The following is a 72,089-nucleotide window of genomic DNA, read 5'->3' on the forward strand; positions in this document are numbered from 1 at the left end:
ATAGTTAGGGCATTAGATACATATCATATGTCAAATGTACCAGCAGTGGTTTAAACCCAATGTGAGAGAGAAACATGGAGATTTCTAGGTCAAAGCCATGGCCTAGAAAAGTTAGGAGCTGGGAGAGGGAACTCCATTACTACAAATCAGAGGACAAATGTAAACTGGGAAAATCTCTACTGGGAAGTCACAACAGAGGAAAAGGAAACAGAATGAATATGGGTAAATTCATTGCATGAAGCAGGTGACTGCCAACACAGAAAGTCTATTTCAGGCAGCAGTTCTGTAGATACAAGTTTGGTTCTTGTTTGAATGATATATTATGTTCTGTGTGTAAGCATTTGCTGCCAAAGACTTTAATCCTATTCATAGATTCTTCTTGTCCCCTCCATATAGTTTTAAAATAAATCTAGAAGTGACATCTCACAGCAACATTCTCCAACCCACATCCTCAAAAACTTCTGCTCTGCTCACCTTTCTCAACCTGCGTGCACGCGTGCTCAGTCACTAAGTTGTGTCTGACTCTTTGCAACGCTACGGGCTCTAGCCTACTAGGCTCATCTGTCCATGGGATTTCCCAGGTGAGAATACTGGAGTGGCTTGGTATTTCCTTCTCCAGGGGATCTTTCTAACCCAGGGATCTAACCAGTGTCTCCTGCATTGCAGGCAGATTCTTTGCCACTGAACCACCAGGGAAGCACCATTCTCAACCTGGTGAGGTCTTAATGATGAAGAGAGTGTAATTACTTCATCATGATGTAACACTGCATGGTACTGTAGTATTGATTGGTTACCTGACATAAACACACTCAGTTCAGTTCAGTTCAGTCACTCAGTCATGTCCGACTCTTTGCGACCCCATGAATCGCAGCACGCCAGGCCTCCCTGTCCATCAACAACTCCCAGAGTTCACTCAGACTCAGGTCCATCGAATCAGTGATGCCATCCAGCCATCTCATCCTCTGTCATCCCCTTCTCCTCCTGCCCCCAATCCCTCCCAGCATCAGAGTCTTTTCCAATGAGTCAACTCTTTGCATGAGGTGGCCAAAGTACTGGAGTTTCAGCTTTAGCATCAGTCCTTCCAAAGAAATCCCAGGGCTAATCTCCTTCATAATGGACTGGTTGGATCTCCTTGCAGTCCAAGGGACTCTCAAGAGTCTTCTCCAACACCACAGTTCAAAAGCATCAATTCTTCAGCGCTCAGCCTTCTTCACAGTCCAACTCTCACATCCATACATGACCACTGGAAAAACCATAGCCTTGACTAGATGGACCTTTGTTGGCAAAGTAATGTCTCTGCTTTTCAATATGCTATCTAGGTGGGTCATAACTTTTCTTCCAAGGAGTAAGCGTCTTTTAATTTCATGGCTGCAGTCACCATCTGCCGTGATTTTGGAGCCCAAAAAAATAAAATCTGACACTGTTTCCATTGTTTCCCCATCTATTTCCTATGAAGTGATGGGACCGGATGCCATGATCTTCGTTTTCTGAATGTTGAGCTTTCAGCCAACTTTTTCACTCTCCTCTTTCACTTTCATCAAGAGGCTTTTGAGTTCCTCTTCACTTTCTGCCATAAGGGTGGTGTCATCTGCATATATGAGGTTATTGATATTTCTCCCAGCAATCTTGATTCCAGCTTGTGGTTCTTCCAGACCAGCGTTTCTCATGATGTACTCTGCATAGAAGTTAAATAAGCAGGGTGACAATATACAGCCTTGATGTACTCCTTTTCCTGTTTGGTACCAGTCTGTTGTTCCATGTCCAGTTCTAACTGTTGATTCCTGACCTGCATACAGATTTTTCAAGAGGTGGGTCAGGTGGTCTGGTATTCCCATCTCTTTCAGAATTTTCCACAGTTTATTGTGATCCACACAGCCAAAGGCTTTGGCATAGTCAATAAAACAGAAATAGATGTTTTTCTGGAACACTCTTGCTTTTTCCATGATCCACTATATATAAAATAGATAACTAATAAGACCTACTACATAGCACAGGGAACTACTCTGGAATGAACTGTAGGGGGAAAAGATCTAAAAAAGAATGGATATATGTACATGTATAACTGATTCACTTTGTTGTGCAGCAGAAACTAAACACAACATTTCAAATCAACTATACTCTAATAAAAAATGTTTTTAAATGAAAAAAGAAATTAGATAGCCATGTGGATGAAAATAATTCAGGCAGCTAGATCCTAGAAGAAAAATGATAACAGTGGAATGGCAAATCCAACTATCAACCAAATCTCCAAATTCTACAAAGATGGTGTTGTTAAGTTGCATGCAGAACTTCCATATCTAGAAAACACACTGAACTAGTTTATGATATATGCCAAGATGCCACCAAAATGGATAACCATAGCACTATAATCTAGAAAGCCCTCCCAAAGGAAGTTACATCAGTTAGCTTTTGCTGAAAAGGCAAACTCTAAAATGTAGTGGTTTAAAACAACAGCTATTTATTTACCTCATATCTCTGTGGGTTTAAAATCTTACTCCTTAATATTTAATTTCAGAGGGATGATAATGATTAGAACAGAATATCTGAAGAGGCTCCTTAGGGGGGTGATAATGAACAAAAGTTGAGAAACACTGCTGTAGCCCTTCATCCCTTTACTTAACAATAATTATGGCACACTGTGTACTTGCCAAATACTGCCCAAGGCACTGGGGACATAGCCAGGAAAAAACAGCAAAATCCTTACCCTGGTAGAATCATCATATTTCAAAGACATTCTAGAATCTTTTAAAATTTTTTAAACATTTATTTTTTTCTTGGGCAATTTGAGGATATTGGTTTTTTTTTTTAAGATTTTTTTATGTGAACCATTCTTAAAGCCTTTAATTTTTTACAACATTACTTCTATTTTTTTGTGTTTTTGTTTTTTAGCCATAAGGCATGTGGGATCATTGCACCCCAATCAGGGATCAAACCCATACCTCCTGCATTGGAAGGTGAAGTCTTAACCACTCAACTGCCAGGGAATTCCCTGGATATTCTTATTTGAAGGCAAAGAATCCTTAACTAAGGCTATGAATAATTCTTCCAGGCAACCAGGAAGATATTTAATCTGGTTTTACGTGTAGCTTCTTTGATTCTAATCATTGGAGCTATAATTTATTGAACACTCTCTGTATGTCAAATATGAATCACCTCCCAGCTTTCCTAAAGGTCCTAAAATTAAACATGAATTTTCACCATTTTAAAGATGAGGAAATTGAGCTTACTTGCTCAAGACCTCACAGTTACCAAATAAAAGAACTAGAATTTTTTCATTCATACTACCAGGCTCCAAAATATGCCTTTTCTACTGTAGCAAGCTGCTTTTTGTATGTTGAAGGTTTGCACTGAAAGATAAAACATCCAAGTTGTTTCCATATCTTAACTATTGTGAATAATGCTATGATAAACATGGGAGGGTATACAAAAGATGAAGTATATGTGTATAATGAAATATTGTTCAGCCATGATAAAGGGAATGCTGCTGTTTGCAACAACTTGGATGAAGCTTGAGGACATTACGCTAAGTGAAATAAGTCAGATAGAGAAAGACAAATACTATGTGATATTACTTACATGTAGAATATTGGGAAAAAAAAGCGAAACTTAGAAATGCAGAGTGTAGAATGGTGGTTACCAAGGGCAGGGAGTTGGTGTGAGGGGGTGGGGGATGATAGGGTAGATGTTGTTTAAGGGTAAAAGCTTCTGACTTGTATACAAATAAGTCCTGGAGCTCCACTGCCCTGAATATTATAAACTTCAAAGTTGCTAAGAAACTAGATCTTAATTGTTCTCACCACACACACAGAAAAAGAATTAATTACATGAAGTGATAGGGTGTTAGCTAATGCTATGGTGGTAATCATATTCCAAATATATGTGTGTATGTGTGTTAGTCACTCAACATGTATTAAATCAACACACTGTACACTTAAACTTACACAAAGTTATGTGACAATTATATCTCCATAAAAAAATTTAAATGTCAATCCACCCATTTATAGCAGGGCTGCATGGCCTAATGGATAAGGCATCTGATTCCAGGTCAGAAGATTAAGGGTTCAGGTCCCTTCATGATGATTGTGTAGTTCAGTTTTCGAGAAGGAAATGACAACCCACCCCAGTATCCTTGCCTGGGAAATCCCATGGATGGAGGAGCCTCGCAGGAGGTCGCAAAGAATTGGATATGACTGAGCATTTTCACTCACTCACTACCCATTTATAAAAGATATCTAGGTTTTCTCATTCCCTCTGAAACTTTGACAAGTCATCAAATTTCTCTGAGTTTTATTATCTCATCTATACAATGTAGGAATAAATGTAAATATACAGGAGATGATTTCTTAACCTAAAATTATGTATCATTTCTTATAAGTTTATGGTATAACTAAATTAAGCTTAAGGGACCTCATCAAAAATTCTTCAATGTAATACAACTCACAGGAATGGCACCTTGCGATTTAGGAAATATTTCCTCTGAAATAGAAACCAATATTATTTCTTCAATTGAAGAAGTAGATTACTAGCACATTTTATCTGCTGTTCAATGAATAAAAGCAAGACTCATCAGTTTGTGTATGGTGTCAAGAATTAGCTCATAAACCTTCTATAGTTACACATTTTTCCATGAGATAGTACTATACTTCATTTGCTATTGTATCAGTATTTAATTTTATATTATAAAAAATCAGAACAGACTATTCAAGATCTGTGGGACATTTTCAAAAGGTGTACATACCATCGATGCAATTGGAATACCAGAATCCCAGGAGAAGGAAGAAAGAACAATGTGGAAGAAACAGTTGAAGTAATAATGGCTGAGAATGTATCAAAATTAATGACAAACACTAAACCCCAGATCTAAGAAATTCAGAAAACATTAATCAAGGGAAATACAAAATAAACAAATCAAAAACATCATTATAACACCTATACATATCATATTCAAACTGCAGAAAATCAGAGGCGAGGTAAAATCTTGAAAGAAACACAAGGAGAAAAATACTTTTTCTGTAGAAGAATAGGAATCAAAAATTACAGTGAACTTCTCATAAGATCCCCTGGAGAAGGAAATGGTTACCCACTCCAGTATTCTTGCCTGGAGAGTCCCATGGACGGAACAGCCTGGTAGGCTACAGTCCACAGGGTCACAAAGAGTCGGACACGACTGAGTGATTTCACTTTCACTTTCTCATCAGAAACCATACCAACAGGAAGAAAATGAATGAAATATTTTCTTATTTTTTTCTGAATGAAATATTTAAAACATTGAAAGAAAAAGATCAATAACCTAGAATTCTATAACTGGTGAAATTATTCTTCCAAAATGAAGAAGATATAAAGACTTTCTTGGAAAAGCAAAAACTGAGGGCATTCATTGCCCATAAACCTGCACCACAAAATACGTTCAAAGAAATTCTACAGGCAGAAGGAAAACTTGGTCAGAAATGTGGATCTCTGTACAGAATGGAAGCACATTGGAAAAGGCAAAAGTAAAAATAGCATCTGTTACTTTTATTATTCTTCATTAATTTAAAAATAACTGTGCAAAATAATAATAAAAGATAATTAAGCAATTATGGCACACTGTTCCACTGTGTGTGTGTGTGTGCTCAGTCATATAGTCATGTCCAACTCTTTGCAACTCCATGGACTGTAGCCCGTCAGGCTCCTCTGTCCATGGAATTTTCCAGGCAAGAATACTGGAGTAGGTTGCCATTTCCTACTCTAGAAAATGGCATAAAAATAGGTAAAATGAAGGCTAGCAATATCCCAAAGGATGGGGGCGAGTAATTGGGAATAATATTCTAAGATATCCTAAGAAACAAAAAATAAGTAGCAACTACACAATCCCAGTTAAAATTCCAGTGGGACATTTGTTGAAATATCCAAGCTAATTCAACAGTTTATATCCATAGCGTTTAGAATAGACAAGAGAATTTTGAAAAATAAAAAAGAGAGCTGGAGTACTTATGCCATCTGGTTTTTGGAATACGCTGAAGCTACAGTAATTAAGACAGTGTGGCACTGGCCTAAGGGCAGATGCATAAAACAAAAGAACAGGACAGAGTCCACAAGTAGACCTCCACATACACAATCAATTGATCTTCGGCCATGTTGCCAAGGGAATACAGAGGGGAAAAGGTTGCTTACTTTTTCTTTCCATTTGTATTGTTCTCAGCAAATGGTGCTAGAATAATCTGATACTTCTATGAAAACAAAACAAAACATTTAACCTTGACTCTGGCCTTAAACCACTCACAAAAATGGCTTTGAGACAGATTATGGGCCTACTTTGGATTTTCTGTTGAGGTATAGCCAATTAACAACATTGTGATAGTTTCTGGTGGACAGTGAAGGGACTCAGCCGTACATGTACATGTAGCCATTCTCCTCCAAACTCCCCTCCCATCCAGGCTGCCACGTAACATTGAGCAGAGTTCCCTGTGCTATACAGTAGGTCCTTGTTGTTAAATACAGCAGTGTGTACACGTCCATCCCAAACTCTGTAACTATCCCTTCCACCACCCTTCTGCCTGGCAACCATAAGTTCGTTCTCTAAGTCTGTGAGTCTCTTTCTGCTTTGTAAGTTCATTTGTATCATTCCTTTTTAGATTGTGCATATAAGGGATATCACCCTGAGTGAAGTAAAACAGACAGAGGAGGAGAAATATCATACGGCAATGACTTCTTATACCACATAAAAAAGTGCTAACAATAAGAAAAAAATGTACTTTAATAGCCAAACAAAGTAATAGGCAAAAGATTTGAAAAGATATTTCCCTCATGTGGATATGTAACTGCAAAATAAGCACATGAAAAAATTCTCAGCATAATAAGTCATCCTAAAAATACAAATTAAAACCACCCATAAGTTACCACTATGCAATCACTAGACTGGCTAATTTTTTCTTTAATGACAATGCCAAGTATTCATGAGGGAAAGGAACAGTTGGAACTTCATATGTAGCTGACGGAATTGTAAATGGTAATACCACTTTAGAAATCTCTTAGCCAATTTATTTTAAAGCTAAACCTATAGCTACCCAGCCATTCCTCTTCAGGATGTATAAAATATATATATAACCAAAGTGACTTATAGAAAATGTTCATAACAGCCTGATTTATAATAGTCAAAAAACTGGAAGCAGGCAAATGAACAAAAGAATAAACAGCATATATACAAACAATGGTACACAAGTCAGCAACATGCTGATAACGTGGGTTAATCATTATATCAAACAAAAAAAGCAGACACAAAAGATCATATACTATACTACCCCAACTATATGAATTTTACAACAGCAAAGGCTAAACTATGATGATAATCACAAAACGTTAACGGTCACCCTGGATGAGAGGAGCTGACTGGAAAAGAACACAAGGGAAGTTTCTGGAGTCATAAAAACTTTATGAAGTGGTGGTTTAATGAACGCATATATTTACCAAAGCTCATTGAATTGTACACTTAAAAATTTTACAACTGTGCATTTCATAGGTAAATTGTGAATCAACAAATTAAATAAAATTAACTTTACCTTATATATATTTAAATGTATTCAACATAATTCTCATAACATTTTTCTTAGATAGGTTTCATGTACATGCAAGTATGCTTTCAAAACCCCTGCACTAGAGATGGAACTTGAAAACTAGTTGCCTGGCTCCAGAGGCTATAGACACACTCAATGTAGGATGGAAGAGAAATTTACCAGCTTTATATTCTTTAATTCAGTAATCACTAGACATTTAACAGAACCAAAAACTTCAAGCAAGAATTCTCCATTTACTAAGAAATAAAGTTTTTAGAAGACAAACACTCACTATATATAAACCTTGTTAGCAGTTAGGGAAAAGGTTCAGTTCAGTTGCTCAGTCTTGTCCAACAGTTTGTGATCCCATGGACTGCAGTACGCAAGGCTTCCCTGTCCATCACCAATTCCGAGAGCTTACTCAAACTCATGTCCATCGAGTCAGTGATGCCATCCAACCGTCTCATCCTCAGTTGTCCCCTTCTCCTCCCTCCTTCAATCTTTCCCAGCATCAGGGTCTTTTCCAAAGAATCAGTTCTCATCAGGGGGCCAAAGTATTCGAGTTTCAGCTTCAGCATCAGTCCTTCCAATAAATATTCAGGAATGATTTCATTTATGATGGACTGGTTGGATCTCCTTGCAGTCTTGAGAAGACTCTCAAGAGTCTTCTCCAACACGACAGTTCAAAAGCATCAATTCTTATGCATTCAGCTTTATTTTTTAGTCGGCTCTCACATCCATACGTGACTACTCGAAAAACTATAGCATTGTTGGCAGAGTAATGTCTCTGCTTTTTAATATGTTGCCTAGGTTGGTCATAACTTATCTTTTTAAAGCAAGCATCTTTTAATTTCATGGCTGCAGTCACCATCTTCGGTGATTTTGTTGTCTCTCACTGTTTCCCTTGTTTCCCCATCTATTTGTCATGAAGTGATGGGACCAGATGCCATGATCATCGTTTTCTGAATGTTGAGTTTTAAGCCAACTTTTTCATGCTCTTCTTTCACTTTCATCAAGAGGCCCTTCAGTTCTTCTTCACTTTCTGCCATAAGGATGGTGCCATCTGTGTATCTGAGGTTATGGATATTTCTCCCAGCAATCTTGATTCCAGCTTGGCTTCATCCAACCCAGCATTTCGCATGATGTACTCTGCATATAAGTTAAACAAACAGGGTGACAATATACAGGCTTGACGTATCCCTTTCCCGATTTGGAACCAGTCTGTTGTTCCATGTCCAGTTCTAACTGTCACTTCTTGACCTGCACACCGATTTCTCAGGGGGCAGGTCAGGTGGTCTGGTATTCCCATCTCCTTAAGAATTTTCCACACTTTGATGTGATCCACACAATCAAAGGCTTTGGCATAGTCAATAAAGCCGAAGTAGATATTTTCCCGGAACTCTCTTGTTTTTTCGATGATCCAACGAATGTTGGCAATTTGATCTCTGGTTCCTCTGCCTTTTCTAAATCCAGCTTGAACATCTAGAAGTTCACGGTTCACGTATTGTTGAAGCCTGGCTTGGAGAATGTCGAGCATTACTTTGCCCTTCTTTGAGATTGGAATGAAAACTGACCTTTTCCAGTCCTGTGCTGAGTTTTCCAAGTGTGCTGGCATATCAAGTGCAGCACTTTCACAGCATCATCTTTTAGGGTTTGAAATAGCTTGGCTGGAATTCTATCACCTCCACTGGCTTTGTTCATAGTGATACTTCCTAAAGCCCACTTGACTTCGCATTCCAGGATGTCTGGCTCTAGGTGAGTGATCACACCATCATGGTTATCTGGGTCATTAATATTTGGGGGGGTATTGTTCTTCTGTGCATTCTTGCCACCTCTTCTTAATATCTTCTGCTTCTGTTAGGTCCATACCATTTTCGTCCTTTATTGAGCCCATCTTTGTATGAAATGTGCCCTTGGTATCTCTAATTTTCTTGAAGAGATCTCTAGTCTTTCCCATTCTATTGTTTTCCTCTGTTTCTTTGCATTGATCACTAAGGAAGGCTTTCTTATCTCTCTTTGCTATTCTTTGGAACTCTGCATTCAAATGGGAACTCTGCATTCAAATATCTTTCCTTTTCTCTTTCGCCTTTATCTTCTCTTATTTTCTCAGCTATTTGTAAGACCTCCTCAGACAACCATTTTGCCCTTTTGCATTTCTTTTTCTTGGGGATGGGCTTGATCCCTGCCTCCTGTACAATGTCACGAACCTCTGCCCTTAGTTGTTCAGGCACTCTTCTTCAGGCACTCTGTCTATTAGATCTAATCCTTTGAATCTATTTCTCATTTCCACTGTATAATCATAAGGGATTTGATTTAGGTCATACCTGAATGATCTCATGGTGGTTTTCCCTACTTTCTTTGTCTAAGTCTGAATTTTGCAATAAGGAGTTCATGATCTAAGACACAGTCAGCTCCCGGCCTTTTTTTGCTGACTACAGAAAGCTTCTCCATCTTTGGCTGGAAAAGTTTGGTGAATAATAATGTTAGTCACGGCACATTTAAATCTATTTATATTTTGTATCTTCAGTGATGGCTTTCTATTTATTCTTTTTCTTGTCTAATCCGAATTTATCAGAAGTACTGTATTTAAATTTCCAAAAGAGGAGAAAAAAAAATCACAAGAGACATCTAAAATAAAGTTTCCTAAGTTCTTATACTTTCTTGAAAAACAAAAATAAGAACTACACTGATAATATAAGTTACAATATGAGTGAAAACAATCACACGTGTGTTTTATGACCTGTGACTATTTCCTTTTTTATGTTTTATTATTCCAAGCAGTTTGATCAAAATTAAATACCGAAAAGTTGCTTATCAGGTGCCTCAAAGCACCTAGTTAGTGAAAGTGTTTTAATAATAAAAGTGTCATCTTACATTGTTATCACTTTGCACTAAATGAAAATAATTCACAGAGAAAGGAAAGACGTCAGTTGCAATATTGAAGAAAGATGTACTTAAATTTACTTATATATTGCAACTTGATAGATGATGATCAGCTATCAAAGCTATTTCAATTTTTGTTGTTGTTTTTGTTTAGTTGCCAAGTTATGTCCAACTCTTATGTGACCCTATGGACTATAGCCCATTAGGCTCCTCTGTCCGTGGGATTTTCCAGGCAAGAATACTGGAGTGGGTTACCAATTCCTTCTTCAGGGGATCTTCGCAACCCAGGGATCAAACCGGTGTCTCCTGCTTGGCAGGCAGATTCTTTAACACTGAAGCATCTGGGAATCCCATTAATTCATTTTTAGTTTTCTTTTAATCAAGGTTATGAAAACTGAGACTGACTTACAGAATTATTTTTAAAATTTTCTCTTCACAAAGTAATAAATGTGTCTATATATGATGTACACATATAAATATATATGTCAAGTCCATGTGTCAATGTCTGCTTACCAAGAAAGCCAAAGTTTTTACTGTAATACATTTTTAATGAAAATTCCAAAAATTGTTAATTGAGTTTTATTACTAAAAAAATTTTATTGGAAATCATTTTTCAGAATATGTGTTGCAGAAGGGTTTCCCAGGTGGTCAGTGGTAAAGAATCTGCCTGCCAATGCAGGAGATGTGTGTTCAATCCCTGGGTGTGTAGATCCCCTGGAGGAGGAAACAGCACCCTAATCCTGTGTTCTTGCCTGGAAAACTCCATGGACAGAGCAGCCTGATGGGCTGCAGGGCATGGGGTTGCAAAGACTCAGACATGACTGAGCAACTGAGCATGTTGTTAGTGTGTTTGTATAGAGGTTAATTTTACCCCCAAACCTTGTGGTAATTAACCCATTACCTTCTTATTCTAATAAACTCAAGCATTAATAAAATCATGGTAAATTTTCTTAAAATTAGAAACATGGTTAAAGGCATAATAAGTTTCCACAAATTTTCACTTAAAAAAAGACTCAAAAACATTTATTTTAAAATGTGCAAAGCTCATTATGCCTGTTGTTCTGGCCTAAAAGGGTTAGTGGAGTATTATATCAAATGGAGTATTATATTGAACTCCCCAGGTCGGTAGGTGCCCAAAATGCTACTGGAGATCAGTGGAGAACTAATTCCAGAAAGAATGAAAAGACAGAGCCAAGCAAAACCAACACCCAGTTGTGGATGTGACTGGTAAGGGAAGTAAAGTCCGATGCTGTAAAGAGCAATATTGCATAGGAACCTGGAATCTTAGGTCCATGAATCAAGGTTAATTGGAAGTGGTCAAACAGGAGATAGCAAGACTGAACATCAACATTTCAGGAATCAGTGAACTAAACTGGACCGAAATGGGTGAATTTGACTCAGATGACCATTATATCTACTACTCTGGGCAAGAATTCCTTAGAAGAAATGGAGTAGCCACCATAGTCAATAAAAGAGTCCAAAATGCTGTACTTGGATGCAATCTCGAAAACAACAGAATGATCTCTGTTAATTTCCAAAGCAAACCATTCAATATCACAGTAATCCAAGTCTATGCCCGGACCAGTAATGCTGAAGAAGCTGAAGTTGAACGGTTCTATGAAGACCTATAAGACCTTCTAGAAATAACACCCCCAAAAGATGTCCTTTTCATTATAGGGGACTGGAATGCAAGAGTAGGAAATCAAGAAATACCTGGAGTAACAGGCAAATTTGGCTTTCGAATACAGAATGAAGCAGGGCAAAGGCTAATAGAGTTTTCTCAAGAGAGTGCACTGGTCATATCAAACACCCTCTTCCAGCAACACAAGAGAAGACTCTACACATGGACATCACCAGATGTTTGATATATAAATCAGATTGATTATATTGTCTGCAGCCAAAGATGGAGAAGCTCTATAAGTCAGCAAAAACAATACCAGGAGCTGACTGTGGCTCAGATCATGAACTCCTTATTGCAAAATTCAGACTTAAATTGAAGAAAGTAGGGAAAACCACCATGAGACCATTCAGGTATGCCCTAAATCAAATCCCTAATGATTATGCAGTGGAAGTGAGAAATATATTCAAGGGATTAAATCTGATAGATAGAGTGTCTGAAGAACTATGGATAGAGGTTCGTGACATTGTACAGGAGGCAGGGATCAAGACCATCCCCAAGAAAAAGAAATGCAAAAGGGCAAAATGGTTGTCTGAGGAGGTCTTATAAATAGCTGAGAAAAGAAGAGACGATAAAGGCAAAGGAGAAAAGGAAAGATATATCCATTTGAATGTAGAGTTCCAAAGAATAGCAAGGAGAGATAAGAAAGCCTTCCTCAATGATCATTGTAAAACAATAGAGGAAAACAATAGAATGGGAAAAACTAGAGACCTCTTCAAGAAAATTAGAGATACCAAGGGCACATTTCATGCAAAGATGGGCACAACAAAATACAGAAATGGTATGGACCTAACAGAAGCAGAAGATACTAAGAAGAGGTGGCAAGAATACACAGAAGAAAAATACTAAAAAAAGTATTAATGATCCAGATAACCATGATGGTGTGATCATTCACCTAGAGCCAGACATCCTGGAATGCGAAGTCAAGTAGGCTTTAGGAAGCATCACTACAAACAAAGCTGGTGGATGTGATGGAATTCCAGTTGAGCTATTTCAAATCCTAAAAGATGATGCTGTGAAAGTGTTGCACTCAATATGCCAGCAAATTTGGAAAACTCAGCAGTGGTCACAGGACTGGAAAAGGTCAGTTTTCATTCCAATCCCAAAGAAAGGCAATGCCAAAGAATACTCATACTACTGCACAATTGCACTCATCTCACACACTAGCAAAGTAATGCTCAAAATTCTCCAAGCCAGGCTTCAACAGTACATGAACCATGAACTTCCAGAAGTTCAAGCTGGCTTTAGAAAAGGCAGAGGAACCAGAGATCAAATTGCCAACATCTGTTGGATCATCAAAAAAGCAAGAATGTTCCAGAAAAACATCTATTTCTGCTTTATTGACTATGCCAAAGACTTTGACTGTGTGGATCACATCAAAATGTGGAAAATTCTGAAAGAGATGGGAATACCAGACCACCTAACCTGTCTCTTGAGAAATCTGTATGCAGGTCAGCAAACAGTTAGAATTGGACATGGAACAACGACTGATTCCAAATTGGGAAAGGAATACGTCAAGGCTGTATATTGTCACCCTGCTTATTTAACTTCTATGCAGAGTACATCATGCGAAATGCTGGGCTGGATGAAACACAAGCTGGAATCAAGATTGCCGGGAGAAATATCAATAACCTCAGATATGCAGATGATACCACCCTCATGGAAGAAAGCAAAGAAGAACTAAAGAGCCTCTTGATAAAGTGAAAGAGGAGAATGAAAAAGTTGGCTTAAAATTCTACATTCAGAAAACTAATATCATGGCATTTGGTCCCATCACTTCATGGGAAATAGATGGGGAAACAGTGGAAACATTGACAGACGTTATATTTGGGGGCTCCAATATCACTGCAGATGGTGTCTGCAGCCACGAAATTAAAAGATGCTTGCTCCTTGGAAGAAAAATTCTGACCAACCTAGACAGCACATTAAAAAGCAGAGAAATTACTTTGCCAAAAAAGGTCCATCTAGTCAAAGCTATGGTTTTTCCAGTAGTCATATATGGATGTGAGAGTGGACTATAAAGAAAGCTGGAATGCTGAAGAATTGATGCTTTTGAACTGTGGTGCTGGAGAAGACTCTTGAGAGTCCCTGAATATTCATTGGAAGGACTGATGCTGAAGCTGAAACTCCAATCCTTTCACCACCTGATGCAAAGAATTGACTCATTGGAAAAGACCCTGATGCTGGGAAAAATTGAAGGCAGAAGGAGAAGGGGACAGTGGAGGATGAGATGGTTGGATGGCATCACCGACTCAGTGGACATGAGTTTGAGTGAACTCTGGGAGTTGGTGATTGACAGGGAGGCCTGGCGTGCTGCAGTCCATGGGGTCCAAAATGTCAGACATGACTGAGCTGACCTGAACTGATATCGAATGTGGCAAAAACCACACTTTTTTGATATGTAGTTACCAGTCTTTGTAATAGCTGGCAAATGACAGGAGATAAAAAATATATATATTTAAAAAGTAAATATGGCACTTCTTAGTAAAAGTAGGAAACAACCTGTTAAAAGCTTATGAACTAGTCAAGAATTGTAGTCTTATGATCCTCTGAAACTTGTGAGCCATTTTACAAGTCAAAATTAAGAAATATTCATTAAAATTTTGAGAAAATACTTGGAATTATGATTATATACATATTAAAATTTTTCAGGGTAGATGAATTACTTAGAAATTAAATTTTGTAACATTCAGGAAAAGATGAAAATTCCAAAAAAAGTAAGAAAGTGTTAGAAGGCAAAGCAATTAATGTTTATAGCCACAGAATCTCAATGATTTTTGGCTTGCATTTCTAATCTCAAACTGCTAGACCATACTTCCATAGCTCCTAGAATAAAAAAATCAATTAAAATTCATTTTGTATCATATATATTCATTCTAAATTATACTATTAAGCCAAATGTTTAAATCTGTTTACTTCACTACAAAGAAAAAAAAGTCTTTCAGAAAATCTTTAAATCTTTGAATATCTCACCCATTAGCTGCCAAGCAGCTGGTCAAGAAATACTCAGTAAAAAAAAAAAAAAAAAGAAAAGAAAAAGAATTGCTTGGTAGTACAGAAAATTTCAATTTTAGAAACTATTCTCAATCAACAGCCTTGCCTCGGGTATTCAACATATCTGGAAAGTATCCCAACAATGGAACAGATGAACTATTTCTTTTTTCTCCTGCTTAGCTACAGGCAAAATCTAAAATTATAAAAATGATCACCACCCAATTCTTAAAAGAATATGATTCTGAAAATCACAAGAAAGCAAAACAGCTGCACTTCTTCCAAATTTTCAGATCTCATTCCCTAACTTTTGTGTAAATTCCTCTCAAACAAAAGCTTGAAGCGTAGTCAGGAACTAAAGGGCATTGTATTAGGTCTATATGGTCTTACACATGAATTTAGCAATTCCTTTGTATGAAGAAATATATACTCTCTTAGGCAAGTTTCTGTATCGTTATCTGAAAATTTTCCATTTTATTCTCTTTGGAGGTAGGTTTATGTTAATCACTGCATTGTTATTGATGTGTTTAAAACACTTACATTCAATTTCATTATCAACATGGTAAAATGGGTAAACCTTGTTATTAAAATCTTGTTATTTATTTTCCATTTGCCACTTTTTTCTTATTTTCTTTTTTCCTACTTCCTTTGAGAAATATTGAATTTTTATGATTTTATTTGTACATGTTATTCGCTTATTATTTAAATTATTTTATGTTATAGTGGCTATGCTAGTGTTTGCAATATGTATCTTTTACTTATAGTCTACTTCCAAATAATATTGTATCATCTGCTTATACTGAAAGAGATTACAATGTTACACTTCTACTCCGCACCTACTTAATTAATGTTCATGTGCTAGTGATGTCATACACACGCTTTCTGCATTTGTTATAGAACCGCAAGACATTTTTATTATTTTTGCTTTGAATGATCATCTTTTAAAGAGCTTTTAAAAATTAGACAAACTCTCTTGTATTTTTATTTACATAATCACCATTGCTAGCACATTTTATTCTCTTGTGTAGATTAACATTTCATTCTAGTATCTGGTATTTTTTGACTTCTGCCAATAAGAACTTCCTTTAGTATTTCTTGTGATGCAGGACTGTTGGCCTTGAAAGCTCTTTTGTTTATCTGAATAAAATCTTTATTTTTTTTTTTGTCATTTTTGAAAAGCTTTTTTGCAGTTATAGAATTCTAGATTGACAGTTTTTTCTTCCAGTACATTAAAGATGTCACTCTATTATCTTCTGGCTTGCAAACTCTTTGGCAAAAAGTGGGCTGTTTTTCTTGGTTTTGTTCCTATGTTTTTCCCCTTTAACTGCTTTTAAGATTTTTTTTCCTGTATTAGCAGTTTTCAGCAATTTTATTTTTATGAACCTTGTTGAATTTTTTTTTAATGTTTCTCCTACTTAAGTTGGTTGAACTTCTTGAATTTCTGTCCCTAAAATTTTCATCAAATTTGGAACATTTTCAGCTATGATTTCTTCAAATATTTTTTGTACCCATAAACGTCTGCGTACCACCCTTTCTCTAATATATAAAATATATTTGATATTTCCCATAGGTCATTGAAATTTAATTCATTGTTTTCTGTATTTCATTTTGCATAGCTTTTATTTCTAATTTTTTTGCAGTGTCTAATCAGTTAAGTATTACTGGTAAGATTTTCATTTTAGAGAGTGTCATTTTCATCCAGATGTTGCATCTGGATCTTTTTTATGTATTCCTTTTCTCTTCTCATCATGTTCAATTTTCCTCTATCTTCTTGTACTCACAGAGATAATTATAACAACTGTTGAAGATCATCATCTGCCAAATCCTTTTTCTGTTGTCACATGGGTCTTTTTTAATGGCTGATTTGTCTCCACTTCTTTGAAATCCTTCTAGGGTTTTTATTGGATGCTGAACCTTCTGGGTGCTACATTGTGTTGTATTCCTTTAAAAAGAACAGAGTGATGTTATAACATATAATTAAATTATTTTGAATCAGTCTGAACCTTTTGAGGCCTGGCTATTGAAGCTTGTTTGTGTGAGTAAAGTACACCATTGAGCCTATAGTTTATATAGAACTACTACTAAGGGATAGCGCTCTAGAAGATTCTAATTAATGGCTTGTGTATTAAGGTCTTTTCACGTGGTAAGTGGAAACACAAATTGTTTCCACTTCTTTGTGCACTGGTGGTTGTTAGGCTTTACTGCTTTTCAGTTTCAATCCCCTCTGCCTGTATCCCTAGCCTAAAGGAATTTCCTCATATGCATATGCAAATAAACACTCAGTGAAAGACCCTCTGTTAATCTTAGACTTTCTCTTTGCAACTCTCTCCTCTCTGATCTCTGCCCTGAAAATTCTGTACATCTATGACTCCTTAAGGGAGAAAGCAATGGCACCCCACTCCAGTACTCTTGCCTGGAAAATCCCATGGATGGAGGAGCCTGGTAGGCTGCAGTCCATGGGGTCGCTAAGAGTCGGACACGACTGAGCGACTTCACTTTCACTTTTCACTTTCATGCATTGGAGGAGGAAATGGCAACCCACTCCAGTGTTCTTGCCTGGAGAATCCCAGGGATGGCGGGCCCTGGTGGGCTGCCGTCTCTGGGGTCACACAGAGTCAGACACGACTGAAGCGACTTAGCAGCAGCAGCAGCATGACTCCTTAAATTCTAATCTCTGGTCTCCTGAGAGCACTGGACTCTGCTTGCATTCCTCTCCATGTGTCATGGTTCATAAGCAGAAAGCTCCAGTATTCAAAGGGCTCACCTTGCTTGTTTTTCTATAGTCTATAGAAAATAGTTCTATAGTCTATAGGAAATAATTGTCTCATACATTTTATTTAGCTTTCTAGTCATGTAATTGCAGGGGAGTAGATCAGGTTCTGTTGTTCTATTATACTCAGAAGTTTTAGCTTAGTAATAAAATTTCAACTCATTTATTTCTATTTTTCACACTTTTTAAAATTTCTGTTTAATCTGTATATCTTTATCTTTAGAATTTATCTTTTTCTATTACAAAATTTCCTGTTTTCATAATGTATTATCTTTTTTTAAGACTAAAATGATATTTTGGTTTAAACTAATTCTTCAAATTCTTGGGAGACTAAGTTTGTTTATTCCTTTTGCTACAAAGTCATTGCTCATGTTTTCTTTAATGCTTTCATCAGTGTTTTCAAAGGAAATTTAGAAAGGCTGTCTTACAGATAATTGGCATCAGACTTTATTAAACCAGAAATGTATTTTGGTAATTTTACAAGATAATGAATTATTATTCCTTTACTAAAGACAATGTAAATCCACTCTTTTATCAAATAATGTCCCAATTATTGTACCCACGGGATTTTCATTTATAGAGATGACTGAATGATGACACAAAGAGGTTGATGCCATTAAAAATTTTTCAATTCACATTTCCCGAGAGAAGGGGGCACACCAACCACACAGGGCCAAATGAAAATCACCAGGTTTTGGTCAAGAGGCATTATCAGGAAGGAGTGACCTAGACCAGAGCCTTCATAGGAATTTCTGCAGGAAAGGCAAGGCAGGGGCAGGTAAACAGCTTAGGACTGGCTAGTTTGAATAGTTCTGGTAACATTTGGGTTATGGAAGTGGTCTCTAGTTGCCTGGCACCTGGGTTGATGTCCCTAAATCATATCATTCACACTGAGGGTCAGAAGCTCAAATGACTGCAGGGGATCAATAGAAAACATGAAAGTGTGATTAGGATGACAGGTGCTGAGCCATTTATATCTGCACCAAACGGTAATACTCACTTAGCCACACTGTACAGGCAAACACCAAACTCCCCCCGGGCCACTGTTACCAGCTCACAACCCCTGCTATCCCCCACCACCACCATACAAGAAAGGTGGTGCTTGTAAGGTAAGGGGCCTAGAGAAGGCGAGGTTCAAAAAAAGAATGAGGCCGGCACTCTACAGGAACAGATCACCTTTAATGAGGCAAGAAGGGGCAGCAGTCAGATTAGCGAGCTGCTGCACTTACCCAAGAAAAGAGTAAGTATATATAGGCATGTATGTGGAAAGTTACTGTCTTAAGGGGGTCTGTTTTTCTCCAAGGTTGTTCGGAGTAGTTATCTCTTAAACGGCTGGGACAAGGAATTTTGGAGATCGGCCAGAGGCTGGACCAGCTGGGAGCTGGGCATAATCAACCTTAATGTCCATTTTTTTCTTTGGGTGAGAGAGTTCTTTGTTTGGCATAGAATGGTGGAGAGGACCTGGAGGGGAGTTTTAACCCCAGGCTACCTTGAGCCTTGCAACTTTCCTTCAGTGCTAATATCAATATTAGCAAGGCAATTGCTAACATCAATGAGCAATTCCTCATCTCTAAGAAGTATATAATCCTAAGAAAACCAATAATGAGATTTCCGGTGCAAGGTCTCTGATTCAGCACAAACATGTCACATAAAGTAATGGTGTGGGAACATGTGAGGATATTCATGTAATTTTTTATTTAAATGGCTTCTTTATTTGATAATATCTGATAAGAATCTTTAATTAGCTTTTTCTAACCTCTGCTGTCACCAGTAGCCATAAATTGAGTGAGGAGTCTGTCCTTTGAATAGATAAGCCTTAAAATAAGAATAAAGCAAGAATCAAAGTGTATAGTCTACTGCATTAAGAACATTGATGACTGCACTTAATGGAATGTAAAACATTACTGTAATTAGGAAGCATCTACAACAATTTTTAAAGAAACATTAATTAATTCAACAAATATTGATTGAGTACCTGCTATATGCTAGCTACTGATGGGAAATAAAAACTGAGTAAGAATTCCTTGACAAGCTCATCAAATGAATTTACCATTCAATTATTTGTATTTTACTACTAAAAATTAACTTTGTATATGATCAAATTTTGTAAAGAAACATCAATAACTATGCTTTGTCACTGCTGCTGCTGCTGCTAAGTCGCTTCAGTTGTATCCGACTCTGTGAGACCCCATAGATGGCAGCCCACCAGGCTCCCCCATCCCTGGGACTCTCCAGGCAAGAATACTGGAGTGGGTTGCCATTTCCTTCTCCAATGCATAAAGTGAAAAGTCAAAGTGAAGTCGCTCAGTCATGTCCGACTCTTAGCGACCTCATGGACTGCAGCCCACCAGGCTCCTCTGTCCATGGGATTTTCCAGGCAAGAGTACTGGAGTGGGGTGTCATTGCCTTCCCCGTGCTTTGTCACTATTTCCTCACAAATCATGTGTGTTACCCTAGGCCTGTTCAAAGCCTCTTTTGTCCATTTCCTCATTTTTAAAAAAGATAATAGTACACATCACAAGTGCTTTGTATGTTTTATTTTAGACAACAAATAAGACAGTGAATGCAAAACTTTTCAAAAAGAACAAAATGTTGTATAAATATAAGAGAATATTATCACTGACCATTTCTTGATCTGTTTAGGTATGATGGAGACTCATAAATAATTTCAAAATATATTTAAGGCCAGAAATATCAATTAAAATAATATTAATATGTTAATGGTCATCAGTGGTGTGACCTTGAAAAAATTACTTAGCGTTTTTGTGTCTTACCTTCCTTACTTGTGAAATAAGGATAAAAATATTTCCTACCTCAAAAATTTGGTTGCCACTAGTTAAGGATATGACTTAAATCCTTAACCTCTTGTAGTGTTAAAACTCCATTTTTAATACCAGATATCTGAGTTCAATCTCATTTCAGTCACTTACTTATATTTAGGATAAGTTATTTAATTTCCATGAGCTACTTTCCTCTCCTGAAAATAGAATATAACTAGTACTGACCTCATAGAGCTACTGGTTATGTAGAAGAAACACATCCTGTGTTTGGAGTAGATTTGTGAAAGAGGACTCTAATTTTTTCCAATAAGTGTATTCCCATTAGACAGACAATTCACGTAGTATTTAGAGAGAAAACTTTAATTATGCAAGACTAGTAAATTCTTCCTTTATACAATTTAAATGCATTTTAGTAATAAAGGTATTCTATAATTTCAGTAGTTAAAATACTGCAAATTTTGTGATTAAGTCTCACATTTATAAGGCTGAGAGTCACACAGTGACCTTCCTAGAAAACTCTTGTTCATTTTATTTTCCTTCATTAAATTTCAGGAAATAATTGGGAAATGTATGTCACCAGAGTAATCAGTGGCAGCACATTTCAGGGTGTAATCTCCTCTAAGGCCATTGCCTGGTCTTGCTAAACTCTAATCTCAGCTATATTTCATTGTTCGCAGGTTTACAAGGAGGTAAGGCACTCTCTAACCATATATTACTTACAAGTATCAACATAGTATCTACATATTTTCCCATACTTTTGTCTACCAGATCATTCTCTTTGAATAAGACTTCTTGTCATTGAATTACTATAGCTAAGGTCAATGAAAGTTTAAAGTCTATAATTTGTGATTCCACTTACACTACATACTTAACATAATACCTAGCACAAAAAATCTTGACACATTTTGAGCCATTATTATTATCATTGCCCCAGTAATATCAATGCTTGCTAGAGGATTGGGGTAGGGGGAATATGACCAAATTCAGTTCAGTTCAGTTCAGTCGCTCAGTCGTGTCCAACTCTTTGTGACCCCATGAATTGCAGTATGCCAGACCTCCCTGTCCATCACCAACTTCCGAAATTCACTCAAACTCACGTCCATCGAGTCAGTGATGCCATCCAGCCATCTCATCCTCTGTCGTCCCCTTCTCCTCTTGCCCCCAATGCCTCCCAGCATCAGGGTCTTTTCCAATGAGTCAACTCTTCACATGAGGTGGCCAAAGTACTGGAGTTTCAGCTTCAGCATCAGTCCTTCCAATGAACACTCAGGACTGATCTCCTTTAGGATGGACTGGTTGGATCTCCATGCAGTCCAAGGGACTCTCAAGAGTCTTTTCCAACACCACAGTTCAAAAGCATCAATTCTTTGGCACTCAGCTTTCTTCACAGTCCAACTCTCACATCCATACATGACCACTGGAAAAACCATAGCCTTGACTAGATGGACCTTTTTTGGCAAAGTAATATCTCTGCTTTTCAATATGCTATCTAGGTTGGTCATAACTTTCCTTCCAAAGAGTAAACATCTTTTAATTTCATGGCCGCAATCACCATCTGCAGTGATTTTGGAGCCCCCCAAAGTAAAGTCTGACACTGTTTCCACTGTTTCCCCATCTATATTTCCATGAAGTGATGGGACCAGATGCCATGATCTTAGTTTTCTGAATGTTGAGCTTTAAGCAAACTTTTTCACTGTCCTCTTTCACTTTACTCAAAAGGCTTTTTAGTTCCTCTTCACTTTCTGCCATAAGGGTGGTGTCATCTGCATATCTGAGGTTATTGATATTTCTCCCAGCAATCTTGATTCCAGCTTGTGCTTCTTCCAGCCCAGCATTTCTCATGATGTACTCTGCATAGAAGTTAAATAAGCAGGGTGACAATATACAGCCTTGACGTACTCCTTTTCCTATTTGGAACCAGTCTGTTGTTCCATGTCCAGTTCTAACTGTTGCTTCCTGACCTGCATACAGGTTTCTCAAGAGGCAGGTCAGGGGGTCTGGTATTCCCATCTCTTTCAGAATTTTCCACAGTTTATTGTGATCCACACAGTCAAAGGCTTTGGCATAGTCAATAAAGGAGAAATAGATGTTTTTCTGGAACTCTCTTGCTTTTTCCATGATCCAGCAAATGTTGGCAATTTGATCTCTGGTTCATATGCCTTTTCTAAAACCAGCTTGACCAAATTAAACCTTTATTAAAAAAATTCATTTATTGCTAAAGCATTGGTATATAATTTGTTTCCTGTAATTTAAAATGTTTGGAGCAGAAGACCCTAAGATTTACCCAAGCATAAACCATCCAGGATTAAAAAATTTGACTATCAGGTGATTTTAGTCCTAATTCCAAATACAGTCAAATTAGGGTGAAAGAGTTAGAAAGATAAAAATGAATTGGCATCTAAATCTGACATGTTTTCTACTTTATTTAAATCTGGCTACAGAAAAAACTGGTAAGTAGAATTTTATGACTCTGTCAGCATATTCTTTTCATCCTTAAGTAAATTTACTATCCCTCCCATTTCTTTCTAATAATGAGAGCTGTATATGCTTTTGAAAAAAGAATATTGGGATGCTTCAGTGATATTTAATGAGTTCTAATATGATCACACCATGCAGTTCCACAATCATTTCTGCCTCTGCATGATGCTAATTGGACCCCTTCCAAAACACATTAGTCCACTTATGCTGTTTGTTGTCCTAAAATGTTACACTTGCCAATAACCTCCTAAAATCCAGTTTGCTTCCAGTTTAGAGTTATTAAATATATTTTGACATATCAACTTTTCAATAAATAAGAAATCCTTCTTTAGTTATATTTGCCAAATTTTGCTAGATGTCTTAGCATATTAAAAAAAAGAGTAATATTGAGCTAATGCTGTAACTGTTGATCCCCAAATCTATCAGAAGACATTAGCTTCTATGCTACTACATATACGGCAAGACCTACATTTTTAAAAGTGTAGAAGACAGTGACTGTCATGAGAATATCAAGGTCTTTTTTTCCTACAGTCAGAACCATGCATGGATAGATACCAATACAGAAAAGTAGTAATCTACGAAATTAAGGCAAAGATGAAATTTGTTTTCAGCACTGCCACTACAGTTGTTCCCCTAGTCCTCTCTTAGACTCCTCTCCTTAAGAATGTAACATAATATACTAAATATTAACCATTTTCTCCATTATATGAGTCTGCCTGGTGTGCTGCAATTCATGAGGTCACAAAGAGTTTGGACATGACTGAGCGACTGATCTGATCTGATCTGATCTGATTAGTCTATATTAGTCTATTAGTCTATATTAGTCTATTCCCATTTTGTCTATTCATTGTAATGTTCCTTTTAAAAGGTTTTTACAGACATCGTAAGAAGATGTTTTGTCATCCAGACATAGATGCTTGGATTTGTAATAAAAAATTAGAGGAAATACAGTCTTCTTCTCTCATTATACAAGAACTTCTGTTAAATTCAAGAAGGTTGGACCTACCTACCTTATTCATACCAGCATACTCAGCATTTAGCTTTAGTGCCTGACACATAGAAAGGATTCAGTTCAGTTCAGTTCAGTCGCTCAGTCGTGTCCGACTCTTGGCAACCCCATGAACTGCAGCATGCCAGGCCTCCCTGTCCATCACCAACTCCCAGAGTTCACTCAGAGTCATGTCCATCAAGTCAGTGATGCCATCCAGCCATCTCATCCTCTGTCGTCCCCTTCTCCTCCTGCCCCCAATCCCTCCCAGCATCAGAGTCTTTTCCAATGAGTCAACTCTTCACATGAGGTGGCCAAAGTACTGCAGTTTCAACTTTAGCATCATTCCTTCCAAAGAAATTCCAGGGCTGATCTCCTTCAGAATGGACTGGTTGGATCTCCTTGCAGTCCGAGGGACTCTCAAGAGTCTTCTCCAACACCACAGTTCAAAAGCATCAATTCTTTGGCACTCAGCTTTCTTCACAGTCCAACTCTCACATCCATACATGACCACTGGAAAAACCATAGCCTTGACTAGATGGACCTTTGTTGGCAAAGTAATATCTCTGCTTTTCAATATGCTATCTAGGTTGGTCATAACTTTTCTTCCAAGGAGTAAGCGTCTTTTAATTTCATGGCTGCAGTGACCACCTGCAGTGATTTTGGAGCCCAAAAAAATTAAGTCTGACACTGTTTCCACTGTTTCCCCATCTATTTCCCATGAAGTGATGGGACCAGATGCCATGATCTTCGTTTTCTGAATGTTGAGTTTTAAGCCAACTTTTTCACTCTCCTCTTTCACCTTCATCAAGAGGCTTTTTAGTTCCTCTTCACTTTCTGCGAAAATTTGCTATTAAGCTGAACAAATGTAACTGATAATAGGCAACCTTATTCTCTGGTTTAATCCTATTAGATCACAAACTATTGAAATCTGTTTGTGGAATTTCTCTTCTCAACTAGACTTCAGGTTCCTGAAGTGCAGGGATCTTGTCTTTCCCACCAACATGGTAAGTTTCTTATCTGTGGAAATCAAAAACTTTAGAGCTAAATTACAAGAAACCTACAACATGATTAGGTAGCTGGGCAGGTAGAAAATACTAATATTAAAACTGGGTGAAGATTCCCGCTTCTTGAGCATCACTGGAGCGGCTCCGCGCTCATGTTGCCTCGGCAACGTAGAATCGCGCCCGCGTCAGGCCAGGCCCACAATCCTGTCCACCGCTCAGCTCTTCCCCCGCCTCCCCGGACCCATATTTCCGCCCCGACTTGCAAACTGGGACCTTGAGTCTCACTGTCTCTGTGCTGCCTAACTAAAAATACGGAAGAAAAATAACTTCAAGTAAACTAGTATTCTTTCCATACGACCCGAAACTGTGTTCCAGAAATATACATACAAAAGCATTCGCTATTTTGATCTTGTAAGCTCTGCCCAACTTGAGCCTCTGGGTCCAATTTTCAGGCAGTGCTCTAGACAGTCGCATCTTCGGAGGACCCCAGCTTGCGGAAGGAGACGTGGACCTGAGTTGGGAGAGCCGCAGGGGTGAAAGTGGGAGCTTGCGCACGGGTTTGCTGCGAGGTTTCGGTCCCGAACGGAGGCACCATGTAAGTGTTGGCTTTTCAGCCGCCCCATTCCGCGGTCCAGCTGCCCGACCTTAACCTCTCTCTCTCTCTCTCTTCCTCAGGTCGAAAGTTTCTTTTAAGATCACACTGACGTCGGACCCGCGGCTGCCATACAAAGTGTGAGTAGCTCGGCCGCGGTGGGGGGTGGAGGGGCTCTCGAGTTGGGGGGAAGGCGACTCGAGCCATCCCAGCGGCAGCCACCTCAGCAGTGCGCGTTCCTCCCCTCTCCCCTAGGCAGCCCCACTCACCTGAACCGGGTTATCGTGAAAGTGTATCGGCTTGCCCGGGCGCGAGGCTGTGCGGGTGTGTGTGATGGCAACGTCGTTGTTGGTTTCCGAGCTCTCTTCGGAACTCGTTTCGTGGGTGGTGGAGCGGGGGCACGTGTGGACCGGGCCCTGGTGATTTGCTGGGATCCTTAATGCAGTCTGAAATCTGCTTATAATGAGACAGGCCCTTCACCGCTTTGACCAGCTGTTCCGGCAAGTAAGGCAAGGCCTCCCAGCCCAGGTTCCGAAATGACCAGAACGTCAGGCCCTTGATTTCCCGTTGGTGTGACTCCCACGATAGTTGGGCTTAACAAAGTAGAGCCCTTAACTCCCTCTTCTCATCATCTCTGATTTCTGCCTTTACACCGGAGTATTCTCATCAGTGTGTCAACAGGCTCTGGAAAAGAATGAGGAGGAGGGAGGGAAGAAGGAGTAAGGCAGCATCAGTAACTATATAAGAGTGCCTGAAAGTGGTACCAGTTCACTTAATACATGTTGACTGAATGAATTTGCTGGCAAGCCTCTAGTTTAGTGTGTGTATGTAGTTGTATGTGTAGTTTGCATATGGATATGTTTATATAAAATGTATATAACATGTATGATTTCAGTTCAGTCGCTCAGTTGTGTCCGACTCCTTGTGACCCTATAGACTGCAGCATGCCAGGCCCTCCTGTCCAACACCGACTCCCAGAGTTTACTCAGACTCATATCCAATGAGTCAGTGATGCAATCCACCCATCTCATCCTCTGTCATTCCCTACTCCTCCCGTCTTCAGTCTTTCCCAGCATCAGGATCTTTTCCAGTGAGTCAGTTCTTCACATCAGGTGGCCAAAGTATTGGAGTTTCAGCTTTAACATCAGTCCTTCCAATGCATATTCAGGACTGATGTCCTTTAGGATGGACTGGTTGGATCTCCTTGCAGTCCAAGGGACTCTCAAGAGTCTTCTCCAACACCACAGTTCAAAAGCATCAATTCTTCAGCGCTCAACTTTCTTTATAGTCCACTCACATCTATACATGACTACTGGAAAAATCATAGCTTTGACTAGACAGACCTTTGTTGGCAAAGTGGTGGCTCTGCTTTTTAATATGCTGGCCAGGTTGGTCATAACTTTTCTTCCAAGGAGCAAGCATCTTTTGATTTCATGGCTGCAGTCACCATCTGCAGTGATTCTGAAGCCCAAAAAAATAAAGTCTGTCACCATTTCCACTGTTTCCCCATGTATTTCCCATGAAGTGATGGGACCAGATGCCATGATCTTGGTTTTCTGAATGTTGAGCTTTAAGCCAACTTTACCCCCCTCCTCTTTCACCTTCATCAGGAGGCTCTTTAGTTCCTCTTCACTTTTTGCCGTAAGGGTTGTGTCATCTGTGTATCTGAGGTTATTGATATTTCTCCCGGCCATCTTGATTTCAGCTTGTGCTTCACCCAGTCCAGCATTTCTCATGATGTACTCTGCATGTAAGTTAAATAAGCAGGGTGACAATATACAACCTTAATGTACTCCTTTCCCGACTTGGAACCAGTGTGTTATTCTATGTCCAGTTCTAACTGTTGTTTCCTGACCTGCATACAGGTTTCTCAGGAGACAGGTCAGGTGATCTGGTATTCCCATCTCTTGAAGAATTTTCCACAGTTTGTTGGGATCCACACAGTCAAAGGCTTTGGCATAGTCAATAAAGCAGAAGTAGATGTTTTTCTGGAACTCTCTTGCTTTTTTGGTGATTCAGTGGATGTTGGCAGTTTGATCTTTGGTTCCTCTGCCTTTTCTAAATCCAGCTTAAACATCTGGAAATTCACGGTTCACATACTCTTGAACCCTGTCTTGGAGAGTTTTGAGCATTATTTTGCTAGCATGTGAGATGAATGCAGTCGTGTGGTAGTTTGAACATTCTTTGGCACTGCCTTTTTTGGGGATTAGAATGAAAACACATTTTCCAGTCCTGTGGCCACTGCTGAGTTTTCCAAATTTGCTGGCATATTGTGTGGCATATTTCACAGCATCATCTTTTAGGATTATGTAAGTAAAAGCAGCTCTGAGATTTGTGGGAAAACATGCTTTAACTTTTTAAGGCCACTTTTCACTTGTCAGGCAGGTAAATATGTACTGTGATAGAGAAGCGTCCTTTTGAGTTGCTAACAGTTGCATTCTAGAGAGGGTGTTGCAGTTGTAGATTTATTCGGGGGGAATGTCCCAGTTTTTATGGTTGGCTTTGCTTGTTGATTGATTCCTTGTTGATGTTGCTACTTGGTTATAGAAATGTTGAAATTAAACGTTCTCTGTCATGTACGGGATGCATTAGAAACACCTTAGACTCTTTCAGCTCAGATGGTAAAGAATCTGCCGGCAGTGCGGGAGACCTGGGTTCCATCCCTGGGTTGGGAAGATCCCCTGGAGAAAGGAATGGCTACTTATTCCAATATTCTTGTCTGGAGAATTCCAGGGACAGAGGAGCCTGGCGGGCTACAGCCCATAGCATTTCAAAGAGTCCCAATAGGACTGAGCGACTTTCACTCTGACTCTTGCAGTTGAATTCCAGTCTTTCCAGTCTTAACTCCCTGCCTCGCCTCCCCAGCCCCCTCACTACCACCATCATTTAAACTTTCAACCATCCTAGTTGCATATTGACAGCAAATCTTTTGAAATCTGCCTGCTCTGGCACACATTCTCTTCTGTGCTTGGAATGTAGTTTTGTGAGTACCACTTCCTGATAACATCCTTTAATGATTAAAATTTCACCTCCGTGACAGTTTTTGTGATGGTATAGAAAGTTCATGTCACCCTTCTCTCAGTGTCCTATACAAGCTTCATTCTTTATAACACTGGTCAGTTCAGTTCTGTCGCTCAGTCGTGTCTGACTCTTTGCAACCCCATGAATCACAGCACGCCAGGCCTCCCTGTCCATCACCAACTCCCGGAGTTCACTCAGACTCACGTCCATCGAGTCGGTGATGCCATCCAGCCATCTCATCCTCTGTCGTCCCCTTCTCCTCCTGCCCCCAATCCCTCCCAGCATCAGAGTCTTTGCAGTGAGTCAACTCTTCACATGAGGTAGCCAAAGTATTGGAGTTTCAGCTTTAGCATCTTTCCTTCCAAAGAAATCCCAGGGCTGATCTCCTTCAGAATGGACTGGTTGGATCTCCTTGCAGTCCAAGGGACTCTCAAGAGTCTTCTCCAACACCACAGTTCAAAAGCATCAATTCTTTGGCACTCAGCTTTCTTCACAGTCCAACTCTCACATCCATACATGACCACTGGAAAAACCATAGCCTTGACTAGATGGACCTTTGTTGGCAAAGTAATATCTCTGCTTTTCAATATGCTATCTAGGTTGGTCATAACTTTTCTTCCAAGGAGCCAAATGTCTTTTAATTTCATGGCTGCAGTCACCATCTGCAGTGATTTTGGAGCCCAAAAAAATAAAGTCTGACACTGTTTCCACTGTTTTCCCTTCTGTTTCCCATGAAGTGATGGGACCAGATGCCATGATCTTCGTTTTCTGAATGTTGAGCTTTAAGCCAACTTTTTCACTCTCCTCTTTCACCTTCATCAAGAGGCTTTTGAGTTCCTCTTCACTTTCTGCCATAAGGGTGGTGTCATCTGCATATCTGAGGTTATTGATGTTTCTCCCCGCAATCTTGATTCCAGCTTGTGCTTCTTCCAGACCAGTGTTTCTCATGATGTACTCTGCATATAAGTTAAATAAGCAGGGTGAAGTTATGCCATACTTCTGTTTATGTGAGATTTTTAATTAAAAAAAAAAAATGCCAGTAGTTTACTTTAAAAGGTCACCTCAGTATACAGGATGGTCGTCATCTTTCCAAAATACCAATGTAATGTAAGAGTAAGTGATGTGACTGGCAAACTCAAGGGCATCAGATCTAGATAAAGTCTCTGGAGTGAAAGTAACTCCCAGTCCCTGTGCAATTTTCTGTCAGAACATTCACTAAAATATGCTTTTATGTTTTATTGGATTTTGTTTGGATAGTCTCACCAATTTAATCTGTGGAGAGAAACTTTTGTTAATGAGTATCAGCATGACATTTAATTATATGGTACAAGTACATTTCCTGTCTCTAGTCCAAAAGTGAATTGAAACCCCAGAGTTTTAGAAGTTCTCTACAGGCAAGAGTTTTAGGACAGCGATTCTCAGGTTCTGAACTGTAAGTAAACTATAGAAATACTTGCAAAGTAACTATTCCTGGCTTTGTAAATTTTTACATTGCCAGTTTATTAGGTATTTTTTCAATAAATGGCTATTCTTTATAATTTTATTTGTCTCTTTTTATTCCATATAAAAAAGGAAAGGGAAAAAAACATGTTCTGTTTTCACTCTTTAGCAGTATTTTGGGGGAGTGGAATATGGCAGCCAAGAAATCTGTTCACACTTTTCTTATTGAAAATCATTGTAATGTGCAACGTCAGATATAATGATTTTTGTATTCAGCATTCAATCTGTGAGTGAGGGGGTGGTATGTATACCTGAGAATGTTACATATTGTAGTTGGTATTAAATCATTAGAGAGCAGTACAGTGGTGACAAATAGAGAAGTTTGAAAGAGAAATGTGAACTTGCTCTGCTTTGAAAGAGATTCTATGTTTGTCTTTACTCGCTGTAATTTGTTTTACGTTAGGAATCTTACATAGCTTATTTTTTAACCTATTTCTCTGTTTTCTTAAGGTATAATGTCAATTCTTTTTTATGGTTAAGTTGAACAGTTGATACAGATTGATTGTTTATCAGTGATCTTGAATATACTTGCCACAATTCAAGTCAAAACCACATATCACTCTTCAGAATGTTATTTCAGATTGTGTTGTATGAGCCTTTTTCATGTTATAAAGGTGGGAAATCGCTTCGCATTTTCCCATAGTAAACATACTCATTTTTACCAACTTGGACTATTATTTTTGACTTGGTGATTAAAAGTGCACAGAGAAGTTCATGAAAAGATGATGCTCCCCAGGTAACCTGCTCTTCTAATGAAAACGATCACGTTCCTGCATAGGATGAACTGTAGGTGGCAAAGTGTACTTAAGATTGAGGAGAGATTCCACTTTTTGAAATCCATTTTTGGAAACAAGAAGCAACCTACATGCTAGACCTATTTGTATCGAAGTATTAAACATGTACAAATCCACACCTGTATAGGTTATGCATTTTCAAGTGGACCTGAGGGCACCATATCAGCTATATGGCTAATTATTGCTTTCTTTTTTAGACTTAATGCACATTAGTGTACAATCAGAACAGCCAACCTCAGACTCAAAAGACAGCTTTGCCAAGGTCTGCTACAAGAGCTGAAATAAGTAACAAAGGACTTAAAAAATCAGCCTTTCACAAAATTCTTTTTTAATTTTTGCAGACTCAGTGTTCCCGAAAGTACACCTTTCACAGCAGTCTTAAAGTTTGCAGCAGAAGAAGTAAGTATAGAAATTGGAACAGCCTATAGAGAATACAATTTGTGTCTCAAAATGTGTCTCAAAAATCTGCGTGTGTCTTGACCTCCCACTTCCACACAAGTTCATTGCTAGGTTTATGGTGTCAAAATTAAACCTCACTTAAAGGTAAAAGAAGAGTGAGAGTTGAGACCCACAGATACAAGAATGGGTTACACAAATTGACACATTTATTTAATGTAACTTAAATTATAAGGAAAATCCTTATTGAAATTGAAAAGATAGTGATATGTCAATTTTTTAAAAAATGTCACACTGTATGCTTGTATTTTTACTAACTTTGATTCTGGAAGTATAATTTTATTATATAATTTATCATGTTTTTCAACTTTATAAGCATGTGCAGTGTCAGTAAAATTTATTGTTTTTGAAAATATGATTGGGTTTCTGTTTTTAAGAAATAAAATTTTTCCAAACAAAGATTTTCATCAGAGGCATCTATAAAGTAACTGTATTTGACAATTAGAAGAGAAGCTTATGACTTGGGAGACTTAGGGTTCCTCTTTTAACTGTGTCATTAATTATTTGTTTGACATGACAGTTTCTCTCTTCCTGAAATTTCTTAATCTGTAAAATGGAAATAGTTAATGCTTATCCTTCCTGCCCAATTACATGATTTGAGTAAAAATATAACAGCATTTATATTTAATGTTGTGGAATCTTTCAGTAAGAGTAAGAGTTGACTTGAGTTGTCCGTGGATATAAAACCCTAATATAATTCTCTTGATAAAAAATAAAACCCCCCAACATAGGAGTGGAAATTAATTTAAATAATGAGTTGTCAAAGCCTGAGAGGAACTTCTTACCGTCCTAAATTGTAAAACACAATGGGATCTGAAGTAGAAATAAATGAAAACTGAGGAACTTTGCATCTAGGAAAAAACTTGTCAGTTTCTTGTAGAAAAAAGTGGTAGTTTCTGTATTTTCATCACTAGTAAAGCTTCCCCAAATTTCAGTTAAACAACATTGTTACTATAGGCTGGAAAAGGGAAAAATTGTGTCTGCAGTTGCTTTTGATTTTTATTGTCATATAATAGGTTACCACTAAAGAAAATACATAACTTAAAGTGGACATAACTAAGAATAACAACTAAAAACTGTCATATTCGAGTTTTAGAAATCTGAGATTGCCTATAATTTAGGTGTTTTATCAAGATTTTAAAAAATATTACAACCTCTATAAAAACTTTAACTATTTTAAAATTTATTAAAGTATATTTTGAAGTTACTTTAAATTTATTTAAAAATTTTAAAACATAAAGGACATTTACAATTAAAAATGTGCCATATGGACAGTAAAATTGTATTTTTTTTAGGTACATAGGCCTGTAACAAGTAATTGTTCTCATGTGTAGTTAAGTTCTTATTTTAAAACTTGATTGTTAAATTCATAAATTATAATGAGCTCTTAGTTTTTTCTCATCTATGGTGTGTGATTATTGTAAATGCTGAGAGCAGCATTTCCCCAGAGAGAATGTTTTCCCCAGACCACTAGAACCACCAAAATATAAAATAACCATTAAAAACTGAGATTGGGATCGGTGGTCCAAAAGTATGGGGCGTTATTGATTATTTTTGTATTTTCCTGGAGTCAAATAAACTATATTAGCAGCATATTCAGAGAAGGCAATGGCACCCCACTCCAGTACTCTTGCCTGGAAAATCCCATGGACGGAGGAGCCTGGTAGGCTGCAGTCCAAGGGGTCGCTAAGAGTCAGACATGACTAAGCAACTTCACTTTCACTTTTCACTTTCATGCATTGGAGAAGGAAATGGCAACCCACTCCAGTGTTCTTGCCTGGAGAATCCCAGGGACGGGGAAGCCTGGTGGGCTGCTGTCTCTGGGGTCGCACAGAGTCCGACACGACTGAAGCGACTTAGCAGCAGCATACTAAAGGATTTTGAAAAGATTCCCGGTTTAACTTCAGTTCAGTTCACTTCAGTCGCTCAGTCGTCTCCGACTCTTTGCGACCCCATGAACCACAGCACACCAGGCCTCCCTGTCCATCACCAACTCCCGGAGTTCACCCAAACCCATGTCCATTGAGTCGGTGATGCCATCCAACCATCTCATCCTCTGTCGTCCTCTTCTCCTCCTGCCCTCAATCTTTCCCAGCATCAGGGTCTTTTCAGATGAGTCAACTTTTCACATGAGGTGGCCAAAGTATTGGAGTTTCATCTTCAACATCAGTCCTTCCAATGAACACCCAGGACTGATCTCCTTTGCTGTCTAGGTTGGTCATAACTTTCCTTCCAAGGAGTAAGCGTCTTTTAATTTCATGGCTGCAGTCACCATCTACAGTGATTTTGGAGCCCCCAGAAATAAAGTCAGCCACTGTTTCCACTGTTTCCCCATCTGTTTGCCATGAAGTGATGGGACTGGATGCCATGATCTTAGTTTTCTGAATGTTGAGCTTTAAGCCAACTTGTTCTCTCTCCTCTTTCACTTTCATCAAGAGGCTCTTTAGTTCTTCTTCACTTTCTGCGATAAGGGTGGTGTCATCTGCATAACTTAGTGTTTTCCAAACTTACTCAATCACAAAACTCAAGTATAATATTTATAAAGCTAGTCTGTAGCATAGAAGTGCTTATTACATTATTGGAAAAATGAATGAGCTATGAACACACTTTGACAAATGAGAGCATTAAGAGAATAATTCTACCTTTAAGCTACCAATAAGCTCCATACCACATTTCATTGACTCATAAAGCACTTACATCTCTGAATAGAGATGAGTGGAGGCTGTCTGTCATGGTCGACCATGTGACAGTCACATAATTGTCCCAACTGACATCACCTGCACCCCTACTTGTACTTAGAGGTATTTCTTGGTGGCATAATTGGACTATTGCAATCCCATATTAAACACAAGAGGGCATTTGTTTGAATTGACTCTTTCTACCAAGAAATTTTAGTTACTTTGCTTTTATTTTCACTTGTGCTTGAGCGTTATGTATGACCAAAGTAAATTGTGTGTAAGTCTGAAAGATCAAACACTGGGTTAATAGATTCATCGACAGTGTTTTTCCTTTTTTATGGTGCATAAAGTAAGATGCATTTTACAATCTCTGGTGTCCTAAATACAATGAAATGCAATTTTTAGAAAACAGGTGGCACTAGTGGTAAAGAACTTGCCTGCCAATGCAGGAGACACGGGTTCAATCCCTGGGTTGGGAAGATTCCTCTGGAGAAGGAAATGGCAACCCAATCCAGGGTTCTAGCCTGGGAAACTGCATGGACAGAGGAGCCCAGGTGGTACAGTCCGTGGGGCTGCAAAGAGTTGCACACAATTGAAGCGACTTTGCACAGCATATTAGTCTTTAAAGATAAAGCAGATTGTAATACTTTCTTTGATGATGTTACTTATCCTAAAAGATAAATTACATTTAAAATTATAGAATTGATTATATGTACCCTATCATTGCTAACTATCTTTTATAATTAGCATTTTATATGCTTATATGTATTTTTTCTTTTCTTCCTTTTTAGTTTAAAGTTCCTGCAGCAACAAGTGCAATTATTACCAATGGTAAGAATTTGTCTTAAACCTGTTTATTAACAGAGCTATTAGCTGTTTAAAAGAAACCAAATTAGTTAAAATTGACTTAAAATACAAAAACCCTAAACTTTATATCAACATAAGTGACATACATAATTGTAAACACTACGTCAAAGTTACTGTTAATAATTGTGTCTTCAGTTTTTTCTGTGCTTTTCTTATGTAGTACAGTACTTTATGGGCTTCCCTGGTGGCTCAGATGCTAAAGAATCCGCCTGCAGTGCAGGGGACCTGCATTCAATCTCTTGGTCAGGAAGATTCCCTGGAGATGGGCGTGAACCCATTCCAGTATTCCTGCCTGGAGAATCCCATGTACAGAAGAGCCTGGCAGGCCACAGTCGATGGGGTCGCCAAATCAGACATGACCAAGAGACTAAGCACAGCACATTATAATATCATATGTCCTTATGCCAAATTATTGCTGAAAATAACTTGTCATTTAACAAACGTTTTCTATTGTATCATAAATGGTTTTAGAATATACGAAGCTAAGCAGGAATGTACCTTTGCTGTCCCTTACTATTGCTTTTCTGATAGAAAACAATTCTTACAGGCTTGCAATAATGAGGATTTTATCCAGTTAGATAATATAAATTAAATTCTATTTTTGGATACTACAAATAATTAATGGAACCAGCCCAAAGAGAAAATACTGAAATAAGATGAGGAACAAAGATGGCAGGAAAGGCTTAACTATTAAGAATACAAAGTCATGGTCCCAGGTACTGGTGAGTAGTTCATGTATAGTTAAGAAAGACTAAGAGAAGGTGGCTTTAATGAGCAGTAAGTAGTATGATTTAGTTTAGATAATGATGGAATTTCTCATTCTGAAAAATTGTGCATGCTGCCACATTGAAATGTGTCTGTATTTGGAAGAAAGCTATCCTTTTCTGAAACTTTTAGATTCATAAATGAATAGCTACTAAGAGAGTGCATTGTAAACTTTTATCAAGTGTCAGTGGAACTTATATCTCTCTGGCTCTTCAGCCTTAAGATTTGATGCCTCAGAGCAATGTTAAACGATGAATGGCATACTTAAGGTATTTTGGCTTTATCTTTCACTGGATTTGGCAAAACAGTATGAAAAACTATCCTCTGTCGAACTTACTGGGGTCCTTTCACTGACAGACATTGTCTAGTCCAGCAACATGTGTAAAGGCATAATAGTGAGAGATTTAACAGATAACCTGCCTGCCAGGTTGTCATTCATGTTCTTGGTATAACTGCCTGTATATACAGCAGCATTATTTTGGCACATTTCTTCTTACTGTTAAAGCCTTTTAGCTTCAGAAATAACTTAGGTCATTTTACAACTTATTTTCTAGATGGAATAGGAATAAATCCTGCACAGACTGCTGGTGAGTATCTGCAATCCATGGCAGTGTGGTGAGGCTGTCTACATCAATTGATAATGAATATGTAATTCATTCTAATTAGACTTGATAGGATTTTACCAAGATAATGGCTGATTTTCAGGGATTGTGTGGCAGTCTTTACCTAAGTCTGTGAATAATTTGTTACATTCTGTGTATAAGTTATATGCTTTTGGCTACAAGAAAGAGAAATTCTGAATAATGAACATTAAAGTTTTTTAACTAATACATGTAACAAAAAATCTTAAGGTAAGATTGTGCTCTAACGGGAATAATGTTCTGTAATAAGTATCTCATTAGATAGTTGTGAGGTTGTACATGCAAGTGCTTAGAAGTTTGTGTTATTCATAATAAACATTCAGTAAGTACTGACTATTATTATTTTGAAGAAGTACAGTCATTTAAATTTCATGGGACTTAGCCTGCACTTCGAGTCTCAAGCTGTTAACATAATGTAGCGCTACATATTGATACCCTAACAAGCAGGAAGGGTAAAAGTAGTATTAAACTTTTTAACTGACAGTTCTGTATTTGTTTGACATGTACCTTCCTTAGCTTATGAAAGTGAAAGTGAAGTTACTCAGTCATGTTTGACTCTTGGCGACCCCATGGACTATAGCCTATCAGGCTCCTCCGTCCATGGGATTTTCCAGGAAAGAGTGTGGAGTGGGGTGCCATTGCCTAGTAAATATGATTTAATATAAATGCAGTCTTGAGAAGTAGTTATTTTTAAACTTATTTTTTTAAGTACTTCTACAAATTATATTGTCCTCATAAGGCCTGGGATTGAAATGTAAATTTAGCCATATAACAAATAAAGAGGGATTTAAAATGATAATTTCTTTTTACAAAAGTCAGTTGTTCTAAGTGTATAATTTATTAAATCAAAAAGGCTATTTTTTGAAAATTGTGAGGCATTTTGTTATGTAGATACTTTTAAACTTGGGTTTAAAGATTTTGCATTTTCTTACTCTATAAATGTCCAGTAATTTATATTAATTTGAATTCCTTCTTACTCTGACATGTTGCCTGTTGGATTCCCCTTTAAAGTTGAGTTGTGGGCATCATATAGTGTGAAGAAAATCTCAGTAGGCAGCCCAGACCCAAAATAGGTCAGGATTGCTAAACTTTTGTCACTTGTGGTAATTTACACTTATTTTTCCTGCTCCCAAGTATTTTATTATATATTAGAGCAAGTATTGATGATTGTGTTTGGTGGTATTTCTTTGGGTAGTGTCCTTTCTTTTTTTATTTTTGTGGGTAGTGTTCTAATTTCAAATTTTCAGATGTTTGTTGGGTTGTGAGGATGTGAGAGGAGTAAGAACAAGACATAAGAAGCCTCTACTTTGGTTTTGAGGATGTGAGAAGCGTAAGAGCAAGACCTAAGGAGCCTAGACTTGGGTTCTAATATATTTGAGCTTTGCACCTGCTTGACACTCCTTTGTTTCTTCTGTGTATTAATTGTCGAATTGTTAATGAGAGCATGTCATTTTTTAAATACCTAACGTTTTGTTCTGTCTGTTTGTGTAGGAAATGTTTTTCTAAAGCACGGTTCAGAACTGCGAATAATTCCTAGAGATCGTGTTGGACATTGTTAATATCTGCTGCTTGGAACATAAAACCCCCTTCCAGAGTAAATATTGATATTGTTATTATTGTAAAATTGGAATCAGGCGTTTGAAATCCTATGAAAATACCAGTAATTGATGACATAATGAAAGGTGACTGTCTGTCCGTGCTTGTTGTTCACACTTCACGTGAGGAGAGGACGCATCCTGGCCTAGAGCCCCATGACCACAGAGGATCAGTCTTTCATTGCTGCCTTGCTGCACACACAGGTAGTTCATCAGGGGTGAATGGATCAACCGTCTGTGTCTTATAACCGGAGGATGCTTCTGGTCATTCTTTCTGAGAACATCTGGAAAATTAAAATTTACTGAATCTTCCTCCTTGTTCCTGAGTCAAAAATGTAAAAAAGATTATGGATCCACACATGATGGTTGGCTTGATAGCATCTGACTCACAGACACAAACATAGTTGAATTCCTCCTTATATATCATTTATGATAAAGGATCATATCAATGAATAACTTGTCTTATCATTTAGCTTGTTTTAAAGTTTCAGACTTCTTGAGTTCTTAATAAATTTTAATTTGATATCAAAGATCCAAAAATTGCATTTTCCATCTAGCCCTTATGGGTAAAATTGGTTGGTATCCCACACCAAGGAGTTTTAGCGATGATCTTGCAGGCTCCAGTACTTGTAATGCTGAAAATTAAGAATAAAGTAGAAGCATCAGTTGTTCAACTATGCATTCCTTTATTGATCTCTTTTAAAACAACCTTTAAAATAGGAATCCTCAAGAAACCGTCATCTTTTTGAAGATAATCGCCTTCAGGGAGAAAGTGTAAAAAAGAACATCTGAAAGTTCACAACAGAGCTCATAAAAATGCTAATTTAAATTCTGGTTAGTTATACATAATGAAGACCGAACATTTAAGGAAGCATTAAGACTATAGTTGTGGGGTGAATAAGAAGCTAGGGAAGAAAAATGGGGAAGCCCAGATGATCAGGCTTCTAGCAAGAAGGAAAGAAACAAAAGGGAATGCAAGCAGAAACCTGTAACGAGAGTGTCACAGAAAAGGCCAAACTGGGTAGACAAAACCACAGAGGCAATGGAAAGAACTGAAGGGAAAACAAAGTACTTGACATTGTTATAAGGAGCTGAAGATGATCACAGAAAGCACAGCATAGGCATTGTCAACATAGGGTTTTTGGAATTCCCCTTAGTTTAAAGAAAGATATACATAAGGGAAGATTATGGTTGCCCTTAATGAGGGCATCAGTATCTCTGCATATCTTGAAAGGTGAAGGCTTCTAGTGATTGAGAACCAGCGCTTGACCTGCTGTATTCTAAATGCTGAAGTCTCTGGAGGCAGGCCTGGTTGGTTGGTATCTGTTTTGCACTTTGGAGGCCTGGAAAATGTAAGCTTCAAAATACAGGTGTTGAATTATTCATGAATAAAGTATTTCTAAAACCAATTTTTATTGAAGTGTGCATAGGCCCTAGGTTCATTGGGGAAAAAAAAGTATGCAACAGAATCAGTATCTGAAAGATGATATTGGTTAAGACTAAGACATGGTTCAGATATTTGACAATGACTAGCAGTCTTCAGAATTGTAAAGGGCAAAAAAATTTGTGCTGAGGTAGAAAAATATGTTACTAATGTTCGTGGAATTTTTTATTTTTATAAGCAGATTTTTATTTTCTGATGCCTAAAGACTCCTGGTCTTTAACAACATTAAACCTCCATTAATGAGAAATTTATGAATGCCTATTTTCTGAATTTTTTGTCTTATTTAGATTTTCCCTCATTCTGTTTCTAGCACAGAATTCTGCCTGATTTGTCACACAGATAGGTTTTATGATGTCTCATAAATTATTTAATATTTTTGTTCTTTGGTTGGAAATTTTTATTGCAGTAAGGTCTTAAAAATATTTTCTTTTTTTTTTTTTAATATTTTCTTGTATAGAACTAGACATGTTATTAAATATGATCTGTAACTTCTTTGTGCAAAATGTTTCAAAGTGGTGTATTTAGTTTGAAGTGCTTTATTGGTACATGATTCATACCTTGTGAAAATACATTTTCTTACACCATAAACCATATTGTCTACTCTTATTTTATTATTAAAGTGCTTAATTAACACACCTGTTAAGGCAGTATATAACAAATGTAGCCCAAAAAAGGGATAGGGGACAAAGATGATTAATGGCTATAGGTCTTAGAAATGAATGTATACTTCCAAATGCCAGTCCCATTTTCAGATAAAATTGAAAGTATAGTCAAGTGTCTGTAGTAAGTGTTTAGGCTAGTAGGTCCTAAACCTGTGCGATTATCAAAGTGACCTAGAAAATTATGAATACAGACTTCTAGAAACTACCCCTGAAGTTCTTACTCTTTTAAATGTGGAATGATGTGCAAGCATTTCTGTATATAAAAGCAGTCCTAATGATTTCTACTTTTCAGCTTAGCTTGAGAATTTATAACTTCTCACTTTGTGTGTGTGTGTGCTTTATCGTTCAGTCCTGTCCCGACAATTTGCAGCTCCATGGACTGTACGTACTAGGCTCCTCTGTCCATGGGATTTCTCAGATAAGAATACTGGAGTGGGTTGCCATTTCCTCCAGGGGATCTTCCTGACTCAGAGATAGAACCCACATCTCATGTGTCTCCTGTACTGGCAGGCAGATTCTTTACCACTGAGCCACCTGGGAAACCCTTTCATTTTGTAGATGAATAAAATGAAGTCTGAGGGGTCAGAGTGAGTAGAACATGTTCTAGGATCTTGGGAAATATTCTTCCTACTGCCTGCTTCTCCAGTAGCTAAGTGCAGAGATGCTGTAACAGTCTCTTGAGGCTCACTGGGAATAAAGCCTCCTTTTAAAGTGTTCCAAGTCCAGTTTTTTTTTTTTTTTTTTTTTTTAAGTGTTCTAGTAACAGTCATTTGAAAGAAAAGCCAATGGAAAGAAAATTCAGTCCAATTTAAGCCCCTAGTACCCCAACTAAGGATATCTACCATATCTCTACTCAAAGACCTAGAAATATTTATAACTTCTAAGCATTTATATACTGAAATGGAGTACTTGTAAGATAACTGACTATATATTGGTGTTCCCAAGGCTATTTATAAAACTGCATATTATGTAGGTAAATCATTTATATGTGTGTATATACTTGTGTATACTTAGGAGCCTGCGGACTACAACCCGTGGGGTCACAAAGAGTCTGAGTGACATGACTGAGCAGCTAACACTTCCTTGGGTTTCCCAGATGGCGCTAGTGGTAAAGAACCTGCCTGCCAGTGCAGGAGACATAAGAGACGTGGGTTCGATCCCTGGGTTGGAAAGATCCCTTGGAGAAGAGCACAGCAACCCACTCCAGTATTCTTCCGTGGAAAATCCCATGGACAGAGAAGCCTGGAGGGCTGCAATCCATGAGGACACAAAGAGTTGGACACAACTGAAGTGACTTAGCACACACACACATATACATGTATATTTTTTATGTATTTAACTATAGAATTAGTGGATATATATACACATTTATGAATTACATATGTAACTTATTTGAAAGAAATGTACATATATATTGAATATGACCATGAATACCCATTTTCAGTATATTGAACATCAAAAACATTTTGATAGATACTTACACGTGTCTCATTCTTCACAACAGTGCTTTCCATGGACAGAGGAGCCTGGCAGGCTACAGTCCATGAGGTCAAAAAGAGTCAGATACAACTGAATGACTACCTTATTAAAATATGGTGTAAATATGGTAAGATTGTAGGACATTAAGTAAAAGCCAGTCAAAGATAACTTTGAGTCTGGTACTGCTCTAGAAGGTGGTACAGACAATTATGTTTTTTTAACCTATGTGTCTTGATGATACAGCTACAGGATAAGTTCCTGGTAATCTGCTCCTCCAACCAGACTGTTGTGTATAAGCCCCTCCAGTATAGAAATTCTGGAATTACACTCTGATAGTGCCAGAGATAGATAAATCACTATTTAAACCACACTATTTAATTAAACCATTAATTCAACATTCTTAACTCGATCTGTGCAGTCTATTAGCCACATCCTAATTACCTAAACCAGGTATTTGAAACTCATTAGATTCTTGATTTTCTCTTGCCTTAGCAAACCAATCACAAAACTGACAAAATCGGATTGATTCTGTTTACATAATAACCATCTCCACTGTCCAAAGCCCTCATCATCTCGTATATGCTCTTATAGAAGCATCTAGCCTCCATTTCCTTTTTCCACACAGTTATCTGAGATAATGTGACATGGAAACGTGATCATGTAGTTCCACTAGTTAAAATCACACTGAACAAAAATCGACGCTCTTTGTGACATATGCAGCCCTTCATGAACTGGTCTTTGTTCAGAGTTATCCGTTACTGCTGCTGTCTGTCTTACAGTGTCATTCTCCAGTTCACACTGCACCTACGCTGAACTACCAGTAATACTCAGTATCTTTGAATGCTCCTTTGCTTTCTCCATTTGCCTGCCTGCAAAGCTTGGGACTCGTTCATCAAGTTTGAAAGATGTGAAGCCTTTCTTCACTCTTCCAAGTAGAGTTAGGTATTTTAGCTGTCTAAGCACCCATTGCATTTTGTACACTCCATTATAGCCATTATTAAATGCAGAGTTATATTTGTCTCTGATTTAAACTATATTTTATAAAAGCGAAAAATCATGACTGAAACTGGATGTTCAAATTGCCTTGCTCATAGCAGGTACTTAATAAAGACGTCAGAAGATTATGTTAAAGAATGAAAACTTAAGATTTCCAACTCTTAGGCCCCTACAAGTAATTCCTTTAGCCAGAAGCGTTGATGAACATATATACCCATATTTCCCCACTACTTGAAGCAGGGATTTACTCTGTGTCAGAAATGAATTAATCATTCTTTTAAAAGTGTGGTACATTCTCCCATTTTTAAACAAATACATTAATCATTAGCTGTATTATAGATGATCTCCTTTGTTTGAGCTTCACCAATGCTGTTCAAATCACACAATGAAATCTCTAACCCCCTCCCTTTCTTCCATGTGATCTCTGATTGTTTCCAAGGCAAACCATTCGATAACAAGCCAATGCCCCAATCAGTAATGCTGAAGAAGCTGAAGTTGAACAGTTCTTTGAAGATCTACAAGAACTTTTAGCACTAACACCCAAAAAAGATATCCTTTTCATTATAGGGGACTGGAATGCATAAGTAGGAATTCAAGAAACACTTGGAGTAACAGGCAAATTTGGCCTTGGAACATGGAATGAAGCAGAGCAAAGGCTAATAGAGTTTTGCCAAGAGAATGCACTGTTCATAGCAAACACCCTCTTCCAACAACATAAGAGAAGACTACACATGGACATCACCAGATGGTCAATACCGAAATCAGATTGATAATATTCTTTGCAGCCAAAGATGGAGAAGCTTTATACAGTCAGCAAAAACAAGACCGGGAGCTGACTGGCTCAGATCATGAACTCCTTATTGCCAAATTCAGACTTAAATTGAAGAAAGTAGGGAAAACCACTAGACCATTCAGGTATGACCTAAATCAAATCCCTTAAATGATTATACAGTGGAAATCAGAAATAGATATAAGGGAATAGATCTGATAGAGTGCCTGATGAACTATGGACAGAGGTTCGTGACATTGTACAGGAGACAGGGATCAAGACCATCCCCAAGAAAAAGAAATGCAAAAAAGCAAAATGGCTGTCTGAGGAGGCCTTACAAATAGCTGTGAAAAGAGAAGCGAAAAGCAAAGGAGAAAAGGAAAGATATAAGCATCTGAATGCAGAGTTCCAAAGAATAGCAAGGAGAGATAAGAAAGCCTTCTTCAGCGATCAGTGAAAAGAAATAGAGGAAAACAACACAATGGGAAAGACTAGAGATCTCTTCAAGAAAATTAGAGACACCAAGGGAACATTTCATGCAAAGACAGGCTCGATAAAGGACACAAATGGTATGAACCTAACAGAAGCAGAGGATATTAAGAAGAGGTGGCAAGAATACACAGAAGAGCTGTACAAAAAAGATCTTCACAACCCAGATAATCACGATGGTGTGATCACTGGCCTAGAGTCAGACATCCTGGAATGTGAAGTCAAGTGGGCCTTAGAAAGCATCACAACAAACAAAGCTAGTGGAGGTGATGGAATTCCAGTTGAGCTATTTCAAATCCTAAAAGATGAAGCCGTGAAAGTGCTGCGTTCAATATGCCAGCAAATTTGGAAAACTCAGCAGTGGCCACAGGACTGGAAAAGGTCCGTTCTCATTCCAATCCCAAAGAAAGGCAATGCCAAAGAATGCTCAAACTACCACACAATTGCACTCATCTCACATGCTAGTAAAGTAATGCTCAAAATTCTCCAAGCCAGGCTTCAGCAATATGTGAACCATGAACTTCCAGATGTTCAAGCTGGTTTTAGAAAAGTCAGAGGAACCAGAGATCAAATAGCCAACATCCGCTGGATCATGGAAAAAGCAAGAGAGTTCCAGAAAAACATCTATTTCTGCTTTATTGCCTATGCCAAAGACTTTGACTATGTGGATCACAATAAACTGCGGACAATTCTAAAAGAGATGGGAATACCAGACCACCTGACCTGCCTCTTGAGAAACCTATATGCAGGTCAGGAAGCAACAGTTAGAACTGGACATGGAACAGCAGACTGGTTCCAAATAGGAAAAGGAGTACATCAAGGCAGTATATCGTCACCCTGCTTATTTAACTGCTTATATGCAGAGTACATCATGAGAAACGCTGGGCTGGAAGAAGCACAAGCTGAAATCAAGATTGCCAGGAGAAATATCAGTAACCTCAGATACACAGATGACACCACCCTTATGGCAGAAAGTGAAGAGGAACTAAAAAGCCTCTTGATGAAAGTGAAAGTGGAGAGTGAAAAAGTTGGCTTAAAGCTCAACATTCAGAAAACAAAGATCATGGCATCTGGTCCCATCACTTCATGGCAAATAGATGGGGAAACAGTGGAAACAGTGTCAGACTTTATTTTGGGGGGCTCCAAAATCACTGCAGATGGTGATTGCAGCCATGAAATTCAAAGACGCTTACTCCTTGAAAGGAAAGTTATGACCAACCTAGATAGCATATTCAAAAGCAGAGACATTACTTAGCAACAAAGATCCATCTAGTCAAGGCTATGGTTTTTCCAGTGGTCATGTATGGATGTGAGAGTTGGACTGTGAAGAAAGCTGAGCGCTGAAGAATTGATGTTTTTTTTTTTTTTTGCTTTTTTTTTTAATTTTATTTTATTTTTAAACTTTACATAATTGTATTAGTTTTGCCAAATATCAAAATGAATCCGCCACAGCTATACATGTGTTCCCCATCCTGAACCCTGTGGTGTTGGAGAAGACTCTTGAGAGTCCCTTGGACTGCAAGGAGATCCAACCAGTCCATTCTGAAGGAGATCAGCCCTGGGATTTCTTTGGAAGGAATGATGCTAAAGCTGAAACTCCAGTACTTTAGCCACCTCATGTGAAGAGTTGACTCATTGGAAAAGACTGATGCTGGGAGAGATTGGAGGCAGTAGGAGAAGGGGACGACAGAGGATGAGATGGTTGGATGGCATCATGGACTCGATGTACATGAGTTTGAGTAAACTCTGGGAGTTGGTGATGGACAGGGAAGCGTGGCATGCTGTGGTCCACGGGGTTGCACAGAGTCAGACACGACCGAGCCACTGAACTGAACTAGGAAGGATCTCATAGCTTGCTATTGAACATTTCTGTGATCTCACTTTGCTTGAAAAAATTGAACATTCAATAATCTACAGACACATTGAAGACTTTTAGTAAATATATGTACACTGATAACTACAAAGAGATTGTGATCATTGGAAAAGTAGGTTTTGGGCCCTGTAATAACCTGCTTTGCTATATCAAGGGTGCGTGGAGATTCTGTCTGGATGCAAATCACTGGCCAAGGTTGGCAGACATACGCAGAGAGCCAGTTTTTTGGCATAAATCTCTGATTTTCTGACAAACTCTTTAGCAATGTAAAAGCTGTTATTGAGAGCATATTGTGATGATACATCATGTCAATATTTGTTTGGCTGAGTAACACTGTGGTTTTAATAAATTAATTCTTAAATGCACAATTTATAACTGATTAGCTGTTTAAGAAAAAAAAAATTCTGTGTGATGTTTGTTGTGAACGCCACAAACATTTTGACATTTTAAGTGGAGATGCTAGCTTCTATGGTTTTACTACATAAGTATTGGACAGATTAGAGCTTTAAAAAATTATCCTTAGGTGTACACATTTTGTAGAAATAACACATAAGAGACAATGACTAAATGAGTAAGTCATAGAGGTGTTTATCCTTTCCGACCTCTGCTATAAATCCATATTACCTGCTAGACTATTTTACTCAACATTTTCAGTTCTGGCATAGCATTAGAAGATGTTTAAAATTTTGTTGAATAAATCAATTATTTATTGGGTTTTTTATTTTTTTTTTTTTTCTGGTATGTGGGAAAGATACACCTGGCACTTTGAGCCTTAAACCTGAAGTCTTAAAAAGGAATCATCACTATTAACTTCTTCCTGAAAAAGATAGCACGTGTGGACAAGTAATATTTACTGAGCTTTAGCTGAGCAACTTCACTTTCACTTTTTACTTTCATGCATTGGAGAAGGAAATGGCAACCCACTCCAGTGTTCTTGCCTGGAGAATCCCAGGGACGGGGGAGCCTGGTGGGCTGCTGTCTCTGGGGTCGCACAGAGTCGGACACGACTGAAGCGACTTAGCAGCAGCAGCAGCTTTGTGTAAGGCACTTCTGTGTTTTACATTCTTATTTGACCCTCATTATAGTCTATGAGTTTCAAGACTATTTTTTCACAAACTTGAGATTAAGAAGCTGGAATGTTCAAATAGATTTGGTAATTTTCCCAAGGTTACACAACGAATAAGCAGCAAAGGTATATGTAACTCAAACTCTTGCCATGAAGCCCCAGGACACAGGACACAGCTGACTGGGGCCCTGGTGAGTTCATCTAGTTCAAAACCCAGAAAGCTAGAACCTGCCCCAGTGCCTCTTTCTTTGGCCTCTCTCCACTTTCTTCTTCATTATTCATCCTGACCTATCTCTAACCCTTCCCTGTAGCTTAAAGCCAGTAAGAAAGGAGGGTCGTATGAATAGAAGACTCTGTAGGTGCATCCATGCTTCATGCTGCTTCATATCTATCTCTCTGACATTCTTCCATTCCTTTATTCAGGCATTTACTTACCAAGGATACAAAGATGAATTAGACCAGTTCACTGCTTTTCAGAGTTAAGGTCCGTGCTCTGAGGCTTGGGGAGCAGGTGTGTTGGCTGCAGTTTCTAACTATTCCCACCAGCTTTCGTAGGTCGCATTGAATGTTCTCAATTCCTTGCTTAAAGCCTGATGACCCCCACGCCCACCCCTCACCCATCACTGCTTCCTCTTCACAGTTAGCCTACTTTGGTAATGTAAGTGGTGTTTACTGGGACTTCCCTGGGGGTCCTGTGGTTAAGACTTTGCCTTTCAATGCAGGGGGTGTAATTCCATCCATGATCAGTGAGCTAGGGTACCATGCAGCTCACGGCCAGAAACAAAACATAAAACAGAAGCAATATTATAACAAATTCAATAAAGACTCGAATGAGTGGTCTATGTGGAAAATAAAACACAAGTGGTATTTACTAAAGAGTTGAAGATAACTGAGGCCAGCCAAGGTCAATGAATCTAGAGAAAAAGTAAGAAGCCATGTTTTAAAGCGAAAGGGCTTTCTTGGTGGCTCAGATGGTAAAGAATCCACTTACCAAGCAGGAGATGTGGGTTTGATCCCTGGGTCAGGAAGATCCCCTGGAGGAAGAAATAGCAATCCACTCCAATATTCTTGCCTGGGAAATATGGACAGAGGAGCCTGATGGGCTACAGTCCATGGGTCACAAAGAGTCAGACATGACTGAGTGACCTAACACACATAAAGCAAAAGGCAAGGTAGTAACCAAAGGTGAGGGACTAAAGTAGGTAGAGCTTAGAATTCAGGAACTAAGATGGAATTTGAAATCTAAACTGGTCAGGCATCAGGAATCGCACTGGTAATAAAAAGGTCATGACACAGTGGGCATTTGGGGACCGTGATTTGGCAAGAGAAAGATGAGTGAATTTGTGTAGGTGTGTCTCAGGCAGTTGTTAAGAAATGTGAAATTTAATTTGGCACAACTACTGTCCCAGTCAAGAAGCAGGAGAAATTCTGAAGTCAAGAACCCATTTGCTCAGTGTTTCCTGGTGGGAAGTAAAGAACCACATCAGAAAGATGCTTAATCAGGTTGAATATAGTATAGGTTGGGCTTCCCAGGTGGCTCAGCGGTAAAGAATCCACCTGCCATTGCAGGAGATGCTGGTTTGCCCCCTGGTTCAGGAAGATCCCCTGGAGAAGGAAATGGCAACCCACTCCAGTATTCTTGCCTGGGAAATCCCATGGAGAGAGAAGCCTGGTTGGCTACAGTCCATGGGGTCACAAAAGAGTCAGACACGACTTAGTGACTAAGCAGCAACAACAACAATCCATCATTCAACTGTTCATTTGATACAAAACAGTGTGGCGCCTAGAGCATCCAATCAGAGAACAAACAGGGAGAAGCAGTAGAGGTGGACGCTTCATATTAAATGGGAATGGAAGCCACAGAGCCAATTATAGGTACATTTCTGCTTGTTGAAGAGCCTGCAAAATAGAAAGTTTAAAAAATTTGCCTCTAAAGTTTTCTTTTCAGTGAAATTGGAAAAAAAAAATGTGATAGGCCATATATAAAGAAGAATATGCATTCTGCCTGCCAAAGTAATCATTTTCTTCCTCTTACCAGATTCAAGGCACAGGATAATTGCCTCTTCATGATGCTTTGTTATGAGTGTTCTAAATAAACCACTCTCAAGTGGCCCCCTTAAGAGCAGCACCCCCTAGGAATGTACCGTTGAGCCTTGAAACTATAATTTGTTGCAGACACTCTGAGAAGAATGCATGCTTTCCCAATGTCTAAACTTGATAATTAGGTGTGTTTAGTTATAGTTAAAAATAAAACGAAGTGGAAAGTTATCCAGGTGCAAGTTATTAACCTGGGGTGATGGCAGGCAGAGAGGAACTTCAAAAAGCAAGCTCACATTTTTGGTGCACATTATGTGATTCAGACACTTTGCTAAGCACTGTAACAAGCATACCTCTTCATCCTGCACAATGATCCATTTATACATTTCTTTTATGGATCTGAGAGAGGTGAAAGTGATTTATTTACCAAGTAAACAGTAGGACAGAACTCAAACCCATGGTGGTTTGATTCTAAAGTTCATATTCCTTCCACTCAGTTCCAGCAACTGAGATGTAAGTAGAGAATGTGCACAACAGCACATCAGTCTAATTTCTCAATCCATCAAGTTCCTTCACATTCTGGCCCATTATGTGTCTGCTATACCTCGCCCTACACCCTTTTCTGTAACCCTTCTTGGGTAACCCATCATCCTTTTGCTCATGCTGTTCTTGCCTGGAATGTCCATTTCTACTCTTCTCTGCCCGCAAGGTTCTTAACCAGGTACAGTACCACTCTCCTAGATGTTCGGAAATGTGTACCGCTTTCATGGTTGTCAAAAGGGGGCGCTACTGGCAGTAAGCGCCTGGTAGCTTGGGTTAACAGCAGTCTGCCATGCCCTGATGTGTGGATGGCTGCACACGACAGAGGACAGAGGACTGCTCTGCGCCAAGTGCCCATCGAACCCCACTGAGAGCACAGATCGTGAATCTTGCTTATCCCTCCAGCCCCATCACCTTCATGAACTTTTTGACATTCTGCATCCTTGGGCCTGAAATGGTCTTTCCCTTTTCTAGAATGCAGAAAGATTTCTTGTCTATTAGTCTGAATGTTCAGTGCTAATGTAGTTTGACCTCAGTTATGAGTTGTCCTTTCTTGTTGCATATATTCTTTGTGTTTCTAGTAGTTCTTTGAATGATCGTTGAGGTCAGGTTCATGTCATATGTCCCTTTAATTGCAGTCACAATAGCAAATATTTCTATAGCTTATGTAGCATGGATATGCCAGCCACAGTTCATATGTGTATATGTATATATATATATATATATATATAAACTCATTTAATTCTCCCCAAACACTATAGAATATTATCATTCCCATTTTATAGGCAGAAAAACAGAAGAACAGACAGGTTAAGTAACTCATACAAAGTCACACAGTTAAGCCAGCAGTTCAAACCCAGAGAGTCTGGCTTCAGAGTCTGATGCTCTTACTACCAAGTTCAGTGGACTTTCCTAACAAACATGTCCTGAGCACCTACTATAGATCAAACACAAAAATAAGACTTTAATTTTTAGAAAATATTAATAAAACTAGTTAACTATAATAATGGAGTAACATAGAGGAGATCTAAAGATGGGCACTTGACCCAGTTAAAGGGGAAAAGGGAGGCCTCCTAAAAGGATGAGGTAAACCTGAAGCATCAAGTTCAAGCCAGGGTCAATGGAAAGGCAAGGTAGAGAGTAGGCATAGACAGCTCACAGAAGAGCCATGTCAGCTTAAGCTTAACCTTGTAGGTAGTAAGTTTCAAGCAATGGGTGACCCAGTCAAGTAAGAGTTTTACAAATGGCATCTCGGAATCCAAGTGAGGATGATCCGAGGAGAGAAAGTTTATAACACTGACAGTGGTTGGGAGGCTGTGGCAGTGCAGGAGTGATGATGGTGGAGATGGTGATGGTGGTGACGATGGTGATGGTGGTGGTGATGGTGATGCTGATGATGGTGGTGATGGTGATGGTGATGCTGATGATGGTGGTGATGGTGGCAGTGGTGGTGATGATGATGGTGGTGATGGTGGTGGTGATGGTGATGCTGATGATGGTGGTGACGGTGGTGGTGATGGTGATGCTGATGATGGTGGTGACGATGGTGGTGATGGTGATGCTGATGATGGTGGTGATGGTGATGCTGATGATGGTGGTGATGGTGGTGGTGATGGTGATGCTGATGATGGTGGTGACGATGGTGGTGATGGTGATGCTGATGATGGTGGTGATGGTGGTGGTGATGGTGATGCTGATGATGGTGGTGACGATGGAGGTGATGGTGATGCTGATGGTGGTGGTGATGGTGATGCTGATGATGGTGGTGATGATGGTGGTGATGGTGATGCTGATGGTGGTGGTGATGGTGATGCTGATGATGGTGGTGATGGTGGTGGTGATGGTGATGCTGATGATGGTGGTGACGATGGTGGTGATGGTGATGCTGATGATGGTGGTGATGATGGTGGTGATGGTGATGCTGATGATGGTGGTGATGGTGGTGGTGATGGTGATGCTGATGGTGGTGGTGATGGTGATGCTGATGGTGGTGGTGATGGTGATGCTGATGGTGGTGGTGATGGTGGTGGTGATGGTGATGCTGATGGTGGTGGTGATGGTGATGCTGATGGTGGTGGAGATGGTGATGGTGGTGACGATGGTGATGGTGGTGGTAATGGTGGTGATGGTGATGCTGATGGTGGTGACGATGGTGGTGACGGTGGTAATGGTGATGCTGGTGGTGGTGGTGGTGATGATGGTAATGCTGGTGGTGGTGGTGATGATGGTGGTGATGGTGGTGGTGGTGACGGTGATGCTGATGATGGTGGTGATGGTGGTGGTGACGGTGGTAATGGTGATGCTGTTGGTGGTGGTGGTGATGGTGATGATGATGGTGCTGGTGATGATGGTGGTGACGATGGTGGTGATGGTGATGCTGATGATGGTGGTGATGGTGGTGGTGATGGTGATGCTGATGATGGTGGTGATGGTGATGCTGATGATGGTGGTGACGATGGAGGTGATGGTGATGCTGATGGTGGTGGTGATGGTGATGCTGATGATGGTGGTGATGATGGTGGTGATGGTGATGCTGATGGTGGTGGTGATGGTGGTGATGGTGGTGGTGATGGTGATGCTGATGATGGTGGTGACGATGGTGGTGATGGTGATGCTGATGATGGTGGTGATGGTGGTGGTGATGGTGATGCTGATGGTGGTGGTGATGGTGGTGGTGATGGTGATGCTGATGGTGGTGGTGATGGTGATGCTGATGGTGGTGGTGATGGTGATGCTGATGGTGGTGGTGATGGTGGTGGTGATGGTGATGCTGATGGTGGTGGTGATGGTGGTGGTGATGGTGATGCTGATGGTGGTGGAGATGGTGATGGTGGTGACGATGGTGATGGTGGTGGTAATGGTGGTGATGGTGATGCTGATGATGGTGGTGACGATGGTGGTGACGGTGGTAATGGTGATGCTGGTGGTGGTGGTGGTGATGATGGTAAATCTGGTGGTGGTGGTGATGATGGTGGTGATGGTGGTGGTGGTGACGGTGATGCTGATGATGGTGGTGATGGTGGTGGTGACGGTGGTAATGGTGATGCTGGTGGTGGTGGTGGTGATGGTGATGATGATGGTGGTGGTGATGATGGTGGTGATGGTGGTGGTGATGGTGATGCTGATGATGGTGGTGGTGGTGGTGATGATGGTGATGATGATGGTGGTGGTGATGATGGTGGTGATGGTGGTGGTGATGATGGTGGTGATGGTGGTGGTGATGGTGATGCTGATGATGGTGGTGACGGTGGTAATGGTGATGCTGGTGGTGGTGGTGATGATGGTGATGATGATGGTGGTGGTGATGATGGTGCTACAATGGTGATGGTGGTGTCAGAATCCTGCCTGAACATGGATATCTCTACCTTGTTGTTGCTGCTGTTGTTCAGTTGCCAAGTCATGTCCAACTCCGCGACCCAATGGACTGCAGTACCCAAGACTTCCCTGTCCTCCACTATCTCTACCTTACATGTCCTATTGTGGACTATCCCCTCCAGGCTACACTGAATTCCCCTTCTTTCACTCACCAGCATCCTCCTACTACATCCCCATATGGCCCATATACCTTTTCTTGGGTAGATGGATTGCAAATCAAGCCTACACTTCATGTACTTCAATGGGAAGCAACATGGTGCAAGAAGATGAGCACTAAGCCAAGGATCGTAATATTTGGATTCAGCTCCAATGTTGCTTTTGACCACCTGTGTCACTTAACCTCAATGAGTATATTCTCTTTTCCTGGGTAAATGAGGATACCCTTGAAAAGGCCAGAAAATGTTAGAAAAGAAGGTGTCTTATCCCTTTGCCAGGGACGAATGTTACTTATCCTCTGAACACTGAATTGTTATTTTATTATAATCCTAGAAAATATTTGTGTTTCTTATTTTGACACGGACACCTCCATTTTATCATTTTGTGACAAACAAGTTTCATTGTTACCATTTTTTAATCTAACAATGAGCCATGCTGTGCCCTTGGTTCACTTCTTTGGAAATTCTGCTGAAGTCAGTGAACATGGAATGATTATCTTACAGCTGAGCCTGGCCTGTGTTCCTCTGTGATTAGCGTGGCAGGAGGCCAGAGAGAACTTTGGAAGCAAAGAGCTGTGTCTGCGTGAACCGTGTCTCTGGAACATGAATTCCAAAGGGGCTGCAGGAAGGAAATAATGACTCTAACAGACCTGTCTTGTCCTGTTTCCATTGTCACTGACCCTGCTGCCTTTTCTGCAACATCTGTAAAAAATATATGTGAAGGGAGGTCTTGTGTGTGTGTGTGTGCTCTGTGTTTGTATGGTATGTCTATCTGTGTGATGTCTGTGTAAAATGTATATGAGTCTATCTTCTGAGCAAAATAAGGTTTAAAGGGAATTCAGTTACAACACCAGTTGCCCTCACCTCCCCGGAGAAGCCTCATAGTATGTAAATATCTCAGGCCTTAGCAACATTTCTTAATTAGCTGTTTATGGACCTGCATCTCCCTGTGTCTAGCATATGACAGGAGCACAGGGTCCTTGTGATTACACTCTATACCCAGTGTGGTTCTTGGCACACAGAAAGAGATAAAAATTTGTTGAATTGCTTGTGATCAAATCAACCCAAATTTTGGTAATTAACTTGGAGCAGTTGCTTCTCATCTTAGTATGAGCCCCAGAAATTTCTGTCAAGCAGGGGGAAAAAGTTGCTTTTAATAAGTATGGCAAGTTTGTCAATATGTATGAGTCTTTGAAATTCAGTGAGAGAAAAAGTACTCATTGAGGAATAAAAATTCATAAAACAGGAATTCAAATGGCTTATGTGTTTTTAAACATTTTCAAACTCACTAGAAATCAAAGAACCAAATAATATAAGTATACTATATATATATAGGGTAGTATAAGATGCTATTTCATCCATCAAAATATCATGGATTAAAATTAATAGATGATATCTGAGTTGACAAAAGATGCAAGACATAGACCCTCTTATACAGAGGGGGCATAAATGTAAAGTGATTTGATCTTCTGGAGGACCACTCCTAATATTCTCAAAAGTCTTAAATAGATCATTTTACCTGGTGATCTCCATTACTAGGGAATTATTCAATGCAAGTAATCAGAGATGTGAACAAAGATTTCTGCACAAGAATATTCATCATAGCATTATTTATAAAAGCAGAAAACAAAAAAGAAATAATCTCAATGTTAAATAGTAGAGATTTAGGTATAAAGTATATTATGTAAAAATATAGTAATACCATTGGGAAAATTAGTGGTATTTATGTGTAATATTTTGGAGAAGGCAATGGCACCCCACTCCAGTACTCTTGCCTGGAAAATCCCATGGACAGAGGAGCCTGGTAGGCTGCAGTCCATGGGGTCGCTAAGAGTCGGACACGACTGAGTGACTTCACTTTCACTTTCCACTTTCATGCATTGGAGAAGGAAATGGCAACCCACTCCAGTGTTCTTGCCTGGAGAATCCCAGGGACGGGGGAGCCTGGTGGGCTGCCGTCTGTGGGGTCGCACAGAGTCGGACACGACTGAAGCGACTTAGCAGTAGCAGCAGCAGCAGCAGCATGTGTAATATTTAATTAAAATTATATTTTTTATATTAAATTAAATACTATACTAAACTAAGTAGAAATAGGGTATAAGATTTTGTGTGTATATATACATATATACACTGAATGTTATAGACATGCTTATATTCTAACAGTGGTTAGGTGATTTTAATTTTTTAATGTCTAAATTTTAAGTTTTAACAGTTATTGTTATCTCTTATTCAATACCAAAAGAATATAAGTTATTGAGAATATGTTAAGATTTTGGAGATCCTAAATATTTAGTATATTATCTTTAAATTTCAGGAAGAAAGTGCCAGAGGCAACCTCTTTTCTTCTACTTTCTTGCACAGTTTCTAATGTTTCAGTTGCTTGCTGAGTACCACTACTACTACTACTATTACTAAGTCGCTTCAGTCGTGTCCGACTCTGTGCGACCCCACAGACGGCAGCCCACCAGGCTCCCCCGTCCCTGGGATTCTCCAGGCAAGAACACTGGAGTGGGTTGCCATTTCCTTCTCCAATGCATGAAAGGGAAAAGTGAAAGTGAAGTCGCTCAGTCGTGTCCGACTCTTAGCGACCCCATGGACTGCAGCCCACCAGGCTCCTCCGCCCATGGGATTTTCCAGGCAAGAACACTGGAGTGGGTTGCCATTTCCTTCTCCAATGCATGAAAGGGAAAAGTGAAAGTGAAGTCCCTCAGTCGTGTCCGACTCTTAGCGACCCCATGACTGCAGCCCACCAGGCTCCTCCGTCCATGGGATTTTCCAGGCAAGAGTACTGGAGTGGGGTGCCATTGCCTTCTCCGCTGAGTACCACATCAGCTAGTAATTTTTCTTTACTATGTCAGAACCTACTTCTAGATGCATTTTTAAAATCTTTTTTAATTCTTATGTATCTCTAGCTATGGCCCTACAGATGAGACTCTTCTCTGTAATGTCTAAGGAAAATATTTCTTAACACTAGTTGTTCACAGAATGACAACAGAAGTAAAATCTTTACTTTGATCTGGACCAAACTTCACGAAAATTGGTTGAGCATGTATGGTGTTAAAAAGGCCTCTGTCTATAAACATTTTTCTTAGCTTAAGTGAAGAATCAAGCTCTGTATCTTTGACCTTTGAAATGGGCTCATGCTGCCAAAAATGTTATTAGTGTTTCAGATAGGAGACAGCTTTGAGTACCAGTAAGTCCATGATCAGGAAATTTTATCAGATATTTATACTTGTGGATGTATGCATGCATGCTCAGTTAGTTAGTCATGTCCCATCTCTTTGCAGTCCCATAGACTGTAGCGCACCAGATTCCTCTGTCCACCTGATTCTCCAGGCAAGAAGACTGAAGTGCATTGCCATTTCTTCTTCCAGGGGATCTTCCCTACCCAGGGATGATACCTGCATCTTCTGCATTGGCAGGTAGATTCTTTACCACGGAGCCACCTGGGAAGCCCCATATGTATGTATAGGGAAAGTCGTTCAGTCCTGTCTGACTCTTTGCGACCCCATGGACTGTAGCCTGCCAGGTTCCTCTGTCCATGGAATTCTCCAGGCAATTCCACAATTCTACTGCTGTTCCCTTCCCTAGGGGATCTTCCCAACCCAGAGATCAAATTGGGGTCTCCTGCATTGCGGGCAGATTCTTTACCAGCTGAGCTACCAGGGAAGCCTATATGTATGTATACATACCTATAAATCATGGAAATATATGTCTGCCTATCAAGACATTAGAAATCTTTGAATAGTTTTAGCTATGTATTCTCTTTGTATATTGAATTTCCAAATAAATCCTTCACATTAAAGTCCATATCCTGGAACTAATCAGCAAACAGTTAGAAAAGTGGAAAGTTAAAAGGAGTCCATTTTGTCCTATCTCTATAGTGATTCACAATGAAAGGAGAGAACATCTGACTGTTTGAGCTTTTGTAGTAAGGCACATTTTTATTCAGGTGTGCTTGATAAAAGCAGTAAAAAATTGGCACGACTGTGAATCTTTTCTTACAGGTTTTATTGACAGATTGCGATGGCTTTATCTTTTTACTAAAGGGAATTGTCATAATGTTTATCAGTTTTGTGCATATTGTGAATTGCTTTATCTTGATTTTACATTATTTGCACATGCATTTTATAGATAAATAAAAATCAATTTTCTTTTGTAAAGAATAGTCTTCATTCTAAATATTGATTTCTCCTTTACAATTTTACTGAGTCCAGTTGAGCCAAGTTGTCTCTATTTTGATTATATGTTTTATTTTTGGCCAATTATGACGCAGCTGCCTTTAAAACTTGGAAAACTATCCTTGCTACCAGGTCAGTGTCACTTGTTAGGCTGGAGATGTCATCCTAGATCCTTATATGGAGAAGGAATGTTGCATAATTGAAAAACAGGTTTGGAGTCAAATCGTAGGTTACTTTGTTTCTTCCTAAGTAAAATAAAATTTTTAAATGATGACACCAAGCATGAAGCAGCACTTGTGGAAGTAGCTGGAAGGGTACTCAGTAAAAGTTAGCTTACTTCTTTGTCCTGCATTACCTCTCCTCGCCCCATCCTCTTCGCAACAAGATGAACGAGAATTGTATTTTTATTGTCTTGTAAAAACAATTTTAAAAATCGGACATTTATATTCTCATTTAAATACATGTAAATGTCTTTCATTCCTTTACCATCTGTACTCCCATAAATCCTCTGAATCACACATTAGATTTTATGCGATGCTATTTTTTCTTTCCCTGGATAAGTAAATGATTACCTTATTCCTTCTTCTTTCTCCTATTTGATTGTTTATAAATGTTGGCTCTGTTCTCAGGATCTAAGAAAAATACGTATTACCAGTTATGGTAGAAATATATTTATCTACAAAATAGGTTTGTTTGCAACAATGAAGCTTATTTTTCTTCATTAATGGGGGAGGGTAGAGGAACAAGAAAGACCTCTAAGAAGCAAAGCTACAACATCATTTCTTATTACATTATATAAAGGACTCCTGGATGGGAAATTTGGCAACTAAATTTCTAAATAAATATGTATACATATATATATATATATATAATATGATACCATATTTTGCTTTTAATTATTCTGTCATGAAGTCATTGATTAAGAATTTTTCTAAATTATTATATAATTCATTCATTCTTCTACTAGCTAGTTTACTAATCCCTACTAATAAGCTACACTGTATTTATTAAATCATTTTGTGACACTGCTATATATATATTCCTGTTTTAAATTTAAAGTAATATAAAGCTATTTATATAAACTAAATATTCTCTAAGATGCAAAGCCTACACAATTATGAACTTATGAGTATGAAAAATGTGTATTGTTATCATATATATTCTGAATTTCTAGCAAGTACTCAGTAAATATCTATTAAACTAGTACAAAAATGAATGTGTAAAACAGGGGCACCAGAACTACCCCTGTGATATATTTGCAAAGTAACTAGAGGCTGAACACTGTACATTATATCTTAAGGTGAAAGTGAAAGTGAAGTCCCTCAGTCATGTCCGACTCTTTGCGACCCGGTGGACTGAGGCCCACCAGGCTCCTCTGTGCATGGGATTCTCCAGGCAAGAATACTGGAGTGGGTTGCCATTTCCTTCAACTGATGAGTTAGAGCAATTGAAGAAAATATAATGAAGAGGTAAACTTAAATATATCTTTAAATCTCCATTTAAAAGTTCAGCTTATATATTTGAAATGAATTCTACTAGATTCTGCATCTTTTTTTTTTTTTTGGTTTATTTTGCCCTTTTTCATCTTTCTGCCCTGTAAAAAGTTATGTACTTGAATTACAAATAAGAATGCATTTTTCAGTATCCAAAGAGAGGATCGTTATACCACTGTTGTAGAAAGATGACATGTGCAGCCTTTCAGAAGTAAAAGAAAAAAAACTAAATTAATCCAGGATAATCATTGTTCCTAGTGTTTCATCTTGGATAATCTGTTTAATTAACTATATTTCTAAGTAATGATGAAACTAGTGAATAGCCATATCTTATTTTCCCTCTGTGAAAAATTCTTTTTCATCGTTATATGAGCAACAGCAATGAACAGCAATTATCCCAAATACAGGTGAGGAGGAAAGCAACTTACTTTGCAGTTTCTTAGGAGAAAAGTAGATCTCTCCTGGAATGAACCATTAAAATTTGCTCTGGTTGGACCTATATGTAAGAGTTCTGTTATTGTGTGGATTTTAGAATTTTTTGTATATAGGGTTACAGGGGTTTTTTGATTTATGGAATTATAAAAGTGTATTATATCATGAAGTTCTGCTGTTGTCATTCAGTCACTTAGTCGTGTCCTACTCTTTGTGACCCCATGAACTGCACCATGCCAGGCTTCCCTGTCCCTCACTATCTCCAGAAATTTGCTCAAACTCATGTCTATTCAGTCAGTGATGAAGTTTTAGTTTGTTGTATCGTGAGTTATAGACTTTCGTTACATCATTGATTTGCAGTTTTATTATGTCATGGAATTATAGAAGTTTGTAGTATTGTGGAGTTATAGAAATTTTTAATGTCATGGAGTTAGAGAACGTTGGAGGTAGAGAAACCATCTAGTCCAAACCCTTCATTCTGGAGCAGGGGAGCTGAGAGCCCTGCCTCCCAGTAGGATAGCTGGCAAAACCAGGGTCACACAACGAGTTGAAAATATGTCAGAATTTGTCAGTTCCTTTTTTTTTTCTCCTACATAAGAATCTTATATTTTATTTAAATTTTTATCTTTGTTTGTAAAACCAGAACAAGCTTATATGTTTCTATATTAGGAACTTAATTCTGTTGTTTTAAGGCTTATTTTCAGTTTCAAAAGAAACTAAATCCCAAAGATCTCTGCCTTTTTCTTATTAATGTTTTTTCAAAGTCAATAATCTGCATATGACATCCTTGTTCAAACTACTTCAGTACTTGCATAATTTTAATTAGCATTCTGTCTATAGAAAGCATTTAAATAGTACATAAATTAATTAAGGTATAAAAAGTGATAGAAGATAGTCAATTTAATTTGAAGGAACCATAAATTAAATGTTATTTGAAACCTGAAATGAGTTGTCAGTTTAGTATTAAATTTAAATTCTGAGTTTCCTGGCATGTAAGAATAGAGAAAAAGTATTGAATAGCTAAATTCCCTTTTCCTCATAAAAGTACATGTTTAATCAATGTTTAATATAAAACTGGTATATGCATATATCCCTATCTTGAGAAAAAAACTTTTGTAGCAATTATTTTAGTGAAAAATTTCTCTTATGAATTTTTGATTAAAAAAATAAGTAATATCTTTGGGCTTCCCTGATGGCTCAGCGGGTAAAGAATCTTCCTGCAGTGCAGGAGACATGAGTTCAGTCCCTGGGTCCAGAAGCTCCCCTGGAGAAGGAAGTTGCAACCCACTCCAGTATTGATGCCTGGAGAATCCCTTGGACAGAGGCGCCTAGCGGGCTACAGTCCAAAGTATCACAAAGAGTCCGACAGGACTGTAGCCATTACAAAGAAACTAAGCAAGCACAAGCAATATCTTTAAAAATGGCATAGCCATAAAAAAGGAAAAAAACACAAATCAAATTACTTCCCCTTATAAAAAAGAGAGTGTTAACCTTGCATCATAACTCAATGAAATTCTTCCTCCTCTTCCTACATGGTCCCATGATCTCATGAATGCAGCAATTCAAATCACAGGATATGAATCTGGACATTTTATACATTCAATGAGTGGGACAAATTTTTTGCAGTCAAATCAAAGATGATTTCTCTGATGAATGCCATCAGTGCCTATTTGCTATTTTATTGATTACGAAGAGCTTCTTTTATTTCATAAGCAGCTTGCAGGCCATGAAACTCTGTTTCATGAAAAATGGAGTCCAACCACAGATGCACTGCTTTGGTAGGGATAAGACCAGAGGAGTAGCTCTAATTCCGGAATTTTCTTCCCAGATGGACTTTGATTCTTCTGAAGCACTCAGAGAAATTTGTAATCAAAACCCCAGAGTTCTGTTATTCTGGCATAAAACATTCTTGCCCCAAAATGTTCAAGGGTATTTGTTGTGAGTTAACAGCCTTGATAAAAAGGAAAATCAACAGGACCACAAAAGAATATCTGAATTACATCTGTGATATACCTGAATCAGTTATCTGAAATAAAGCTCATAAAAATGTTCAAAACCTGCCTTTAGATAATGATTAATGCAAACTGTCCATGAAATGTTGGAAAATATTAATTAAATGCAAAGACTGTGGTTCTATTATATTTTGTGTTGATAGTTATTAACTCTAACAATTGTTAACTCTAATAATTGTTGACAAGAATCTTCTTGTATATATTTCTACTTAGGAAAAAAGATTATCACCATTAAAAAAAAGCATCAGTGCTTCTGATTTCTACTACAATCAAATTGCTACTGTGAAATGCTATGCAATTCATGATAAGAACTTACATTTGTATATTACTTTGAAATGCTTTTATATATATTATCTTGATAAATCCCAAAAAGCACTCTATGAATAAGATATTTGCATATCACAAATAAGACTGTTAGGGCTCAAAGTAATTAAATATCATTAGTTGAGATTAAGATTGACTGAAAGAGAAACTCAAAATGTGTTGGCCTAAATAAGATAAAATTTCTTTCTTTCTTAAACCTTTATGTTTATCTTTTCCTCTCAGGTCCAGGGCTGCAATTGTGATCCACAGGAGCAGGACCCAAGATCCTTTTATCTTATTACTCTACAATATAAGGCTTTCAGACCCAAGGTCACTTCATGGTCAAAGAAGGCTGCCGAAAGTCTGGGAATTATGATCACATTCTAGTAAGAAGGAAAAACCATGTAAGGGAAGGTTAGTTTCTGGAAATCATACACCCCTTTTGGTGACAGGATCACACGCAACCACACCTGGCTGAAAAGGGACCTAGGGAATCTAATTCTGGGCTCCATATGTCTAGTTGAAAATGGGGGATTCCATTAATATGAAAACAAGGACGAACCCCTATGGAGAATCAACTTTCAGTCTCTGCTATAGTTCTCACTTCATAGCTGGTAAGTAACAAAACTGGGATTGGAATTCAGGCTTTCTTGTTTCTTACCTCATAGTCAAACTGCATGTGGTCATATAAAGTGAAGTCACTCAGTTGTGTCTGACTCTTTGCAACCCCATGGACTGTAGGCTGTGAGGAGCCTCTCAGTTCATGGAATTTTCCAGGCAAGAGTACTGGAGTGGGTTTCCAGGCTCTAGGTACATGGGCTTTTGCAGTTGCAGCACACAGGCTCAGTAGTTGTGGCTCTCCAGCTGTAGAGCACAGGCTCGGTAGTTGCGGCACACAGGCCCGGTGGCTCCATAGCAGGAGGAATCCCCCAGACCAGAGATCAAACACATGTCCGCTTCACTGGCAGCAGATTCTTATACACTGTATCACCAGGGAAGTCCTTGAATTTTCTTTTAAGTGGGTTGCCATTCCCTTCTCAAGATCTTCCCAACCCAGAGATCAAACCCACATCTACTGCATTAGCAGACAGATTCTTTACCACTAACCCACCAGCGAACAGTTGTAAAATGCATGTTTTCATCTATTCCATGCAAAATTTTAGGTCAAGATTCATTTAGTTTCAGTGATTGAATGAATACCATTTTGAGGGTTTACCAAGGATGAATAAGTCTACAATTCTAGAGTGATAGAGGAATTTACATCTTGTGGTTGGTATGGCCCTCCTTTGAGACGAATCATAGAAATTATGAATAATTTTGCCAAAATTGGGGCTCATAATTCAGAATTAGAACTCTCAACTTCTCTGAGAAGGCTACATGATTTCTTGAGTATTTTTATGTTTATATAAAATATTGATGTTAAAATAGGTTTAAAAGTTTGCTCAGTGATTGGCTGAAAATAGAAGTATATTCAACAGAATTTCAGCACTTACATACAGAAATGACTTACACTTGGCATTATACCTTCAGGCCCAGATTCTATAAATGTCCTGAAGATGTGAGAAAACAAAACAGAAATTGTTGAAGGAAGTAAAATGTTTAATAAATGAAAAGAGGGGAAGAGACTGCCTTATTTTGTTGCTGTTAGCTGAGTAGAGAAATTTAAAATGGGTAAAAAGCCTGAGGGGCTTCCCTTGTGGCTCAGATGGTAAAACAATCTGCCTTCAATGCAAGAGACCAGAGTTCAATCCCTGAGTCCAGAAGGTCCCCTGGAGAAGGGAATGGCAAGCCACTTCACTATTCTTGCCTGGAGAATCCCATGCACAGAGGAGCCTGGTGGGGCTACAGTCCATGTGGTCGCAAAGAGTCAGACATGACTGAGTGACTAAAGACACACAAAAAGCCTGAGCGTTTGTGTTTGGAGACATAAAAGAAACTATAATACTTTCACCATTACTATTCAACATAGTTTTGGAAGTTTTGGCCACAGCAGTCAGAGCAGAAAAAGAAATAAAAGGAATCCAAATTGGAAAAGAAGAAGTAAAACTCTCACTATTTGCAGATGACATGATCCTCTACATAGAAAACCCTAAAGACTCCACCAGAAAATTACTAGAACTAATCAATGATTATAGTAAAGTTGCAGGATATAAAATCAACACACAGAAATCCCTTGCATTCCTATACACCAATAATGAGAAAACAGAAAGAGAAATTAAGGAAACAATTCCATTCACCATTGCAACAGAAAGAATAAAATACTTAGGAATATATCTACCTAAAGAAACTAAAGACCTATATATAGAAAACTATAAAACACTGGTGAAAGAAATCAAAGAGGACACTAACAGATGGAGAAATATACCATATTCATGGATTGGAAGAATCAATATAGTGAAAATGAGCATACTACCCAAAGCAATCTATAGATTCAATGCAATCCCTATCAAGCTACCAACGGTATTCTTCACAGAGCTAGAACAAATAATTTTCCAATTTGTATGGAAATACAAAAAACCTCGAATAGCCAAAGCTATCTTGAGAAAGAAGAATGGAACTGGAGGAATCAACCTACCTGACTTCAGGCTCTATTACAAAGCCACAGTTATCAAGAGAGTATGGTACTGACACAAAGACAGAAATATAGATCAATGGAACAAAATAGAAAGCCCAGAGATAAATCCACGCACATATGGACACCTTATCTTTGACAAAGGAGGCAAGAATATACAATGGATTAAAGACAATCTCTTTAACAAGTGGTGCTGGGAAAACTGGTCAACCACTTGTAAAAGAATGAAACTAGAACACTTTCTAACACCATACACAAAAATAAACTCAAAATGGATTAAAGATTTCAACGTAAGACCAGAAACTATAAAACTCCTAGAGGAGAACATAGGCAAAACAATCTCTGACATACATCACAGCAGGATCCTCTATGACCCACCTCCCAGAATATTGGAAATAAAAGCAAAAATAAACAAATGGGACCTAATTAAACTTAAAAGCTTCTACACAACAAAGGAAACTATTAGCAAGGTGAAAAGGCAGCCTTCAGAATGGGAGAAAATAATAGCAAATGAAGCAACTGACAAACAACTAATCTCAAAAATATACAAGCAACTCATACAGCTCAACTCCAGAAAAATAAATGACCCAATCAAAAAATGGGCCAAAGAACTAAATAGACATTTCTCCAAAGAAGACATACAGATGGCTAATAAACACATGAAAAGATGCTCAACATCACTCATTATCAGAGAAACGCAAATCAAAACCACTATGAGGTACCATTTCACGCCAGTCAGAATGGCTGCGATCCAAAAGTCTACAAGCAATAAATGCTGGAGAAGGTGTGGAGAAAAGGGAACCCTCTTACACTGTTGGTGGGAATGCAAACTAGTACAACCACTAGGGAGAACTGTGTGGAGATTCCTTAAAAAACTGGAAATAGAACTGCCTTATGATCCAGCAATCCCACTGCTGGGCATACACACCGAGAAAACCAGAAGGGAAAGAGACACATGTACCCCAGTGTTCATCGCAGCACTGTTTATAGTAGCCAGGGCATGGAAGCAACCTAGATGCCCATCAACAGATGAATGGATAAGAAAGCTATGGTACATATACACAATGGAGTATTACTCAGCCATTAAAAAGAATACATTTGAATCAGTTCTAATGAGGTGGATGAAACTGGAACCTATTATACAGAGTGAAGTAAGCCAGAAAGAAAAACACCAATACAGTATACTAACACATATATATGGAATTTAAAAAGATGGTAACAATAACCCTGTGTACGAGACAGCAAAAGAGACACTGATGTATAGATCAGTCTTATGGACTCTGTGGGAGAGGGAGAGGGTGGGGAGATTTGGGAGAATGGCATTGAAACATGTATAATATCATGTATGAAACGAGTCACCAGTCCAGGTTCGATGCATGATACTGGATGCTTGGGGCTGGTGCACTGGGACGACCCAGAGGGAGGGTATGGGGAGGGAGGAGGGAAGAGGGTTCAGGATGGGGAACACAGGTATACCTGTGGTGGATTCATTTCGATATTTGGCAAGACTAATACAATATTGTAAAGTTTAAAAATAAAATAAAATTAAACTAGAAAAAAAAAAAAAAGAAGTAAATTATTTCTCTCAGTTCAAAGAGTTACAAATGCAATTCATACCAAACTGTGAAACAGTTCTGGAAGTTTAGACTTTTTTAATTACAGCAGTGATCTTCATATTGTAGGGTACACCAGAATCACCCAGAGGGTTTATTAAAACACAGATGACTGGTTCTCAGTCCCATAGTTTCTAATTCAGTGAAAAAGTCTGAAAGAGATGGGAATACCAGACTACCTTACCTGCCACTTGAGAAACCTGTATGCAGGTCAGGAAACAACAGTTAGAACTGGACATGGAACAGACTGGTTCCAAATAAGAAAAGGAGTATGTCAAGGCTGTATATTGTCACCCTGCTTATTTAACTTATATGCAGAGTACATCATGAGAAATGCTGGGCTGGAAGAAGCACAAGCTGGAATCAAGATTGCCGGGAGAAATATCAATAACCTCAGATATGCAAATGACACCACCCTTGTGGTAGAAAGTGAAGAGGAACTAAAGAGCCTCTTGATGAATATGAAAGAGGAGAGTGAAAAAGTTGGCTTAAAGCTCAACATTCAGAAAACGAAGATCATGGCATCCGGTCCCATCACTTCATGGCAAATAGATGGGGAAACAGTGGAAATAATGGCTGACTTTATATTTTGGGGCTCCAAAATCACTGCAGATGGTGATTGAAGCCATGAAATTAAAAGACGCTTGCTCCTTGGAAGGAAAGTTATGACCAACCTAGACAGCATATTAAAAAGCAGAGACATTACATTGTCAGCAAAGGTCCATCTGTCAAGGCTATGGTTTTTCCAGTAGTCATGCATGGATGTGAGAGTTGGACTATAAAGAAAGCTAAGCACCGAAGAATTGATGCTTTTGAACTGTGGTGTTGGAGAAGACTCTTGAGAGTCCCTTGGACTGCAAGGAGACCCAGCCAGTCCATCTTAAAGCAGATCAGTCCTGGATGTTCATTGGAAGGACTGATGTTGAAGCTGAAACTCCAATACTTTGGCCACCTGATGCAAAGAGCTGACTCATTGGAAAAGACCCTGATGCTGGGAAAGATTGAGGGCAGGAGGAGAAGGGGATAACAGAGGATGAGATGGTTGGAAGGCATCACCGACTCAATGGACATGGGTTTAGGTAGACTCCTGCAGTTGGTGATGGACAGGGAGGCCTGGCGTGCTGTGGTTCATGGGGTCAAAAAGAGTCGGACACTACTGAGCAATTGAACTGAACTGAACTGAGATCTGCAGTAAGGCTTGAAATCTGAATTTCTTCCAAGTTCCCAGGTGATGTAAATGCTACTGGTCCGAGGATTGCATTTTTAAGACCACTGCAATATGGAATAACTATTGGGGGGAAACAATTGAAATCGCATGTAGGAACAGATAGAATAAAATTCTATATAGTGTTTTCAGTTCTAAAGAAAATGAACTGGCCTTTATTTACAAAGTTGGTAGATGTTTTCTTTACCAATAAATGCAATTTTCTGAAATATGACCATTCGAGAAAGATTCACTACAACTCTGTGACCAGATAGTGCAGACTTTAGCTTATTTGAAGGAGAAACAGAGGTATGTTAAGATTGTTCACCATCTGGGAGAAAGTGGATGTTTATGGCAACTCCACATCTCTGGCACAACACCAGATTACATGTGGGAAAAGACAGCACACAATTTATCCAGATGTTTAGTCTGTAACTTGCCATATGGCCAAACATTCAGAAACAGTGGTTTCAAGTAAATTAACCATCTGGATATTTGACTGAGTTTTTTACATTCTAATCTAATAATTTTAGATAATGTAGACTCAAACTTGTCCTTAGAGCAATTGTCAGATTAAGAAGTCACCCCCCTCCCATGTGTCTATCCACTGCTGGTTTTTTTTTTTCAATATTTATTTCTATTTTATTATTTGGCTGTGCCTTATTTTAGGGCTTTTTAAATTCAGGATTTTTAGTTGCAGCATGTGGGATCTAGTTCCTTGATTAGTGATCGAACCCAGGCCCCTGCAGTGGGAGCTTGGAGTGTTAGCCACTGGACCACCAGGAAGTCTTATCCACTGCTGTTTTTTCCAACATATAGCATCTATATCACATTGATCCCAGATGCACTTCTGTGTCTTTGAGGCTGGTCATCTACAAGTCATTATTTCAATTGTCATCTCACTGTGCTTTAGTTGTTTAAATTTTTGCGGTGAGAAATCCATGAAGCCACTTAATAGAAACTTTTCCCTTTAATGATTCCATCATGGTTACAATGCTTTCAAAGAAGGGACTTCATGACTATGTACAATACTAGGTGACCACACTTTCTTTTGGACAAAACCTCAGAATATCCAGTATACCTAATTTACACATGTATCTAAACAGTCACATTTGAGACAGCACTTTCACTATTCAAGCTGTTTCAATAAAAATAAAATAGAAGAAATGTTTTAAATGTTGTGTGTGTACATAGTCTGATTAGTTAATATAAAATATATCTATACTACATAGTTAATATAAAACATATCTATACTACGTGTGTGTGTGTGTGTGTGTGTGTGTGTGTGTGTGTTTCTATGTAGTCTCTATCTAGTGTTTTACCTGAAAGAAAATACAAAAATTCTAGCTTGGACTAATGGTATGTGCACATGCACAAAGAAAGTTTCCACATTAATTTATTTTATTATTGATGTACAACATTTTTTTGCATTGTACTTTGGGGATTAAATAATTTAATTTTAAAGCCTCTAATTATTTCCGGTTAGATGCCTGATAACATGGTGCTTCAAAGAAAGTTTCTTAGATAGTGCCACAAATGGATAGGAACTATTAGCTTTAAAAGCATCTACGAGATAAAAGCCTGATGCTGTATAATGCATGAATGCTAATGAAAATGAAAACTTCAAAGGCAATAAGGTTAAGAACTGACCCCTAAAGTCTAGTTTAGTTCATGTAAAAGAACACTCCTTCAGAGAAAAGGGAGAAAATAGGCAAGTTTTTCTGTGCCAGATATCAAGCTGTTCCATCATATAGTGAAATAATCACTAAATTATGAGAATCCGTGATTGACTATGAAGTGCAGGACTGGAGATGACTAAGGTATGCTGTGGTCCTGGAAAGATGGAAGTTCAATATCCAAGGAGCCACTGGATTGGAAGTAGAACCATGGTCACATTAACTATGAACAGTAAGACCACAAATCTCAATGCACTGAAACTCAAGTGATGAACAGGAAGCCCAGTGATTTCCAGAAATGCCCAGGATAACTAATTACATATGAGATCCATGTAGTAAGTACAAATCTAAGTCCACAACTTGGCCAGGACTTGTGAACCAAGTTTGTAGATTGAGGAAAAGCCAGCTGGCCGGTGTGGCTGACTCAACACGTGACGGGTACATTCACACCAGAATTCACTTCAGGGATCAGCCCTGGGAACTGACAACAAAGGTGATCGAAGACGAGTAAAAGAAGTACAGATGGAACACAGGAATTGGAAAGTGATATATTGGAAGGGGGCTTTCCAGGTGGAGCTAGCGATAAAGAACCCAGCTCCAAAGCAGGAGACATAAGGGAAGCAAGTTACATCCCTGGGTGGAGAAGATCCCCTGGAGGAGGATATGGCAGCCCACTCCAGTATTCTTGCCTGGGAGAATCCCATGGACAGAGGAGGCTGGTGGGCTACGATCCATGGGGTTGCAAAGAGTCGGAAGGACTGAAGCAACTTAGTACACATGGAAAGGTTGGAAGGACTCAGAGTCCAAAAGGGAGACAGTGTCACCCAGAGATCAGGAAGTTGCTCTCACAACTAGGCTGAAGCTCAGGAGTCCATATTTCCCACTAATTGGCTGGAGGTTCTGCCACTGAGGCAGAGCAGGGACTGCTACTGGTGCTGCTGAAGTTACTGAAACTAACTCCTGATACCCGTTGCTGATATCATCCCTGCCTCTGAGCAGGGGCGATTCTACCCACTGAAACTGATGGAGTTTTCTGATGCCCTCGGTCACTTACATTTGTCTGCTATTTCTCCCTATGGAACAGGATAACATGTTACTTCCCTTCATATTTTAATCCTTTAACTGTGATCCCCACTGATAGAAGCTACTCAAAATCCAGCTGCTTAGCGAGGCTTGGAATTGTGGTCTCCAATCTTTCAGATCTTTGGAATACAAAGAAAACAGGAGCTGAGTAGCCAGGGACCATATGTGGGAACAGTGTACACTTTTGTCTTCTCAGCATTCACAAACCGTTTCCTTTTGTCTTCTCAGCATTCACAAACCGTTATCCGTATTCCACTGCCAAATGGCAAAAATAGCAATGACACCATGACTCAACTAGCCTTGATGAGATTAAAGAAAAGCACATTCTTCCCAGAAAGGGATGATCCAAGTCCTTCCAGTCACCACATTTTTATCTAAGTAATACTTCCTTTTTTAGTTCTTTCAACTGCCTTGGTATTTTATACCCTGAAGATTTCATTCTAATATTAATCACCACCAGTACTCTTTAAATAAAGGAATAGGAAAAAGAGATGGAGGAAAATTAGGAAATACAAGCCCTATGAACACTTCAGTATTTTGTCTTCTGTACCCATTGTTATGCATCTCTGAGATCAGTGTGTAAACCATCTTTTTTCTAACCATTGTAATATCATAAGCGTTTCCCCATATCATTAAACATCCCTTGTAAACAATCTTTTTAGTGACTGCATTTTATTGTCATATAGTCATAACATTCTTTACTAATCAAAACTCTATTATGGAAATGTGCTTGCCATTGCTATTATTAATACATTTTTAAATGCATTTTAATCAGTTTCTTAGCCTCTCAAAATAGCATTATTCTGTCAAAAATATACTTTTTAAAAGGGTCCTTGATACATCCTGCGTGATTCCTTTCTAAAATGTGTCTCCATCTATGTTCCCCCACACCAACTCAATGGACATGAGTTAGAGTAAACTCCGGGAGTTGGTGATGGACAGGGATGCCTGGCGTGCTGCAGTCCACGGGGTCGCCAAGAGTCAGACATGACTGAGCGGCTGAACTGACTGACTGACCGATAAAGAATTTAAAGTTAAAAGTTAAAATTATTTCCATGATAAATGAAATATCAGCATTGTTTTATTTCTGGTGCTGATACAATGTGTGGCATATATAGTGGGCATTCAGAAAATATTTTTGAATGAGTAATTGAATTATTTCTATTCAGGCAAGCGTGCTAGAGAAGAAAAGAAGTTATAATCCTTTAGAGTACAAGAGGGTGCACTTATTTTAAAAACGGATTGATTAAGTGATTTGCCAAAACTCATACAGCTATTTTTGAAAAATCCCAAAGTAGAATACACTTAATTGCCTCTGAACTTTATGCTCTTTCTTCAAAAGTTCAGTTCAGTTGTTCATTCATGTCCAACTCTTTGAGACCCCTTGGACTGCAGCACGCCAGGCTTCCCTGTCCATCACTAACTCCTGGAGTTTACACAAACTCATGTCCATTGAGTTGGTGATGCCATCCAACCATCTCATCCTCTGTCATCCCCTTCTTCTCCTTCTGTCTTCAATCTTTCCCAGCATCAGGGTCGTTTCCAATGAATCAGTTCTTTGCATCAAGTGGCCAAAGTATTGGAGCTTCAGCTTCAGCATCAGTCCTTCCAATGAATATTCAGTACTGATTTCCTTTAGGATTGACTGGCTGGGTCTCCTTGCAGTCCAAAGGACTCTCAAGAGTCTTCTCCAACACCACAGTTCGAAAGCATCAATTCTTTCTGCAATACCTAAATATATAATCAATGTAGTTTGTTCCTAGTTGATGCTGTCTCTGTGTATCAACAATCTAAAATAGCATACAATTTTAAACTGTATATTTCATTTAGCATAAAATTAAAGTCTAATTTACTATATTCACAAAATTTAGCATGCACACCCACATATCCGTACAAATCAGACTGGTCAATAATTGACCACAAAATAAAAAGAACTGACAAGTTGAGCCATTTATCTTGATATATATGATTTCTTTTATGTGGATTTTCCAGAGGGAATTCTCCAAACCTGATGCATTTGGATGTTAGAACTTCAGCAGAAATCAAGTCAGGTGATGGAAATTGGGACTGTCAAGATATCTAATAGTTTAAAAGGAAAAAAAAGAATCCAGTGAGAAGGAACCTAAAAGAGGAACTCCCTTCAAATATACACATACCACTTAATAAATTTTGGTCTGGATCTCTGAATGTGATTTCCTGGGTGATCCTCCAAGGATCCCAGTTGGGGAAAATAAAGGTAGAAGGCAGAGAAGTGGGTTACAATTAAAAGCACTAGATTGGCACTTCCTGGTTGTCTAGTGGTTAGGATTCCACACATCCGCTGCAGGAGGCAAGGGTTCGATCCCTGGTTGGGGAACTAAGATCTTGCATGCCTTGTGACCAAAATAAAAAATAAATAAAAATAAAAGCAGTAGATAAAACACAACATCAACCACCTGAGGATTCCAAAATTTGAGCAAAAATAGATGGCTTATGAAGGGAAGCCAAAACTTGGAAAAACAACCCAGATAGAATGTGAGGTGTGTGTGTGTGTGTTCTATGATTTTTTACATAGCTGGGTAGTAGAACAGTGGCATGGGAATCCGAAACTTCTATAGAATCTTGTATATCTGTCTATAG

The 72,089-nt window shown here is 38.6% G+C and overlaps 1 protein-coding gene across 1 annotated transcript; it reads left to right on the plus strand.

The window, feature by feature from the left end:
• The first annotated feature begins 25,550 nt into the window (after positions 1-25,550).
• Positions 25,551-40,048, plus strand: UFM1 (ubiquitin fold modifier 1). Its single transcript, XM_006065970.4, has 6 exons — positions 25,551-25,702; positions 25,783-25,839; positions 31,356-31,413; positions 34,940-34,979; positions 36,335-36,367; positions 37,913-40,048. Coding segments are annotated over exons 1-6 (258 nt in total). The 5' UTR covers positions 25,551-25,700; the 3' UTR covers positions 37,981-40,048.
• Positions 40,049-72,089: the final 32,041 nt, after the last annotated feature.

Source organism: Bubalus bubalis, chromosome 13 (genome assembly GCF_019923935.1).
Source record: "Bubalus bubalis isolate 160015118507 breed Murrah chromosome 13, NDDB_SH_1, whole genome shotgun sequence".
Taxonomy (NCBI): domain Eukaryota; kingdom Metazoa; phylum Chordata; class Mammalia; order Artiodactyla; family Bovidae; genus Bubalus; species Bubalus bubalis.

Bases quoted from the DNA above. Each gene is read 5' to 3' on its own strand.
- UFM1 (XM_006065970.4), top strand. The intron at 31,414-34,939 runs GTAAGTATAGAA...CTTCCTTTTTAG, and splicing joins TAAAGTTTGCAGCAGAAGAA to TTTAAAGTTCCTGCAGCAAC. The intron at 36,368-37,912 runs GTGAGTATCTGC...CTGTTTGTGTAG, and splicing joins AAATCCTGCACAGACTGCTG to GAAATGTTTTTCTAAAGCAC.